General features: G+C 42.8%; 1 protein-coding gene across 1 annotated transcript; it reads right to left on the reverse strand.

The window, feature by feature from the left end:
• Positions 1–2122: 2122 nt before the first annotated feature.
• sema3d (sema domain, immunoglobulin domain (Ig), short basic domain, secreted, (semaphorin) 3D) lies at positions 2123–34851 on the reverse strand. Its single transcript, XM_073472006.1, has 18 exons — positions 34817–34851; positions 28219–28480; positions 23433–23593; positions 20682–20744; positions 20440–20559; positions 20235–20328; positions 19639–19767; positions 17337–17473; positions 14764–14878; positions 14475–14544; positions 14245–14389; positions 13479–13701; positions 13043–13131; positions 12763–12804; positions 11817–11974; positions 9178–9242; positions 8844–8983; positions 2123–3282 (listed from the first exon to the last, which is right to left on the reverse strand). Exons 2-18 carry the CDS (start codon positions 28424–28426, stop codon positions 2830–2832), a joined length of 2412 nt encoding a protein of 803 aa, XP_073328107.1. The 5' UTR covers positions 28427–28480; positions 34817–34851; the 3' UTR covers positions 2123–2829.
• Between the last annotated feature and the right edge of the window lie 37238 nt (positions 34852–72089).

A 72089-nucleotide genomic window follows, 5' to 3' on the forward strand; every position in this document is an offset into this window, starting at 1 on the left:
TATCCCAAATGTAATTAAAAACAGGATACACCTCAAACCAGATTACTAATGTGCATGTACACACAACCACAGGACACAAGAAACCACTTAAAATGGAGACATGCGGAAAAGGAGCATACTGTGTGCATGTGTCTTTATCCATGTGTGAATGTCCTGTAAGACCACTACAGGGGTCCCGGGCCGACTTGCATGCTCATTACACCAATCACATCAAATTAGGCACTTCCTTCCGTAAAATCTGGTTTCTTTCCCCGAAATCTGTTTCCTTGTTCGACCCCCCACTGCCTCTGTCTGCCCGTCTATCGCAGTAAGTCATCTTTACTCATTGGTTCGTCTCCAGCCAAATGTGAAGGTCAGGTTAACTCTGCGCACAGTCGTCTGTGGAGTAACTGCCTGACGCACAACTACGTCTACATTATGAAGAGCTCCTTAACATCTCACAAAGGATCTTTTATTTAGGAAAGGATGGTTACGTCAAATGTATGAGATTCCTGGAAAAGTAACCTACAGGAAGAATGATTTACTCTTGTAATATCACTTACTTGTACGCAGTCTGGTAAAACCTTTACATTGCTTCATTGTGCTGTTAACAGGGTGTAGCAATTGATGTTGATTGTCATATAGGCCTACATTTTGGAAGGAGGTTTTTGTTTAAAACACAGTAAAATACTGTAATTTCTTCTACAGTCAGTCACTCGTGACTTGCTGCCAGTTATTTCCTGTGAATTTCACGCTAGTTTTCTTACAGTATGGCATTATAGACCCTTGAAAGTTAGGGGCAGAAGGGGGAAATTATGTGCAAGACCTGAAAAATGAGTGGTTTAAGGCTGTTGTAAGCATTGGCGCTCTTTTGGCTGACTTCCTGTCTGTTTTGCAGTTAGCAATCCCCTCCCTCCTCTCTACGTCACCACATGAATGCAGAGCGGTGATCGCCGGACGTAGCGGCAAACAGGAGGATTCTGCTGTCTGGACTTCTTTATGGAGTTCTCTGTCCTGATTGGATAAAGTGGGCAGGGATACCAGAAAATGTATTTTCTCTTTTACTGCATGAGCAGGAGGAGGAGAGACGTGTTACTGACCAAACACTCTATAACAGTTGGAGCTATTTAACACTTATTTTACACAAACATCCAAGATGCTGCTTTTGATGATTCAAAAGTATTGTTTCAATAAAATGTATACCTTTGCCTCTGTTTATACTGTGGTCAAAATGTACAAAGGTGGGTTCAAGAATTAGTTTCATGGAGCACAACTCTTTTAAAGCCTGTTCTAGTCCATTTCTGGTGTCCCTTTTTGGGGAGATGTAGTTTGTTCTTTGCCACTGACTGATAAATAAACTATAGACGAGGAGGAAGTGCTTAAAATATTTATTGTCTTTGTTACAAGAAACATGAAGAAATCACTGTGGAGAAAAACAAAATGGGAGACCTGAATGCTTTTCATATGTACGCTCATACGTATGTATATTGAGGGCAAGTAAAGAAAAGCATGGAGGTGAAATGTTGTGTAACGAGGGAAGCCTGTAAATTAGAGCAAAGAATTAAAAGGCTAAATGTCTTTCAGTGTCTTTATATTTGTATGGGACACAGGTGTACCCAGTGATACCTGCAGTATTTCAGCAGCTTCCTCAGAATCTAATCTCAGAGGTCACCACTAAGACAGTTTGAACGCTCGACTCATATGACAGATTATGTGTTTCACAGGAAGATCCTTATCATGTTGTTTTGAGCATCACATCCATGCACCGTGTATGATGCGATTATGTAAGTCAAAAATCACTGTAGAGGTCAGACACACTGTGTCGTATCGTGACCCTGATGTTGATGTCGTCACAGCTTTATCAGTTTATCCTGAAGACGCTCTCTTTCTCTTTCACACACACATACACACACATACAAACACTGACACACAACAAGACACCAGCTGGTCCTGAATCATTCTGACATCTGCATACAGTGCACAGGGACTTGTGTTACTATATCAGGAGAGGCTCAGCCGAACAAAACCCTAACCCATTCTCAACCTGTCTGCTGTTTGCTCGAGAGTGCCTAGTACTGCACTTTTAAACAGGAGTAGATCCCTGCATATTGATATTATCTTTTCACAGAACGTAAGCAAGCCATTCAGAGAACAGAGGCTCCCAGACAAATTTATTTAAATAACTTTCCAAAACAGCAATAAGAAAAACATCTATCCAACCTACAGTACATATGTGTGAAACGTTTGTACAAAAATATGTCGTTTTGTCAACCCAAACATAACACATGATGATCGTTAGAGTTATACAGATCAGTAATAAGGTTAAATTGAGCATGCTGTGTCTCCTGTACATATTTACAGTCATTCAACATGAATGCATTGTCATCACCACGAGTAAAAAGTCTTTTTGTTTTGTCGCCGAAACTCACCGATTGACAAATGTGTTTCAATATTATGAAATGATAGCATCTGTTACCTGACGGTCTGTACTGTTTGTTAGGAAAGATCAGTCATGTTGCAATCCTTCATCTGGTCAGCTCATCAAGTCAACGGACGACTGTGGACAACTAACCATTTTTGAATCATGTCATCTGCAAATAGGACAGAATAATTTCTGTAGTTTCAAAGGCGTTTGAACAATTTTCTTTTTAAAATAAAATGCTCTTTCATACCGGATCAGTTACGTATTCACAACCCAAAAAATACTAAAACTGTTATTTTGAACCCCTGCACTGTATATTTAAATGTTAGTCTTTAAAGACTTATTAGCTCTGAGTTGATCTGTCATTGCAGCTTTGCAGTTCTGTGTCACATCTGCTTCATTATCCTGCTTCATGTTTACCACACCCCTCACTGCTTTACTGTCCTCAACACCCACCCCTGTTTATCTTCCTCCTTCTCTCTGTGGTGTCTCCTGTTCCTGCTCTTCTTCATTTCCTGGATATGTTTCCATTTGCCGGCTCCTAAGCCTCGTCCTCGCGCCCTCGACGGCCTCTTCTCCAGCCACAGAGAATCGCAGTACTCCTCCAGAGAGCTGAAGGGGGAGCTCATCACTCTCAGGTAGTCTTTGTAACGCTGGCGGGACTCGGCGGCGTGGCGTAGGTCCACCACGGGGTCTTCGCTGGGCTTAGGCTTCCCGTCCAGTTGTCCATGTGTAACAAGCTGAAGGGTGAGACGGAGGAGAGTGTGGGTGAAGTGCGTGCGCTCTTGAGCCACGCAGATGTACACGCCGGCATCGGAGCTGTGGAGGGAGCGGATCAGGAGACCTCGCTCTGTGTGGACGACGCGATCATCCAGTCGGACCTGGGAGACAGACAGAAACATGAGAGCTTCATCACAAAGGACAACAGCTGTCTTCACTTTTTTTTTTTTTACCAAGCAAAACAACATCTATCAGAATGACACCAGCTTGATACCTGCCAAGCTGTTTACACACATATTTTTTCACGCCTGATTTGTATCCAAGGTGCATTAAACATGGTAATGACCCCTGAAACAGGAAACATATTGAATTGGGTGTGGTGAGTGTAACCCACAGTGTTGTGGGGGCCCGAGGGTCATGATTTGGTGTGGAGAGATCTTTAGATGCGTGATGAGTGTCAGCAGTCAGCAAAGGCAAAAGAAGGGTTTCGGTGTGTGTGTGCTTGACGTTAAAGCGTGAGGGTAAGTATGTGCTAATGTTTGTGGTCCGCTCTTTCCACTTAGCATCCGCCATGATTCATCAGGTGGCACGGCTGCTGTCAGGTCCTAAAACAACACAGCTGTGTTCAGAGGACAGGGAAAGAGCATGTGCGTGTCTAAGTGTGTGTGTCCGTGCATGTGCGGATGCTTCAAAAGCGTACCTCCCACAGGCCTGTGGCGACCCCCCAGAGGTGCAACTGATAAGAAAGCTGGAGAAAGAGGCCAGGGGGTAAACTTCATGGACAAAACAAGTAATATTTTCCTCTGTGTGTGTGCGTGTGTGTGTGTGTAGCTTGCTTTTTCATATCCTTCTGCATATGAACCTGTCTGTGTGTGTGTGTGGTTTCCAGGTCTGACACTGATGATGTGTTGTCCAGCCAGAGGCAGACCCTCAGGCCTCAGAGGCTCGTTGTACCTTGACCCTCACCCACATTAAGCTTTCTAGCCTGTCTCCTACCACATACTTGTTTCCTGACACACCTGACTGACCTGACACACACGTGGGATATATATTTAAAACGCGAAATGTCAGGTATGCAAAGTCTCTGTGTAGACTTTAAAATCAGCCAATAAGTATTTATGTGTATATTTGTTTGCCTTTGTAGCTCTGCCATCCAAAAATCAAGGCATCTGTGACTAAATGCCAATGCCAGACATTCAAACTCACCCAGATGGTCTGTCTTTATTTGTGTACCTGTGTGTCTGTGTGTATCCGGGTATCACACAAAGCTTTTAAGCATATATAGTTGGAGTTCTGTGCTAGAAGGGACATTTGCATGCATATTTGTATGTGTTAACAAGAGTGCGTGCATGCTGAGCAAACCCAATGAAACGCAACTTTTAATAGTCAGATGAATCTCAAGTGTGAGTAAGTACTTTCAAAGTCTGACATATTAAGAGCTTCCCATGCTTACAGGAAATCTGTGCTTTGTTCTAATGAACACCGTGGATGAGGTTCAACTTCATCCATGCTTTTCTTGTTAGAAATTACCTAATGGGCCAGCATTCCAGGCCCCAGGTGGTGAACACACACACACACACACACACAGGCACTCGCACTTTCTCACATGCTGCGAGGACGACAGAGGAATCTCTTCCAGCTCACATCTTTAATAGCTGACCTTTACGAGCGTGTTAAGAGAAGAGGGAGTGTGTGTACGAGTGTAGGATGAGAATAAGTGTTGGCGCAGGCTGCAGGTGCTGTGAGCAGCTGGTCGAGGATGCCTTTATCAAAACCCATCAGGAGGCAGAGAGTGTGGAGAGAGACGCAGAAGGGAAGAGACTGTGGGAAATTGTGGAGACAACAGGAAAAGTATGAGGAAACAAAGTAGACAGAGGAGGAGGAGGAGGAGGGAGCGTGAAAGCAGGAATTAAGTGAGGAGAGATTAAGGTGGGACTGATGAGGGATGTTGAGGGACAGGAGAGGAAGAGGGATGACAGACAGGAGGAAACAGAGTGGGAAGAAAAGCACAGAGTGAGAGGTCGAAATGAGCCGGACACTAAAGACATCACCTGCTCCAGCACCACATGCACAGCTGTGAGAGCAGGTAGACCGCCCTGTCCTGCGAGAGAGAAACAATGCATCCATCTACCACACCCAGCTACAAGATGGAACACACTAAATTAACAGACATCTTGTCTATTATTGTCAGGTCACACAACTAAAATGCTCTTCTTTAGCGCCTGTCTCTTGAAGGCCCCCCTTTCTGTCACAGTCAGCCATGTTTCTGTGGTGGATTTGTGTTTTGCTTTCTGTGCTTGTTGTGCTTGCTGAGGTGCACTGAGAGGCTGGGCGGGGTTTCCCCTCACCGGAGCTGCTGACACACACACACACACACCTGCAGCAGATTGGCAATCAGCACCTGCTGAAAAGCCCTGGTCTTCATGCTACCTGCTGCCAGATGATTTCATCAGCACTATGTGGTACATGGCACCTGCTAGTGCAGATTGCTTGAAGAATTTACTCTTGTTGTCTTTTGCGCCTGACCCCAGCCCTCTACACCTCTGCAGCCAACAGCCTTGCCCTGAGCTCTCCTGAGCCACACACTTCAGGCTATCCACCAGCGCCACCATGAGCTACTTCTTCTCCTCCTCCTCCTCCTCTCTGACAGAGTCTCAATAAATTCCTTTCAACTCAACCCCCTGCCTTGTTGTCCGCTCCTGGGTCCAACTAAAAGCTATGCGTTGCAACACTTTCCTGAATAACCAGTCTGCTCTGATTGGTCAGCTCACACATGCCTGGTCTAATATGGGTGTGGTTTCAATACTCTAGCCAATGAAGTTCATGTTGTTTTTTGTACTTGACATAGCTGCCAGTAAAGGCAACATTAGCGTGGTAGTGGCAATGAAAAAGAGCAAACAATGACAGGTACTGAAAAGAACTAAAGCAACAGTGACAGTGAGGTCACGTCTCCACATAAAAATCAAATAGCATCAATTTAAAGATCTCCCACTGAGGCAGTCTGAAAAACACGCCATAACTAATCTCTCCCATCACCTGAAAAAGTACACGTTTCTCTGACCTCCAGCTTGGTGGGGTTCACTTGAACTCCCTTTTACTTTGTGTCGATTGTCAGCACAGCAGCATTCCTGGGGTTCGGCCAAGAAAGCAATTAATCATGTGCTTAATCATAAATATTAACACGTGGGAGAGAAGCAAACAGGACTGCAAAAGGCTATGCGCTTATTTTACAGCTAGACACGTGTCGCCTGTGAGCACAATGAAGAGAGGAAACTTCAGTATTAGACTCAACTCAATTTGAAAGCCATTTTAATTGAATTTAAATTATTAGCCCATTAGTAGACACAAGCTATCTTTCAACCATGTGTAATTACTTGAAAGTTCAACCATTTGTGCTGCGGTTTCCTTTCGTCTTGGGTAATTTATGTCTACAGACATTTAAAATGTTGACTGGCTGCCATGCCAAAGAGTAACATCCATTTATTTATGTAAAGGCTGTTGTACTATACAGCTGTGTTTGTCCATTTAAAATATTCATGTTTGTTTCCCCTAAAACATTGTTTGAATTATAATGAACCATCTGGTTTCTTTAGGTTTACATCTGGACTTTCTTCAAGCACTAAAGCTGCATTTTAAGGTTGTATATCAGGATACATATCACTATTAAAGACAGTGACACCCTCATAATATCCATCATATTCTGCTTTATTTGTTTAGCTTCTGTCTCTATCACATAACAATCCGGAGGGAGGAAGAACTCCTGCATTCACTCCTTCATCACTTTGTCTAGGGTACAATAGGTCACATATCATTGCATGCCTAGACACACAAACACAGAAAACACCCCATTGTGTTCATTACCCCAAAACACATGGCTGTCCCCAGGGAGTGCTCTGTTATGATTTCTGCTGTAGGGGGATCATAAAGAAACATGCGCACACACACACACACACAGGAAATCACAGGATTTTCTGCCACGCAGGCCTGTAAAGGACCACATGGGTCTTAAGTGACCTCTGCACCTGTCAGTGTGTTTACATTCACCCCTGAGAGAGGGGACAGGGGACCAGTCGTGGGAGTAAATAAGTGTAGTGGGAAGCGGGGAGGGAGAGGAGGATTGAGTGGGTTGAGTGGTGAGCGCGCCCACTCGCAGTGGGTGGAGGAAGGTTTGTATGTTTGGATAGGGGAGGGGGAGGACTCTGAGGTGCTGAGCAAGCAGGTCTCTGTCGTCTCGTTCAGGAGACGGGTGTCATCATCAATGAGTTTCTTTCACCGCCTCAAACGCAATCGCATTACCTTTCTGTCCCTGTACATCCTCCTCTGTCCACCATCCCGTCTCCTAGAATCTGGCTGTTAAAGTGATGTCTGTCCTACGCAATAGATCGTATTCACATATTCACAGGGCGGCCACTTTCCTCTGACAGGAGGATCATGCTCAGGGTGGGACGCTAAGATATCATACTACCGTGTCAGAGGTTGCAAGTCTTATAAATGTAGGGGATCTGAGTTGTGTTAATTTCACTGCTTCCTGCTTCCAGTAAAAACCTAGAGAGGCTTGAGGTCTTACTGAAGAAGTTCGAACCAATCAGAATCCTTTGAGGAACGACTGGCAGCTACGGCCTTTTACGGCCAGCGAGAGAAGCGACTGTTCGTTTGTTGCAATAGCACCAGTTACTTCAGAACAGAAGAATATAATTCACTGAAAGAAGAGCAGTTAATGACACTGAAGGCTTTTCTTGATGATAACGATGTATTGGCTCTTCTCCCAACTGACTTAGGCAAGAGTTTGATTTAGCAACTGGCTCCAATTGATGTCATTGTTTAAGTTGGCCCGTGATAGACTGTAATGGAGATAAGGTTTGTCCAATCACCAGCCAAGTATTTCGTGCCTGCCCTTTTTGAAACACTTTCAAAGAATGACTTCTCAGCTGGTTTCGTGGAATAAAACCATCTGGTGTGTCAAGTTGCCCAGAAAACAACTAGGAGAATATGTAGACTCCCTTGAATCTCCTTCAGTGGCCAACAAGCAAAAGCAGCTGGCTATTCGATGAGAAAATGCAAGAAAGAGGTTAAATGCAGGCTAAAAATGTTATTATGTGTTGTTTTCTTTTCCTCATATTTCATATGACATAACTCATGTCTCGTCCCCATCTCCTCAGGTGTGTCTGGTTTAGATCATTCAAGTCATACCTTCCTCAAAGACAGAGGAGCTGCAGACAGTGTCAGTAAGCCCTGGATAAATAACATCAAAAAATCACTTTATTCAAGGAACTACCTCGGACCCTGGGCCGCTCCTTTATTGCCTATAATTCCACAACAGATGTGACTTTTGGGTATTCCACTCTATCCTCCAGGCCCGCGCATTGTTTTTATTTTCACCAATAAAAGCAGGACCTGCAGCGGCGTGATTTGCAGCACCAACAGATGCTAATGGGTTCAAGGCTCATAAGTCAAAGCCGGTGACGGTTGAAGTGAAGGATGGTGCTTTTGGAATCTTTGAAGTACTTATGTAACAAATAAATGCTCTTTGGTTCGGTAACTTCCCTGCTTCGTGACCTGGCATGTAAGAAATGTGACCCCTCAGGTACAGTAAAGTCAAGAAAAGCAAAAACAAGGTCCACCTCGAAGAAGAAAGAGAAAGTAGAAATGGAAAGAGAGAGTGTGAGGTAATTTATGTTTGGGTGGTGTGTGTGTTTGTGTGTAGATGAGCGCACTCTCTGACCTCCTCCCTGCGTTCAGAACCAGCTCTCTGTATGTACCACCGGATCTGGGCCTGTTGAGATTTGGGGATACACTCGAGGAATGTGGAGTTGCTCTGCACCCCAAACAGGACCCTCTCCTCCACCCGTCCCCCGACAACACCTAAAGAAAACAAGACAGTCATTGATCCGCGAGTCTTTGCTCGGCTTCTTGCAGGTTTCCTCTGGTGGCTAGTTAAGTGATTTATTTATTTTTTCATTCACTGGATGTGTGTTTACAGCTTGCAAGTAAAAGAACAGACGGTTTTACGAGGACGGATACAGGCTCAACTTCTGAAGAGAACAAAGTCTACGTACTGTCTTCTGTGTCCCAGCACTGACTCGCAGGGTCTCCGTGCTTGATGTCCTGTCTTCTGGCTCGTCTGGAAAACAAACACACAGTTTATTAAGATTACAGGTCCTTGTAATGTGCTTTTTATAGGATTTTTTACAATCTTATTTTTTATTTACGTGCCAGACACAAATACTGAGTAGATAAAGTATAATACTGATAACAGTATGTGGAATGTAACTAATCACATGTGTTCAAGTACTTGACTTAAGTACAAATTCAAGGTAGTTGAGGATTTTTCCTTCAGTTTTTTCCATTTTATGCATCTTTCTACATCTACTCCACTATATTGTTCCAGATAGTCGGTTAGTTACTAGTTACTTTTCATCATTCATCAGACCCTCCCTGTCAAGTGAAAATAATCATCCTTCTTAGGATAAATGAAGTATTTGAATAAATCTTGGATCAGATGGACAACGCACTGGCACAAAGCTGAAAAAAAGAGTGATCTATTAGTTAATGAGTTAAAACCACCTCAACTTCAAAAATCTACAGCAATAAAATGCAACATACACACTACACTGACAGGGACTATTTTACTGCCCAACAACCACTTTAACTTCCTCCACCTCTGATCAATGGTAATCTGAATTTAGAGATATTGGGGGGTGGTGAGCAGAACATCGCTTCATTAATGTCATCAACTCTTATCTGGTTATTACTTAACAAATAGAAACAGCACAGTGCCAACCACTGTATTTTCTCAAATTTCAATTTCAAATCTGTTTTTGTGCCTTTTCAACCGAGCCTATGTATATCTTGAAAACAAAAAACACATTTTCAGATCAAATGAGTGGAGCAAAGAAGCTAATAAACCTCTCACACATCTCAAACTGGGGTATGTATGTCTGTATGCTCTGAATTTCATATTTGCATATATCGGAAAAACAGGAATGCTGTGACGAACATGTGAAGAAGATGCCTTACAATTCCTACTTGAAATGCGATTTAAGATGACCACTGATTACTGGTAACCCTCAATGTACGCAATGGCTACTAGAAATTGGCCTTACAATGTCTTGTTTCAAGATGCTGACTCTTTATATAATACCTGAAACAAGTGAAACTGTGGTGAAAGTAACCATGAAATTAACCCACCTCATTTGCAGCTTGATATTTGTTTTCCTACCTACATGTTTAAGTGGAAATGAAAAAAAAAACAAATAATCAAGTCTCTTTGGCCTCTAGCTGGGTGTTGCTCACTTGGGCTCCTTCAGTTTGTATTCATTTCACCTCCTCCGCCTCCTGTCAGTCCTGTGTGATGGGACATCTGTGGCCTACACTCACTGACACTGTGAAGATCGGCTTTCAAAGAGCCCGTGAGACCAAAAGCAGGGCCTTCACTATTCCACAAACCATAACAGCATCCCCGCTGGCCAATAATCTGACAGTGTGACCTCTAACTGTAGGGTATAGATTCTGTAGAGCCTGATTCGTGCAAAGCAAGGGCGCAAAAATGAAACAACGCAGACACACAAACGGCGTGCACAAACACCTGGAGGGCTCCACTCTAGAGGTGTGGAATGACAGTCGCATTAATCAGCTGAGGAACCACATCTCTAATCAATGCCTCAAATGGACTAATACCCTCTGGCATGGAGAAATGATGAAGAGGTGAAGAGAAACCAAAAGAGAGAAAACATATTTAGCAAGAACAATGAACTCTGCCTGACTGTCCAAGAATAAAGAAGCAGCCCTGGGAAAACACACACTCATACACACACACACATACCATTGAGAAGTAGGGCAACAAAGGGTCAAAGCAGTTTCAAGTAGTTTCCTTTTTTTGGATCACACATATTTGTAAGTTTATTACTGTTAATGTACTCTGCCACAATATTTCAAAAATCTACCAAGACGGTCCATGTATAAATATAATTAATTTGCAGTTGTTCAAGTGGTATAATGAAAAATGCCAGTTTAGGGGTTATTTCCTTATTCGATTGTTCTACTTGTGGTAATACAGCTGTATTTTATGTGAGCTTGTTCTTCAATGGCTAATGTTGTCCAAATGTGATTAATGCTTTGCTTTTGTCATTGTCATTGACGTACAATGCAAGAGTGTCAACTTGTCCCATAATCCGAATTGTACAGAGAAAACTGAACATGCGGCGGCTCAGTAGCTCAGATGGTAGAGCAGGCATCCCATGTACAGAGGCTGCGTCCTCGCTGCAGCGGCCCAGGTCTCAAGCCCGACCTGTGGCCCTTTGCTGCTTGTCATCCCCCTCTCTCTCATCCTGTTTCCTGTCACCTCTCAATAAAGCCACGAAAAGGCCAAAAAAATACATTTCAAAAAGAACATTGAACATGCAAGGTCGAGAGCCGGAAACAGAGGCAGCTCGTCTTCAAAGTAAAAGTTCTGCTTTCAATTTTAATTGAAATTGAATTTTCAATTTTCTTTTTATATCTTACAGTGTTTCTGCCAATTAAAAGTAGTGATACTGTATATTGGGTTATATGAAGCAGTCTACAATTAAATAACCCTGCAGATTAGATGGACATGGTGCATTACTTTAAATATGAATGTGTGCCTCTGGTTCTGCTTTGGGTAACGCTACATAATGAATTCAACTCGGCAAAGTGAGTTTTCAATACTCCGGCGTACCTCTTGGATGCAGGGATGTATCGTGCACACGTGTGTCCGTCCCAGGCGCAGTAGGGGTCCCGTGCCAGGCAGCATTCAGCGCAGGCGTGACCGTACAGGTGACATCTGCTGAGTGAAACCTGGGCGAGCCCTTCACTTGAACCCACGTAGAGCTGTTGCTATAGTGAACACACACACACCAAACTCTTTAGGGACATGCAGATCAATTTCATGTTCAAGTTCACTATCCATACAGGAAATTCATTTGGTTGGAGGTGCATAACATATACGCAGAGAGAAAGAGCAGCAAACGAAGAAGTCCATGAAACTGCTCATTGTGCGGCTTGTTCAAAAAGAAAATTTAGAATTTTGTTGTGCATTTATTTATTTATTTATTAATTTATTTTTTTCCTTAGACACATACTCTTCACCCAATAAACTTTTCTTAGGGTTGAAACTGTGATTTAAGCTCAGAATAACTGATTTAAAGTATCAAAACCTTAAGCAGACATCTGAAACAAACCACAAACATTTAAGGATTTGTCAGCGTGAGGAATTTTTACAAATGTGACTCAACGGATCTGCTCTGACTCGTCTGAAGTCAAAGAGATTCCTACACAGAACTTCAAAAACAGAAAACACCAGTGAGCATGCACATACAGACACACACACACACACACACAGGTCAAACACTGCTGGAGATTAATGGAAGCTGTGATTGGGGTTGAAGTGTCTACTGACACCCCTGACCCTAAGATAATGAGGCAGCAGGGCGAGAGAGAGCTATGAGGAAACAAGGGAGAGAGATGAAAACTGAATACATGAATGAATTGGGGATAAAAAACAGTATGTCTTGTGCCACACCGGGCATTATGCACACAAATGAATGTACGTGGAATGAATGAAGGCAGAGACAAGAGAGGAGAGGGGGAGTGTGGGATTAAAATGGATGAGAATGAGGCCGAACCTGTTTTGAAGACATCTCCATACTGAGGATACGAGTGGGAGCCTGCAAAAAAAAAGTCAAACAAACTAACTTGAACAGCTTTAACACCTCGGTGAACACACATTATCGGAGCAGTGTTGGATTAAAAACAACAAATGCTGATTAATAACCACAATACGTTTGAGTAACAGAGGCTATGATGAATATTTCACGCTGGGAGAAGAGTCACAGCGCATGAAAGTGTGTGTGCTTGTGTTGTGGATGTGTGGATTTGTTCGTGTAGCTGTGTTGAGCACAAAACCTGAAAAACTTGAAGCTCCTCGAGCACCACTTCCTCCGTCGACCAATTCTCTTGAGTGATGCTCACCACCTTCAGAACCGAGCCGGCGTCTACGACAGACAGGCGGGAGGGAGGAGGGTTGATTGCAAAAAACATACCGCATGTATTTTTCATTCAGAAGTGAATAATGTAAACCAGCCAGGTATGAGTACAGTAGTATTTTCATATCTAATACAAATGAGAGGATGAGACACAAACTTCTCTAACAAAATTTCAACACTGGACCAAGAATGTCTGTTCAAGCAGGATATGGGATTCAAGTGCAACTTTACTTTCATTAATTTTTTTAACACCATAACAGCATCAGGCTGCGAACAACTCATAGTGATCTACTGCCATCTGCTGGTCAAAGATGGAATTTTCAACAGGCAACTGGGAAGAGAGGTGTGCATCTCACCTGTTCCCAGGAACATGACCTCATATTGCCCATCCTCTGCCAGAACTCTGTCCACCACAATCTGAGTCAGGGTGTAGTCCACCCGGACACGTGTGAACACGGGTCGGCCGGTCAGAGGGTACACGGAGCGGAACATCAGAGGGTGGAATCGAATGAAACTGACCACCTCGTCCGGGAAGTCTTTGGTGGTCTTGATCCTCGCGTCATACGTCTTGCTGGGACACTAAAGGACAGAATAAAAAAATGTTGATCTGGTGCAGAAGTTGACCACTGGTCTCTGTCAAACAATTTGCTGGTGCATGTCTCCCTCTGGTGGTCAAATAAAGAACATCATGAGGCAAAGCACATCTGGAACATTTGTGTCACCCCTGTTCCCCCTTTCTGTGTAGACTATGGCTCAAACACAGTGCTCACTCAGCTGTACACCTGAAGCGCACACACTAAAGTCTCCATGCATCCCTTTCTCTCCCTTGATTATGTTTTTCTAAACAAACTGAAACAAGAATCTGATTAGCATGTCGAGTGACCTCATCAAAGCCGAGGCTGTGTCATACATTATGAGGTTGCAGATGTGAGCATTACCCTACAGCATCTTGAACGTTTCACCCTCGAATCCACCGAGGCGTACTCTTTTAAATTAGGCAATGTTTATTATTTTGTAATTAGCAAGAAAGCTGTGGATTTTATTTATCTAATCCGTGAGAAGAAAATCATCTTTAGCTCAGAGCTGTCGGTTTGTCTCCATGTCTGTCGGTGGGGAACGCACCGTTCCGGGTCGGGGATACGGTATCCTTCCCTCGTATTCTACCCAGCGGTGGTCGGGCCCCTCCTTGTGGGCGTAGGGTCCATTAAAGGCTGCCCTTATGTCCGCCATGCTGTACACACACACTGCAGAGCCACGGAAAATGGAGCTGAGAGGGAACAAGAGACCAGATTAAGAGAAAAGTGGAGAACACAGGTGGTGTTTATGATGATGGTGATGAATACTGAACTTACCTGGAGGTGGTGAAGACTGCATACACTATAGGGTTTTTGTCATCTCTGGTAGGAAGCAGAAAGATGTCCTCTATAAGAGAAAGGACAGGAAACATAAAGGTTATTTATTTTTATTCCCTTCTTCTTCATCTTATTTATGAAGCAGCAGCTACACAATAATATTGGCTGCTGCTGCTGCCATTGCCGGTGCAACTGCAAACTCAATCCCGTTCTAAAGTGCACTCTGAAGGTACTTTCCGTATGATTTACTGGCCTACATATTCACTTTTTTGTTCTCACAGTCACTTACGGAGCTCGTCAAAGTGTGTGTCCACTCCGTCCGGTCCGGGGATGGAACACACAAGTCTGGCTTTGAGGAAGGTGGTCCATTTGTTGGTCAGACTCCTCAGCCCACCCACATCATTCTGAAACACAAGCACATGCAAGGTAAGAAAACCACAGTCGGCGTAACGCAGCTGTCCAACAAGGCCAAAAGACGACCACAAATTAAAAATACACACGCTTTGTACTTAACCACAATCCAACCGTAATCTATCTCATGGTCTTAGACACAGAGACAGCACAGAGAATCGCAGTCTGAGTCAGATTTCCTGCTCTAATCAGGAAAATAAACAGGTGAACCTCGTGCCTCGAGGATGGATCTGCTTATTTAACCAGCACAAAGGAGACCTTCTTGTTAGTATAATGAGCATCGGGTGTAAGTGAAAAGGGAGAGGGAGGAGACAGAGAGGCAGAAGAGGGAAAACATGAACGGAGAAGAGAAACAAGTGGAAGTGCAGGATGTGGGAAGAGAGCACTGAAATCAAGCGAGGCTGCTGATTGTCAATGCAGGTTTTTATCTTAGCACATGAATCGCTGTTTTAAGTAGGAAACCTTTGATTGTGCTATGTGAAGAGCGTTCAAGTACACCTCTTTGTAATGCATAGAAAACTTAAGAGAACCTCCCATTAAAGCTGGCCTAAGTGGTACAGAGAAGACCGTTATGGGTCAACTCACACAAAAACACACTTGTGTTTAAGAGACGGCAAAAAAAAAAAATGTAAGCACTTAATGACAATGTTTCACAATGGTGATAATCTTCAAAGAGGATTGAAGTGAAGTGCCCTCTTTCCTTTTTACATGCAGGGAAAAAACACACAGATAATGAAAGACCAAGATACAAACACAGAGAGAGAGAAAGAGAGAGAGAGATAGCTGAAAGAGGAAGAAAAGTAGAGGGCTGTAATCCGGAGGCATCTCCCTCCAGTCTGTCTTACAGCTTACTCCCAAGTCATAAATACGCTGAAAGCTTTTCTCTAAGAATGTAGCAACAGACCTGCGAATGCTAGCATACTGATGTGACGGCTAGTCCCATTTGGAATGACTAATGGCGCGCTGTATGGCACACAAAAGGTCCTCAATCACGAATCTATCCTGATCCTGTCCTCAGTCAGCTGTGCAGCGCCGTCCGGGCTTACAGTTGTTTTGACATGCTGTCAAATAGAACTTAATGGGCACTGAAACACAATATGCTCCTCAAATGTCTTAGCATCTAACATCCGAACCGTCCACTACACAGTTTTGTGTAGAGTACACTCCCTCAGTAAATTACATCCCCCTGAATATCCTCTATGCAAGATTGTGCCGTACCATTTTTCTGCACTGCTTTTGCGCAATCAGCTTCCTCTGTAGCAGACACAAATCAATGGACACCCTGCCTGATGATGTGTGGAGCTGCAGCTCTATCAGCACTTTAAAAAGTCTCTTAAAAGATGCTCAGCTCCACGATCACTGACTCTGACATTCTATCTTAAGGACTTCATGACTTGCCTTTATTTGACAAGAAGACATTTGTGATGTGCATATATGTAGTTCTGTCTTTTCACTCTGTACTTTTTCTTTGCTCTGACCTGCCAAAGGACTATAGATGCTGGTATGGTGCATCAAATGGTGACATTTATGTTTGAGCTTTACATTGTCCCTTTTAAAGTTAAGTAAATTAAAAAAAATGTAAAAAGTTTGAGGACAATGCACTCTGCATGCAAATCCTGGTCTCCCAAGACCTTTCTAGGAAGTTTTGAACCAGTCCAACCACCTCCTGACTTGGATTTAACTCGCCCTTTACACTACTGCACTGGAGGGACGCTTCAAGAAGTGACGCGAGAGGTGTACCTACAGCGTCAAACTTATAAACACACTGACCAGGCTGCCAAATTTGACACACTGTCGGTGAGAACAGGCTGCTAGTGGAGGCTCAATGTCCTCACTGTAAGTTGCATTGGATAAAGGCATCTGCCAAATGTATTAGTACCACACGTGCAATGTCTCTGAGATTTGAATAGCACTGCTACAAAACATCCATCCTTTATCACTTTTTTAAAAGCGACAAAGAGATGCTGCAAAGATCTTTCAACTACATCGACCTTTGTGACGATGTAGGCAGCAGCACTATGAATGCCCTGTCAGCAGAACACAAAGGGGCTCCAACCATGATTTACTGGCCCTGACAGACTCTTTCAGATGACTACAAAAGAAGAATGTATCAGGAAGGCCTCCTCCTGGGGGACATAAAACACCTCTGTAGTGGCCGACACAAAGATCTTTATCCGATCACATCATTGTAGGAGCTATGGCTCCCACACACTGTACTCCAACTGTCTTTCTCTATAGTCCCGCTAGATTGCACAAACTTTATCTTAATCTTCCATTGAAGCACCATTTCTTTTATTACCAAACAATGCTCTATGTCGTGTATAATATCCTAGCCAGGGTTTGCTCTCTTCTATCCCCCTCTTTCTGTCCTCCCTGTCCACCCGTCTATATCCTCCCTCCATGCGTCGGTATACCTCCCACTTTCCACACCTCTCATGTGTAATATCTCACCTTGCACACACGAGCCACCCGGGACACGATGCTCTTGTCGTTGCCTTCCCATGACACCTCCCGGAAGAAAAAGTATATCTTGTCATCATCTGGGTTGTAGGTGTCTGCGATGGGATGCGCAGATATAAACCTGGCCTCTGAAGACACAAAGAGGAAGAGAGAAAGAGCGAGGAGGGTGTTAAAATAAGTCCGGTAATGGCTTTGCCATGCGCTGCAGCCTTGCGGTGGCATTAACACTACACTTAGCACACTTTTATTTACAGTCTTGCTATGTATCTCTACAGAACGGTCTGATTTACTACCATAACTATTTACTAAGCTGAAGCCGAGGCTGCACATACATCTTCAGGGTGCCATACAGTTGGATTAATGGATGATACAGTGATTGCAAGGATATTTAGGTTAGTTTAAAAGCAGTTCTGTTTACTTTGCGATGATTTCCAGCCTGTCTAGCAGCATCTGTTAGGCAGCAGCGTGGCACAGAGAACACCCAGGCTCAAATATCTAGTCTAGTCATGTTTGAAACAGTATACAGATCCTTTAATTAAAAGTAGTAATACTACAATATAGGTATTTAATTACAAGAAAGAAAATCCTGCATTTAAAGCTGGATTAATTCCTGGCACGCTGAACAAGCTGTAAACACAACATTGACATAGTTTTAAAGTTGTTAGCAAACAGTTTCCCATCAGGCAGACACAGAGCAGCATAGAGTTTGAGTTGTTTTTCTGTACACACAATGAATAGAAGACCGATATTCATTCTTCTTTTTGCTCGATTTTGGTCTCCACAGACAACAAGCCAAGAATCTGGCTTTGTAGCTGCAGCATTTTCCATTACGCTCAACAGCTAGTTGCTTACTTTGTCTGTCTGCCGTTTGGTACTTGACAGTTAGCATACAGTGGGTTTATAAGAGAGAACTACTGCCTGCTGCAGCTTGAAATGAGGTTGGTTAAAGTTGTTCAGAGTGAAAAGACAGTTAAGTGACTCTAGGACCAAAACAAGGAGCTGAAAGAGGCTAAAACACTCTCTAGAGCCGAGGGGAAAAGCAGAGTTGGATGATAATTCTCTTTGAGTGGCAGGTTTCACAATATTTGCCTCATATACTTTATGTAGAATTATATATATATATATTTATATTAGTGATGCTAACTGGAAGCTGAAAACACAACAGAGCCATCAGGAGGCGCAATGAGCAGTGCAGGCTCAGGCGTGTGTGAGCTGACCAATCAGAACAGTCTTGGTATTTGGGAGGCGGGCCTTAAAGAGACAGGCCAAAACAAACAGGCAGAGGGATAATACAGTGCTGCTGTGCTGCTGTGTAAGAAAACTTAAAGCATCTACACTTATTCTAGTGGTAACCCAAAATAAAATTGTGAATCTGAAAATGAGCATATGTCTCCTTTAAATGAATTAAGACACCAGAAGAAGAATGGAATGTAATGTTAAATAAGGAAAGCAGAAACTATATGCAGGAAATAGTGGGGGGACTATCAACAGCATGTTGCCATCAGTGTCCTGATTCAGAGGGGAACTAGTCCAAAAGCTTAAGTGTTGCAGTGACATTACATCAACATTAGCTCAACCCCGAGAAGCCGAGCCAACCACCAGAGGGTGATTCCCCGACTGGAACAGCTTAATGTACGACCGCTAACACGCTCGACAGAAGGTCGTTGTTAGTCCTGCGGCACTGGAAAGATGTTCCACAGGCTCACAGGAACAGAAACAGAAACACTGCAGGAGATGATGTGCTCTTTCTCCCCGCCTGCCCTGCGCCAACACATGCTGTATACACACACTGAGAGAGAGGGACAGGGAGAGACGTAATTACTCCAAACATCTCTGACTGTGCGGTTGTGAAATGTGGAGACCATGTGTAAGGATTTAGACGCCTGTGACAACTGTTGATACACGACAACCCATCAGTGGCTGTAAAACACTGGAGCCTGGAGATGTACACAGAGAGAGAAGACTCCCTCCCCAGTGATGGCTATGCATGCTTGTGTGTGTGTGTGTGTGTGTTAGTGTGGCTATGTGGTTGTGTGACTAAGACTGTGAACTTTGTGGCACACTGTAAATTCCCCTGTAGGTGTGGTCCCTTCTCAGCTATGGCATTCATATAAAAGTTCCAGCTAAATGAATAAGTGGGCTGTTTCCTCTGCATCGGAATGCCAATAACCATCCTGAGGGCACAGAGAGGCTCTTTGTGTCACGAGAGAGGCTGGAAGTTTGCAGAGAGAGCAATAACAAGTTTTGAGTGCACTCGACATGTCAATGTGGATACGCGCAAGCATGTGCGTACCGTTGATCCAGTAGTCTTCGGAGATGTCCGTGCGTATGTAGTGCTGGTCAGGTGGGGGGCCGAGGGAGCGTGTGAATGTTGTGTCTTTGCCCAGGAAGTCTGAAGATGTGCCTGCATACAGGTACTGATCTGGACCAGGTATAGAGACAGACATACATTTTTGTACATGAAAAGTCAAATAATGTCTACAATCATATACAATCCTATAAAAACATCACAAAACATATCATTTAGCTTTTTACAATTTCGTTGGCTTCCCTTAGTGAGCCCATTTACAAACCGGCACAGACTGAGAAACATTTCAAGAAACAGACATGTGAAAGAGAGATAAGGCTCAGAAACACTTGTTGTTTACAGTCCTCTGCCAAGTGACTTTATCGCTGCCTGAGAAATGTGTCTGCTTGCCTCTTTGTTGACCAAATCATTTGCAGAAAAAGTGCTGAGATGCAGATACTCCACCAATACAAATTCACTCAAACAACTAATGGAGAATTTGTTTGTGGGTAAATGGTGCTGAGCAGTAATAAAATTCCGAAGCACAAGAGAGATAAGGCGGGTAGAGGACCGCCAGAGTACTGAGTGGTGGCTCATCTTACCTGTGAGGACGGAGGTAAATGGCTGCAAGGGGTCAAAAGGACATTTCAATCTGCCAGACTCCACTGTAGTAGACAGCAGTTGGAACACACCATCCTGAGAGACGAACAGGACGATTATATTACTCTTTCAAAAAATGTAAATCCAACTCCTGAACTCATGCCAAAATGATTCCTGCTGGAATTCACTCACTCAAATCTACTTTACCTCTCTGTGGCCGGTTAGTTCAATGAAAGCGCAGTTAGGGTGGAAGGCTCCCGTCCCGCAGGCGTAGACGTGTGTTCGATTGTAGTTGTGGAGGACCCTGACAAAGTTAGCACACTCCAACTAGGACAAGCCGGGACAGAAAAAGAGCAAGGATGAACTAATATTGAATGGGCATATGGTACATTACAACACACAATGTTTTGTAAATTTGACAAGAAGTGACTTTCTTTAGATGCACTTACATTTGCATTTTTGCCTGCCAGTTTGCACATCTCGACTCGGTCCCGGGGAGCGGGCCAGTAAATCTAATGACAGATAAACAGAAGGAGAAATATTGTACATCTTGTAATGTGTTTTACTTCAGATCCAAAACAGTGTTCATACAGCTATTTTATGCTACTATAATTCAAGTTTTGAGCTTTATCTTCAAAAAACTTCTCCACTGTCACTTACACTTTCATTAAATGTTTAAAGTGTTTGCCAGACTGTTGGATTGCAGTCGTAGCTGTTGAATCAATAAAATAACAATATGATGTGTTTAAGCCTCAAGAGGTTCAGAATGCAGCAGCCAGACTTCTCACAATATCCGAAAGACGAGAGCATAATACTCCTGTTTTAGCATCTCTACACTGGCTACTTGCGCATTTTAGAGTGGAATATAAAATTTTATGGATCACTTTAAAGGGTACCACCGACTAAGCTCCTGATCCCCTAGCCCTGATAGCAGCCTAAGTGCAGCATGAGATCCCCCAGAAGGTCTTTTTAGTGGCTCTTTAGGCCATCAGTGCCCTCAACTCTGGAGCAAACTGTCAGAGAAGTTCAGGCCGGCCAGTTCTTTAATGTATCAAAGCCATTTTGAAGGCACATTATATTGCTTTTACCGTAATTATTCTAAATTTGTGTCCTCCAGAACAGTTGACTTTATCCAGTCCTTTGTTCATTGGAAAGTGCTATCTAAATTAAATTACTGGTGTTCTTATGAATCGCTGTTCAAGTGTTTTGATTTTTTTTTTCATATATGTCTTGCTCCATATCTCACCTATACGCCAGTATCAGGGCAAACAGTGGGGAAAAAGCTGTTCTGTAGGTATTTTCAATGGTACTTTGAAACTTCCTGGAAAATCATTAAAAAATGTTAATGGCCTATATACATTTTTCATCCAATAAATGCTTTCTTTATTTTATGACGTTGCCATGGGTGTATAAAAAGAGGAACACCACCAGAGGGATACGTTGCTCAGGACAGAACCTCACAGACTACTGTACAAAAGCATCCTTCATTTATAAAAACAAAAACTACAAAAACTCACCTTTATAACTTTATTCAGTGATTGACTGTCAAGTTTTAAGGAGAAAAAAGTTTTTGCAGTTTCTCGGTGACAGTTACCGGTAGCTTTGTTGCTAAAGTAAGCGCTAACTGCTGCTAAATGTAACGTTTGCTGCCATTAGCTGGATCGCCTGTGGGGCGGGGCGTGACCTACATTCCTATTCGCTGCTGCTTATTTTTACAGGAAACTCGTAACTATGCAGAAGCAAATAACGCTCCATCAGCCGCTTCGTGGGAACTTTAATGATCACTGGCTAACTTTTTTGCTCCTCGCCTCTCTTTGCGTCATTTTTAAAACCTGATCTGAGTTTTACAATAATTAACACCTTCGGGTGCTGGTACAAGAGAGCAATGTGTGTATAGCATCCTGTGTCCTTTCAGTGTACCCCAGCATGTTCACACATGTGTTATAACAGGCTTATGTGCTTAGCGTGTTACCTCCCCTAAATCCTACCAAGGAGAGCTATCGCCGCACTTATTCATGGGTCGACAGAGCCTCAGTGCGCGTGTAAACACATCGGCACAAATATTAGAACATCTCATGATTCTGAATCATTGCATGCCGCCGAGGAGTTCATACAGAAAACCAGTGCTACAACGTGATCTGTTAACTGAGCAGTCTGCGGCCTGTATAAGGGATTAAACTGGTTTTGAGACGCTGAATATGAAATGAGTGGCCTAGTTTTACAGCATATAGAGATCATAAATGCGGTGGTAAAATGTTCACTGCGTAGAAGTTATCTCCTGAAAATCAAGGTTGAAACAACTGGAATGTCTGCAGCCTGAGGCTCCCTTTCCAGGTATGCCTCTTCGTTAACTGATAAAGACTGAGTTTGCGTCTTTCGACCTCATTTGCTGTTGACGGCTGGTCCCAACAGGCAGGGAGAATTTGACTTTTGATGCATATCACCCCGGCATCAGTATCAATGACCGGAGAGGCAACAGAAAGGCACCACTTTGAGAGCAAGACTAAGAATTAAAACAACCAGATACAAATCAAATAAACACACCGTCGTCCCACCAGCATATCAGCCTCAGCTGCATAAACACACACTCACGTCTACAAACTTTAACATGTGGCATTCGTCCAAATGCATCCCCGTGTTTGTGTATAAGCGTGAGCTCCGTACATGTGTATATACTCGTGTGTGTGCCCTCCACCGTGATGTCCCTGACCTCACCAGACAGACAGTTTCAGACTGCTGTTGACTGAAAGGTGAGCTCTTCTCTAAAACAATACACGGCTGAGTGCATTTTCAGCTTAGCTACACAGTAATGGAAAAATAATACCTTACATCACCCCACTTAATGGCAAGACAGGTATAAGTGTCATGAGCTGAAGCTAAATGACTTTCTATAGTAATGAGCTGTTCGCAGCAAATAACAGAGGTGATTAGGTTGTCTCGAGTGACTCCAAGCATGAGTTTGCATGTCTGGGGATTGGGAGACACCATCTCCTGTTCGAACTTGAATTTCTTCCAGCACTATCCTTCTGTCAGAGGGTGTGGAGACTCTTAACACTGCCGTAAACACTTCAAAGTCTCCCTAAACAAGCTCTCAAGTATAGTAAATGGCCTGAAAAGCTACAAAAGTAAAAGCGGCTGTTTATCTATTGCACTAACTCATTCTTGATCTGTGAATCATTGCTATAAACAACATACTGTACCTTTCTGGGGTCCCTGGCCAGATTGTCAGGATCAAGCAGGTAGATGTGATCCCTGGCTCCCAAGAGAAGACGACCTCTCTCCTCGTCCAACAGCAGCGAGTGGGAGTGGAGGCCATCGGAGGGGCCCAGGAACAGAGATACACTGCCGGCTTGCAGCAGCTCTGGCCCACAGAGAGAGTGACAGACAGATAAGGAGACAAACAAAGAGATTAATGAATCCTAGCATACATTTCGTAATGCATTAGATTACAGTGCGTTGGGAAAAAAATATATCTCAGCCGGATTAAGATGTCAAGATTAATTTATTCTCTTCAGCTCACTCATACTGAAATCCCCAAAACAAGCACTGGGTTTCCTCTCCAAGAGAAAAAGCGTGTCTTGGCTTGACTTGAAACTGCCTAATCCTCTGTGGTTCAACACCTTAGCCACACATGCTGATAGAGAAGAGATACAGTAGCACAGAGGTCGACAGCACACCGCTTTGGAGGATGTGTTGTCGGATGTCTTAATCATGGTGTTTTCATATCATTTATCTCTCACTTTAAAACCGTCTGTTTAAAAGGAGCATTTGAAAAGTACTCCCCTGACTGGACCTCACTATGCTGATGCCTGAACATCTCCAGAAACATGAGCTGTGGCTGTAGCACATGTCTGTCATGAGCAATCTGAGATTAGATCATAAGAGCAGTTGGATGACTTGTTGCTCACCCATTAGATGATGGTGTAGTTTGCTGTTGACTGACATACAACCCAAATTACAAAAAAGGTGGGGCGCTGTGTAAAACGTTAGCTGAATGGAATGATGAGCAAATCTATTCCATAAATCAGCTGAATACATCACAAAGACAAGTTATTTAGTGTTTAAACTGTTTTTTACCTATTATGAATTTGACTTTTTTGGGAATCGGGGTATGGTTTACAAAACTTTGAACTATATATAAATGTCATAGTTTTGGATTTTGGTTAGTTGTGTCCTCTTTTATTTTGTAGATCATAAACTTGAGTGCCATGTTTTACTTTCCACTTCCTGTCTTTGTCTGTGTTCCCGCCCCAGTTTTCTGTGTACACCTGTGTTTCATTTGTTCATTAGCCCTTGTGTATTTAAGTCTGTGTGTGATCCCGCTCCTCATGTGTCCTCTGTGTCCCCGCTTTGTTCTTTGTGGCTTCTGGTTTGTCTTCAGTTTTGTATTTCTTACTTACTTTTTAGATTTTTCCTTGGACTTTCCTTTGCCTGCCATTTGTTTCTTCTTTGGATTTTGGACTCTCGATTTTGGATTTTGAACTTTGAACAACTCGCTTTTTGTTGCTCAACCTGCCTGTCTCATCGTCTGCGTTTGCATCATTTTTTGATGAACTGTGACAATAAAGAGTTAAAATATACTGTACACACACTATTTGCATTAATATTGGTTGGTCTTTGGATTTCCGAGGCACATGTGTGTCTGGGAGCTGAATACTGACTCCATTCTCAGCTCAGAACTGTGTCCTTGATCTCTTTGATTTGAGGAAATCTCTTCTATCACCAGGGTCTTTTCAGTGCGCCAGTATAGCAACATGCCCTGAATAAACACTGGCTCAATGCGGGGGAGTCCTGTGGGAGTCACTCTGAAAGGATTGACATTGTGATTACCCTCTTGGTGTGAAGGATTGGAGAGGTCACCAACCTTCAATATTTGAACTTCTGAGACCCCTCCACACCACGCAATCCTGCTTAATACCTCCTCCTATACACAAGCTCACACACACAGCATCCCCACATGTTCATATCTCTCACCCCTACACACACATCGTGGCCCAGGCGGACTAAACCCTACAGAGAGATTAGGCCCGCTAGCCCTTGGCTAACGCTAATCTGTTTGGTAAACACAAAGTACTATGAGCCCATTGAAACAGCCTGCTTAGCTGTTGCCGCATGGCATAGTGCTGCACACCTTTCCCAAAAGAAGAGTGCTCTTAAACCCCTAAACAACTCCTGATTAGCTCCTCTGCTGGAGCTCTGGGGCACTCTCCTCCACACATTTATTTGAGTAAGGCATCACCCTGCTGGCTCGCTGCCATCAGGTTCAGGCTCTGCTGATAGACTAGATTTAAGTTCAATAAAACTATAATGTCCGTCATTGTAAAAGTGCAGCAGATCGCCTAACACAGGGTGAGAAAAGTAATGCTTAGATTCCTCAAAAGAGATTGATTGCTGTAAGGGTTGGGTAGGTTCCTGGTTTTGCCGGTACGGTACAAGAGCTTCAAGCGGTTTGATTTTGTGCCAACCGACTGAATCTACATTTGTCAGAGATAACATTAAGTGGAGAGAACTAGCAGCATGTGGCTCACCACTTCCTGTATCCGTTTCAAAGTAAAAGCCCTGTAGCGTTTCAGTGGACAGAAACCCTTCATTTCTAAACTTTATCAGGAACATGTTGTGGGAGACTCATTGAAGTCTTATTTTATTTATCATTTTGATGTTAAACTTTAAGAGAAGCCAAGTTAAGCTGAATTGTTGCTGTTGTGAGAAATGAAAACACGATGGGTTGCAGTTGCCCTGATGGACTGTAGCGCTACAGTCTCAGTAATCGGCTCTCATTATGTTCCTCTTGGGAGCAGCTGAGTCTTGTGCAACATCGAGTGATGAAATTCAGTGTTCCCGGTCCAACCTTATATCAAACCAGTTTGAAAATGTTTAAATCGGCCCAACCCTAGTAATGGTGCTGTATATGAATCTGCATTATGGGGACACTGGGACAAGTGTCAAGTATCATTTAAGCATGAATTAGAGTGATATTTATTAGAGGTAACCTGCTGATCATTGAACTCTGCATTTAAACTAGCGATGCTTCATGCTGGATGATCACAGCCTCTTTCTGCCATTAATATGCAGTGTAGGATGTTCTGTTCAATGTTTCAGATTACAGAGAGTAACGTCACAGCCTCTATCAAATGTTTAGTCACAAAAGGCAAAAGAGCTCAAGAACAGCCTGATTTAATTTACTGAAATTATATTAGGCAAGTTTGTTCACTTAAGGGAGGTACAGTACAGAGCCTTTCTACAAGTGGAAGGAAAATGTCCTATAAATTGTCTTGACTTAATAAGCTGTGGTTTATGAGTAATAAAGGCAACAAGACGTGGACAGAATGCATGTGGTGTAACTTAATCATTTTGGTTACACATTAGGAACAAAGGCGTAACGACGATCTGAATATGTGACAAATCTAGAAAAATAAATAAATCATGACCAGATGATTCGAGTCATTTGGCAGAAAGCCACACCATCTATGTTTTGACTTTGGGTGAAACTTGAACTTGTGCCTGAAGTTTCAGAGGAAAGTCCGTACGTTTGGAGCAGAGGGGGCGTTGTTTTGGAGGTGTTCGGTCAATCAGGGATGATTTCACTTTGATCACTTCACCCTTCACTCCCTGGAGCCGGGCTTTCACAGGAGGGGTGATGCGATGTGATGTTTGAAGAGTGATCAGTGCTGGTTGGTGTTGCTTTTGAAGAGCGTGCACTGATGACATGGTGACAAGTTGTGTGCATGATGTGTGCACTGGGTTGGAGGTGATTTTGCTTTTGATGGATTCTTCTTTGCTTCATTCATTTGGACTGAGAGAGCCAAACATGGGCATGGTTCTGCTGTTGTTAACCTGAGGTCCAAAGTAAGATGACCGTTCTCTTGAATGAACAGTAAAGTTTAGTCGGCCGTGCTCCAAGAGACACACCCCGATGAAGTATGAAAAAAGTCGTCTCAGATATATGGCCCCATTAAAAAGCAATCATCCACGGACTGATGAACTGCTTTATTTTATCAACCAGTTGGTTTGGAACAAACATAAAATAAGACAAACTGTAGAACTAAATACTAGCCTAACTGCTGAGTAAACACTGTCCCTTGCAATCATTATTCCTTCAGCTACTTACATATATTTATGTTGGACACTCAGGACATGCATGTGTATCTATTTCCAGCCATACTGGCTTTTGGAAAGCCTTTCACCAGTAGAGAGCTTTTTGGAGGTTGAAGTCAGAGCGAGTTTACTTTTAGGTCACAGCGGGGATTCAATTTTATGGAGCAAGACTGAAGTTCATTTGTGTGGTTTCTTGCAGCTGATACATTGCATGAGGGATGGAGACTTTGAAGTAAAGTTTGAGCTGGAGTTTAGAATGGGTTTTAGAGGGAGCAATAATTTAGCTTTCCCCCCGGTGGCACAAAGCAAACAGACTCAGTTGACGCTAAACTAAACACATGGACAGACTGCATACTGCCGGGATCGGCTAATATACACACAAGAGATTGAGCGACAGTCTCCTATGGACCAAGAGCATCAACGTGACATGTAGTGTATGTTCTGAATGTGAACTAGACATATAGGACCGGACTGCATCGACACAGTATTTTATTAAAGCTGACTGCAGGTTTATGTAATAAGGACTCATGACGAATTATGAAGTGGACTCATGGATCAGTCAGTGAGATTTAAATCTCTCACTAAACTTTATAGTGATGTTTCTAAGGCCATTTACTTTAACGGGGCTACCAATCTCTCTTTTGACTTTTTCTCTTGGCTGTGTGCTCAAAATCACAAGAGAAATAAGGACAAAGGAATGGCTAAGTGCTACCAGACAAAAATGGGTGGAAAAATAGATGGTGGAGGCTGTTGGCATGAGATAAAATATCCAAAATAACTCAAAAATTACACAAACTTAATTTTGCCCTGGACACATACTGTAAAAATACATAATTATCAAAGTTAATGTAAATATCAAACCAATCAAATCAACAATATTTCAGTTCTTACCTCTGTGGCTGAGTTGGACCCTGGGGACACTCTGTTTGATGCTCGCTCCAAAAGGGAGGGTGGCCAACAACATCAATCCCACTAATGGGACCCCGGGATGGGCTCGTACCTTAATCCTCTTCCCTGTGCTGCCATAATTACTGCCAGGCATGCAGCGCAGAGCCCCGACTTCATTCACACTCTGATTTACAGAGCCCTCTGTCTTCATGGCGTGTGGATGAGAGGTCTCGCTCCGTTTTTCACTCTGTCCTTTTCTGCAACCCTGGAGGGAGACCGGAGAGAAGAGTCAAGCTAGGGAGGAGCAATCATAAGTGTGTGTGGGTGTGCATGAGTGTGTATGTGCAGTCTCATCTAACTGCATGCAGGATATGTACACAGGTTTCTGTTGGGGCTATTCAGCTGTTTCACCATGGAACCCTGCAGGCATGTCCACTTCTCTTTACCCGTCCTACATCAGCTGTTGCCTGTCTCTGGCTTTCCTTTTGTGTTGCCTTTAAATCTGTTTGCCCACAACAAAGGTCAGGCTAACAAAACAGTCGCATTCTACTTTCTTTCACTCCGCCATGCCTCTTTCAGTTTCTCACTCTCCTCATTCTTCTTTTGACTTTGATAACTTGTTTAATTCTTTAGCTTAAATGATACTCGCCAATAGTTTTAGCATTGGCTGATGACCCTGTCAGCTCCTCCTTTATGGCCTGTAAAAAAAATGGGCCGTGTCCTGTCTGGGACTTCACAGTGCATTAAAGAGAGCTGCAGCGCGGACACTGGTTCACACTCAGCGCAAAGTGAGACGTATGAGCGAACAGTCATGGGAACAGTCTGTTACTAACAAGCGAGGAGAGCTTGAGCGATGTGCGCTTATTGAACACGGGACAAAGTAAAGTGGCAGAAACTTGACATATGTTGGTTATTTATAGTAGGGAACTTAAACACTTACACGTTGGAAAAATGTGACGACGTTTCCAATTGTGGTTATTCTAAGATGACGAACGTCCAACTGGGACTGAAAAGTTTTCATTACTCCTAGTTTCCAGTAGCACCTATGTGATGTGCATGTACCTACACTGCTTCAAATATGAAACTGTGATCATCAAAGGGCTTGCTACTGAAAGCATGAGCCTGCACAGAGATTTTCTTTCCTTCTCTTTACATTAAAAGTCCAGTGTGTGAGATTTAGGGATGTTTAGGGGCTTAAATGGGAGCAGGCCTTTTACCTTTTTTGCTGAGGGGTGTTCAGTTGGTTGCAATCTATAACCTCACCGCTAGATGGATCCTACACACTGGACCTTTAAATGTGCAGTATTTATTTTCTGCCACTAGGGGTCTCTCAATCAAAACAAGACAAAAGACATTCGTAGTGGGGGATCATGGGAGATGCTGTCTTCAGTGTCAAACAACCAATGAAAAACAGGTTATGTGACTCAAGACAGAAATGTCCATGGATGAGGTAATGCTTTTTTTTATTCACATTAGATTAGTCACATTTGCCGAATTCCTCCCTCACTCTCTGACACATCATCTTCCTGTTTCCCTGGAAGGTGTGGCAGCAGGCGAGCAAATGAAACGCACCATTAACTTGAGTAAGGTCATGTATTTCTCTGGGTTTATCCATTGTTGGAAACATTTGGGATACACAACACAACAAAGTCAATTTCAGACACTTTACTGCAGAAATGTTACTTATTATATCTTCCATCCACAAATATGAGAAGCATAGTTTCCAAGAAATTGGAAACTAAGCCTTAATGAACAAATAATTTAAAAGCTTTTCTTAAAAAAGGATTATTTGGCATTTCAAATCCACAAAAGCTAGATACTAATCCAAGAAACTAATACCCAGTGATTTATGGGAAATGAATCCTCATTCTTTTTAATCAATTGCTCCTGATTTAGTCTGAATCAGGTGCTAATCAGCACAATTACATGCCTTTAAGCAGTATGTTTGTGCCACCTCAAGAAAAGTGGTGCATCCTGCCAAGTTGTTACTTGGAAAGCATCTTTACCTCATGATAACCTTATTATAGCATCACCCTAAGCACGTACCCACTGAGTGTTAACAGTGTTTTCAAACCTGCATTCCTGCACATTCCACCGCCATCTAGCGAATAATTAACCAGGCAATCGATGAAGAAATTAATGAATGCATCAAAAGAATGCTCCCCCCGCCTTATTGCTACCTCTCCCTCATTACTTTCCTTCCACCCCCATGTCAGATAACACATATCAACCTGTCTTGTGACAACATAAACAGTGTCAACCTAGATTAATAGATCCACTGTGCCACACACACACTCGCATATCTCACATGCTGGAACTAAGCGTGTTGCGGAGAAGACACAATCACTGTTTGGGACGAATGCTGCCTCTGCAGCGCCTGGGAAATAATATAAGGCGACATTTTGAGCACATGCATTCATTATTGCGTTGATTAAATGCAAAAAAAACGCCGTGCTGGCAGGCAGGTACAAGCTGTAAAATCACAACTCATTTCACTTCATTTATTATTCCCTGTCCGGTTTTGTCATGTGGTGTTTGAAACTTGAGTTCATTACTGAGAATCAGGGCAGAGTGGCACCCATCCAAGCGCCCTGTAGCTTTAAACTGGCGAGGATTAGGCCCCGATAAACAGGCTGCTGTTTAAATAAGATGACAAATTGAGGCACCTTCACACCTTCGGGGTTAGAAATACAGATATAGAGCTGTGTGTGATGGATGGGCAATCAGAGACGGGAGCGAGAAAGCGAGCGGGTTTAAATCCGTGCAGTCTTTGCACTCCTTCTGAGCGACAGCGATAGTGCTGGTGGTGGGGCTCATCCTCCCCGCGGTATCTGCAGGGGCACAGTGACATGATTTCACCCATGTGAGTCGCGTTCGGGTAATGTATCTCTCTGCGCCGCTCGAGTGCCCACATCTGTCAGCGGCGCAGGCCTGTGAAGCACTCCTCGAGAAGAATACAGCACAAACAAAGCAGTAAGCTCAAGTGTGACAAGGGGGGCATTAAGAACCCCCCATCTGTTAAGAAGGATGACAACAGGAGATTGAAAGACGAAATATGCTTCGCCACTCAGTCAATAATTCGGAAAGAGTGAACAAGAGAGATAGAGGAAAAGAGAGGGAGAGGTGAGAAAGAGAAGAAACAGACAGCTTGTGCCATGTGGGTTAAGCTAACACCCCTGTTTCCTGGCCGCCAGAGTCCCTGTTGTCTTTGGCAGCATGGCCGGCACACGTAGCAGGGGGTGATGGGAAACAATCCTGATGGCGATGGTGACAGATTTAAAGCCAGCCGCCAACATGGTGCTGCTGGCTTCTGATCTCAGCCCAACATATAGCATGTTAAAGATGTCACCTCCTCAAAATATACTGGCTTTGGGCTCAACATCAAACAAATGCGGCGTGCCGTAAAATAACCGTTCACGAGCAGCTAGTAATTAACAACGGTACAAAATTGATAAAAAATAAAGTTGCCATAAGAAATCAAAAGCAGCTGGACTTTTAAAAGACGTCGCTTTTCATGTAGAAGTCGTCAGCAGACATGAGGAAGGAGCAGATGGTGAAGAAGTGCTCTTGCCACGGGCATTCTCACACAGAGACCACCCCTAATGAGGCATTTAGCAACACCCAGGTGCCCTGTAGAGTCCACTATTATCAAAGCCCTCCATCTCCACAGGACAGAGTGCATTAGCACGGCTATTTGTCTTTATTCCCCGACCACAGGCACTGACCTGGCAGAACAACATAGGTAATTGTTTCTAGCTCTCAAGACATTAGATGTTTTTCTTGGCAACAGTCAATCATCTTTTTTTTTTTTTTTTCGCATTTAAGCAAGCATGCAACTCCCCAGTGAGTCTGTGTGAGTTCACGTCTCGTATAGGGAAAATACAGGACAGCCACCGCGGGTCACACACCGTTTGTGTTTTCACTACACGCAAACTATGAAGCATACACAAGGAGCATTACATTGTAAAGTTGTTCTGAAAGCTATAACTCCAGTTAAAGATGGCTGTAAAGAGGAAACACAACACTTTTCAAACACAGACAAGCACCACTCTTTTTCCTTATGTCCTGGCACTGTGATGTGGTGTATATTTTAGAGACAGGATCATATATTTTACTTTGCATAACAAGCTTAAAGACTTCTTGAAACAAAGCAAAACAGCACTGTCAGTCCAAAGTCCACTAATAAATACTAGTAATATTGATCTGACGGGTCCAAGATCTATATGTTCTGACTTCTGTCTAAACTGTTTTGCCTTGACAGCATTAACACTACACATACTTACTCCAGATCTCACCGTGTTTAACTGTACGCTGAGAATTAACTGTTGCCATAACAAGTAAATATGAAACATGTGATCCTCGCGGCAATGCGAGATTATTCTGGACTGAGATCACAAACCTCAACCTACACACTATTATACGAAAAGCCTTTTTGGCAGCTTTTAAAGCATCACTTATAGCTGACTTTTTTTTTCAGTAATTTGTTTACCCAGGTCATAAAGTAAACACCAAGGCAGCAAGCTGTGATTCATTTTAGATTTTAAACACCAACATTACTCCACCTTATCTGAGTGAAACACTATCAGCTCAGCATGTGTGTATCTCCTGGGAAATTACGTATCACTCCAAAAAACCAAAGAAAAATAAATTGCCAAAATATCCCCTTACGCACAGAATTTAATCATGCAAACGTGGTGATAAAGACAGATACGGGGCTTTGAAGTTGAAAACACTGCAGTTACTAACCCCGAAATAATGAATAAATGCATAGTACACAGCATGCCAGGTAAGGATATCTGATACCTCTCTGAGGACCAGGGGCAAGGATCATTTGATCCCTTGCCATTAGGAAAGTCTGTATTTCCTGCAGCCCTCTACCTTCTAATAAATCCAATAAATCAGAACTCCACAGGCTGCCTGATTACAGAAAGCCCCTCTCACACAACTGAACAACAGTGGAGTCCTTACAGTTAACTCCACGGCCCTGTTACGAGCGTTTATGTGAGGATTTCTCTCTGTTTTGCATCGCATAAACACATTCACAACACCACATTAAAAATGACAGACGTCTCATGACAACCACGCTTTGCATGAAATCAGTGAATGGCGGTGCCCAGACGAGAGGACATTCCTGTGGAATTCCTTCCGTTTTCGTCTGCGGGGATAAACCGAGGGAGATGGATAAAATTCCTACCCTGAGGTCCTGTCTGTCCACGTTTCGTCCCTCCCCAAGCTGTTATCTGAAAACACCAGTAAGGGAATACTCTGTGCAACTGCTGGTGCGGTAACCAAATACACCGAAGACAGATAGAAGCGCTGGTGCTGCCTTTGTTGGAGACTCGCTTTATGTTAAATTTTGCCGTTTAATCCTCCAATTTCTGGGAGACGTAGCCCACAGCTTCACTACTCAACCATATACAACTGTGACAGTGCCAGCTCAGGCCTGTTGTCACACTGAGGGTCAATGGAAAAGGTGGGAAAGTGGGCGTGAGAAGCGATATTGGATCTGCGGTTTAACTCTTTTCAATAGAGAAGATGGAAAAACAACAAGTGGAAACAAAGTCGAGTGGCTATTCAAAACAGAGAAGCAGCTATGTAACTGAGACAACGGCATATGGATAAACATGCCGATAGGTTCGTTGATAAGGGACAACAAAACAAGTAACTCTACACATGCTGACCAGGGCATGACTCGGGTGCGCAGCTCTGAATGTGTATGAGAGTCTGCATGTATGAGCATATGTGCCTGTAAGCTAATACCATCCTGAGGTAGGCAGATGGGAGCAATGGGGCATGAAAGCTGACAGTTGTAAGTGCTCTCACTTGTCTTTGGATGGCCCGAGGATACAGGGGTACACCCGTGTGTGCTATGCAACAACTCTTCTCAAGAGCATTTTAAGTCTTCTACAAATGTGGGCTGCAACTCTATTGTTCCTTCTCTGGCCCAGGAAGGCTTTTGTAATGTGGTAACACTCATACCAGCTCCAGTACAGTTAAGCACAGACAGAGGAAACACTGAGCCGCAGGGCAGGCTATCCCAGCCGGGCCGTCTGTCTGCAAGTCATTGGCACCTAGCCGTTGTAGACTCTCTAAACACACTAAGTTCTGTAAAGGTGCCCTGGCTGTTTTGTCCGTCTGCACTAAAGGATTCCAGAAACATCACCATATAAGGTTAAGCTAGCATGCAGCATGGCTACAAGTATGTTTTAATAACACTTTGCACCCCGAAACCTGTTGAGTTTTGAGAAAGAACTCTTTCAGTGTTCAGTTTTCATCACCGTCCAGGAAAAAGCCTCGGCACATGAACTGCGTGTTGTTGTCACGGAGCGCAGGAATGGTGCTGTAGGCCATTCAAAACACAGCTGAACATCGATGCTGTGATTTTTAGAGTAATGTCGGATCAGTCCAGGCACGCCAAACAGAACCTGAGTGAGTCAGAGCAGCTATGGGGCTCAAGGCTAGCACAGCATGGAGTTTGAATTAATCGATACAGTGAACAAAGGAGCCCTCATAGCCCTTTGAAAAGCCCTTCAACCAGTCTCACATTATAACATATTATCAAATCCACTTTCCTAATCACCACCTCCACCACAGCACTCACAGAAATGAGTAAGGATACAGTTTTATCTGCAAAGCTTCAGAAGTCCACGCAGAGTGTATACATCTCCAGGCTGTGATTTCAGCAGCAGTGCTCAGTCGGCCCCATCTCCAACTCGACTGAACCTGTTTCTGCCTGTACATATAGCAGTCTGCATTAGGTATGTCTGGCACAAACCTCCGCAGCGACGTAATAACCGGACAATGTTTTAAGGAGGACTAAATATGTTTGTTAAGAACCATTTTTCCATGACAAAGAAGAGATGAAGACATCTTTAAACTGTGCCTGTATCAATATGAAATTTTTTTAGACTTAATGTAGATTCAAAAAAGAAAACTTCATTTTCCTTGACAAAAAAGAGGAGACAAAATATTGGAAACTTGTTTTTTGTTGTTTTTTTTTCAATGCTGCAGTTGTGTTTCCTGCACGGCACGGCACGATCTGATATTGTCATGTTGTTGTTGTTCCTCAAACATCTTTAATTCTGCTCCAGACCAGGACCGTCAATGAAACTGACCATTTAAGTCTTTGTAATGTCATAGCTAAGTCACTCTGGGGAAAAAAGACAGGAAAAATCTGCACAAAAGAGAAGCTATCGTTTCATACTCCTGTTACACGTTGTGAAAGGGTCTATATTAACCCAAATCAAGTTTTCCTAAACGTAACTTTGTTGCCTAAACCAAACTAAACTACACCAGAAATCTGAAAAGAAACAGAAAATAATAAGTTAACATTAAAATATGTTCCAAACAGGAAACAAACCCTGGCCTCCAGAGTTGAAGACTTTTATACGTAACCCACTTAGCCACGACGGCCCGCTTCAGGTGGAGTTTTTCTACGCTGTTTTGTAAATTAAAATGATCGACTATGACACTGCAAAGCTATGACATCGCAACAGCATCATTAGTGATGGTCCTGGAACGACATTAATTGCGATGTTCATGCTGCACATGCCTCATCAGGACTACATCAGCAGTGGGGCACAGTCAGGACTCAGAGTGTTATTTGTGTTGTTCAAAAGTTTGTCATGTACTTTGGGCAACCAAAAATTCTGTTTTCATCAGATAATGATGAGATAAAAAGTGATGTGAAACAAGACTGGGTTGACGAAAAAAGTTCTGTATAATCTGATGACTTAAAACGACTCACCTGACTAAAGACAAGAGGACATAAAATATTTTTTATCGACTATGCAGACTTTCAGTCAACTTCACCTTGACTGAAAAACAGGATGAGGTTGGTTGAATATGATCCAAACTAACAAGGATATTTGACACACAAAGGCTTAATAAAATACAACAGCTGTAAAATTAATACTAAGCTGGAGCGGCTGTTATTTATTCACCTCTAGTCAAACTGATCAAAAGCCTTGAAACACAGCCAGAGAAATCAATATCCACACAACTCCCATCTCTCTGCCTCCCCTCGACAGTCCCTTTAGCCTCTCTCTCTCCCTCACAACACCCCCTCAACCCAAAGCTCCTTGTAAGGAGTTAGATAAACCTTTAGAAGCGCAGTAAGTGGAGAGCGGGTCCTTGAGACTGTTAGACTGCAGGCAGGGGAATGAAGAATAAATAACTACACTATTAAACCCACCGCAGGACTGTTTCTGCACAGTAAAGCGACAAAGAGTAAAAACAAGGAGGTTCACCATCAACATGTTTAATGTGCTGTGGATCTGCAGTGTGGATCAGCTGGATGAGGGCTTGGCTGATTAAGCACACCTAGTCACATTCAATTTGAGAGAATCTGGACCCCCTTCCTCCCCCTATATAAACTACTATATACATCTGCAACTCTATTAGTCTCCCAGTGGTGTAAAAATAAAACAATCATGCACCATGATGCAGTGATTTGGGGTTTCAGCTGCATGAATTTGCAATTAAAGTGATTGTATCCATTCAAACAGCATCACTATCATCCAATTACTGTTTGCACGGAGACTGCTAATGTTTACAGTTCCAGTGATTCAAAAGGATTACACCCTTCTTATGGGTTTGATCAAATTCTTCATATGATCATAAAATCGTTTCGCAATCCATTGTGTTGCGTGAAAGCTTGAACAAAGCTGTTTATATTGTTTTGGGAGAAACGTGCAATTAGAGTTCTGTTTTGTTTTAAAAAAACTTTTCCAAGCTGCGAGAAGTTGAAACATCAAAACACCACAGATAGACGCATCAACAGCAGAGGAAGATGCGTAAATCTGCAACAAACCGTCTCCAAAGGCTGTGCACTGTCTTCATAATTAAGCCTGGACATGTTTGACAGGCAGTGGGTGAAGACATAACACTTTATTTGGCATCATCTTCAGTTTAACTTCTCATGCGTCTCAGCCTGTCCTCTGAACTTCTTCGGTTACACTTTACAATTAATATTCTGCAGTACAGTATGTGTGGAAAACGTTATAAGAGAAAAAACAAACAAACTGCTGCTAACATCAAGTAATGTCGGTTCCTGAATGCAACAGATCGCAACTGGAATAATGTGGCTCTTACCTGCGCAGCCTCCTCTCGTGCTGTGGACAGCAGCGCCTCTCTCCTCTAATCGCCGGACGCGCAGAGAAAAGTGAGCGGGAGTAGTGTGACACTTGCGCAACCGCGTCCCGACCAAAATCTACAGTGGATGGATAAACTGAATACTTCCCCCCCAAATATTTCCACTCCCCTTAATTGTAGTTAAACACACACTGGCGCTCTTGAACTCTTGGTGCACCCTCTGTGTGTGTGTGTGTGTGAGTGTGTGTGTGTTGGATGGCTGGTTAACTGAGTGGCAGCTCGCCGGTGGCAAACTCCCAGTTGAACACTGCCGCTGCTGCTGCTGGAGGGGAGGGGCCCCCAGCATCTGCACCAGCCAGGTCACTACACATCCTCAAACTTCATCCAACCCCCCTTGTGTTTTTGTAACAGTGTGTTGTTTTATTAGACAGTGCACAGGTCCACAGCAAAAACAACAAACATTAATTAGAAATAAATGTATGTTCTATGAGATAAGCATATAGGGGATTACAGTAAAATGGGGTAGAAAGGCATTAATAAGGCGTGCTTAGAATAATCAGTCGAGTCTGCAGTTGTTAATGTTGTTTAGAAGTTGATAATAAATGGATTCTGGTCCAGATGTTCTGCAGCCCTCTTCCAGGAGGTTGATGAAAGATGAAGAAAAAAAAGAAAGTGTAATGCTGGAGGAGGTTTTGGAAGCTTGTTCAAACCTTAATAAAGCTATTAATTACAGTTTATAACCCTTTATTAAGGAGGTCTTATTGGAAAGTGGTATGGAAGTATGACAAGAATGTTATAGATAACACAAGATACAGTGCGCTGGTTGATTTGAGCACCACGGGCATATAATGATAGAAGAAGATCTTTATTTTTATCACATTTATGGACTTCCAGACTGGTTTTCTGCATTTAGCACATCCCGGAGGAGCAGTGGTCAGCCAACGACATCGCCAGGGGACCAACTCCAGATGTGAGCCGGTGCCTTTGGTCGAGGCCACTGACCGGAGAAGTTACCTAATGTACAATGTTTTAATGGAAAACTTCTTAGGTTTTTAACGAGGGTCATTTTAATGTGGTAATTATACTTTTTTGTGGAAAAACCTTATCAGACAAATACTGCTGTTCCAAGCAGAGTATTTTATTTAAATTTATTTAAATAGACTGGTGTGGTGCACCAGTAGGGTGCTTTGGCACATCCATCTGACAAATGACTTTCACATACTGAAAATGTAAAAGACAAATTTCACCAGCAGCCACTGGATATAAATCTAAGGATATTACAATATTATAGGGTGGAGAGATTAAGAGCCTTGCATGACTTCTTTTCCAATAAATGGGAGTGACTCAGATGGAATTTATCACTGAGGCGCGTGTCCTGGCACAGAGAAAATCTTATAATTGTTATTTGGATCTGTGCGTGTGGAGAAGGCCGAAGCTGATCATCTTTTTGAACCTGGTGTTTTCTCCTTTGAGACTCCCCCACATGCACCGCCGGTGAGAGGAAAGAACAGCTGTATTTGGGTTCAGCCTGCAGATCCTGCTGGGTGGGATGCCTTGGCCGTGTGTCCTCTAACCAGGAGCGTGCGGTCCCAGTGATTCTGGAGTAAACATGGATTTCTTTGGCATTGTCCTTCATGTACACACAGACAGGAGTCCGTCCAAGTGCGCACAGATTTTTGTTTCCTTAAGCAGAAGTTGTGGAAAGGTCAGAGCCAAGTACTCACAGAGGTCGCATTCAGTTGAGATGAGAGCTGAGATGTTGGACCCAGAAGAGAGATCTGCAGCCCGTCCCTCTCCTAAATAGAAATGGGATATGCGTGCTGTTGTGCTTTGGTGGTGGTTAACCCAACCTGCTGCTCCTGCTCTGGGTGTGTGTCTTCAGCAGATGTGACCAGTTCCAAGTTACTAAGAGGATTAGGTTATAGGGTTAACAGGTTAAAACGGCGTCCTCCCTGCCCGATGGGAGATTTGGTGTCAGGGTGTGCACTTCCTCAGGACAACTCCCAAATCCTCACTCTCTCACACACACACTGTAAAACCATTAGTGATGAGCAGCACCGATGACATAAATTGTGTGTCCAGTATCCTCCCCATCCCTGCCCATTCTCCTGAGAGCTGTGCTAACCACTGTGTGTGTGCAGCGTTGCAAAAACCACCCAATAGTCATACTTGACTAAAAGGTATCGTTATTACTTTAGTAAAAGTGAAAGTCACCTATATGACTGGTACTTGAGTAAAAGTCTTAAAGTATCTGATATTAAATGTACTCAGGTATCAAAAGTACAAAAAAGTAAATTATATATTTATATTTACATGTATGTATTAACCAATATGAAGCATTTTTTTGATGATCAAATACATATACAGTTTTAGCCTGACAAACCGGCATACATTTCAAAAACTCAGTATGTTTATTATTTTTGTCTTAATTAGAGAGACAGGAAATAAGGGAGAGAAACAGGCACAAAGGTGGATTCAAACTGGAGATGTTACAGTTTATGTCTGGTATCTTAACCCCTTTTAACATGTTGGTTAGTTAAACGTATGTAATTTCCATCGTTTGCGGCTCTCTATCAAAATAAGTGTGCTGTCGGGAGAAGCCGCCGTTCAGCTGCTCAGAGACGGCTAAAGTGTCGGAGGGCTGAGGCAGACCTGAGGAATAACGTTTATATTGGATTCTGCTCTAATCTGGAGAAATTTACTGATGGGAGGAAAGTTAGAAATTGCTTTTTACCTTTGAAAATTTTGATTTATTTTCACTCCTGTTAATCTGCCTGACTGAAGCAGTGATCAGTGGAGGAAAAGATATTGTAAACATGAAGTAAACATTTTGATACAGAATTCCTACTTATTGTATCATTAAGCAACTGTTTGTAGCCTTTTTGTACAATCTAAAACTTGTCCAAAAAATCCTAGCCTCAAGAAAGAGAGTGACTGCCAGAATATTGTCTACTTTTTGTTGAAGGTTAATTGAGAAACAGTTTTTGGCAAATAGTTTAAGAAGATTTTGGCAATGTTCCCAGCACAGCTGCCAAGTTATTTAAAAATCAGGAGCAAAGACCGCGAAAGCCCAGCGAGCGGTCCGTTCTTCCAATTAGAGGCAGGAGCAAAAATACATTTTAAATTTGTCTCTCATCTGTTGTTGAGCCAAGTTCAACCTTGACGAGACATTTGTCCAAAGCTTAAAATGTCTGTTGAGCCTCAAAATACAAAAGAGTCGTACAGCAAAATGAAAATTGTGGTTAAACTACAGCTGTGATTATAGTTTGGTTTCATTTTAGTGTTTGGTGGTACAAAACTAGGGTTTCATTTTAAAGTGATTTTTCTGGCTTCAAGGTTGTATACACAGATAGACAGCATGTGAATGTGTATACAGTGTTGTGCACAAGGCACATGCGAAAACATGCTCATGCTTATTATCTTTCTCCCCATGTGAACTCCTGACAAAATGCTAGCTTGTTTTGTGTTTTGCCTATCCGTATCCCTTGATATATGAAGTGTGAGTGAATGGAAAGGATTTGGCAATGCAAGACATGATAAAGCAAACCAAAGAATAGCCCCTTAATCCTCAGTCATTTCTACAATGTTGTTATCCAGTTGATCCTCCATTAAGGAGGATCAACCGCTCAGTCTGGATGAGGTGGGAAGCTGCAGAAATGTGAGATCAGCAGCTAGTGGCTTTCAGAAGAATATACCATCTTGGATAGTGCTGATTATTCCCTTTATGAATTGTGACAGTGTTGCGAAAATGTAAACAGTGGAAGATGGTGGACGCTGGAGGAGGGAGAATATCTTATCTGAAGTCAAAGAGGAGCAAGGATGCAAAACCTTCTCTCATTCAAAGGGATTAACTCTTAACAAATTGGGCACACTTTCACTGGTACATGATGTGTTTGGGATACGTAAGTGGGCAATACATCACTTCACAGTGTTTGGTCCGTATTCCCTGTCCCATCTTCTTTAGGTTTGTCAGTTGGTAAAACACTGAAGGTTAAGTTATGGCCTCCAGTAGGCTGAAACGCTCTGCGAAATGAGGTGAGAGAGCAGAAATTTTTATAAACTCGGGCATTAATGTTCCATTAGTAGATTCGCAGTCTTCAGTTGTTTACAGAAAGAAGACTCTTTTTTTTTTAACATGCTTGTGGTATTCATGTGGGAGAGGGCCTTGTGCACAATAACACAAAGGGCACAGAATGCAGTGCAATCTGTGAGTAATTTCTAACAGTAATCGTGAAGATCTCCAGCGAGAAGGCAGTCAGCCAGGCCTGGTCACCCAGGGAGCTCCTACTCTGCTTGGGACACACACACACACACACACATGTAGGCCTCTGAGCTTTAGTGCCAATAGACTTGAACTGATTAACTAATCTCGATTACATGAGCTGCCACCAGGCTCGTAGTGCTCTAAAACAACTGGAGCAGAGCCTAATTATCAATGGTTGTTACTTATTGATGATTAGGGATAAGGGATCATTAATTAGATCTCAACTAGACATGTCAACAAGCATGGAGGGACTGTGAGTATCCCCAGAAAATTTGAACATACAGAACTGCAGCTGAGATCAAATAAACACAAATTTTAAAAAAAATAGGTGGATAAAGATGTGACGTTGTGGTGCCTCTTATTTACTGGGTTGTGTATCTTTTCCTGCGTAGTGGCTTATGAATGGTTTAGAGGACACCTTCACACACAGGCTCATCTTAAGCCTCTCCTGCTGTGATTCCCACACAGGTGACCATAAAGCTCTTTAATGTGCCCCGAAAATGATGAATGACAGCAAACACAATAAAACTATATGGCCCACATTCAAACAGCTGTCACCATACTTCAAAATGATGGCTGAGTTTGGACATCTTTAGTACAGTGCACTATATCACAGCACCGCTGGCTATTTTTCACACTGCGGGTGTCACTGTGCAAAAATATAGATCCAACTGTAACTGCCTCTCTGCGGTGTGTGGCTGCTAAGATGGAGAGTGTTCACTGTACAACATGGATTTAGAGGTGCTCCGCTGTGAACCGCTCATGTTCTCTGCTTGTTATGATGAATGCTCGCCATAACGTAAAAGTGTAGCATCAGAAGTTTAAAAAAAAAAAGGCAGAGTACATTAAATGAAGTAATGTCTTTAACAGTTTCAAGAAGCTTGTTCTTTTTGGGGTATTTACACTTTATGAGAGCATTTAGTTTCGAATTTAAAACTTTTATCTGAGAGTTCATTTCATGAGCCAGATGCATAGGAGACGAACAAGTAGACCAAAAGTTGCAAAAATATATTAATTTGCAACATTTCAGTACTTGACCTTCATCAGGCAAAAAAAGAAAAGAAATGCCTGATGAAGGTCTAGTACCCAAGCATCATGGATAAAGGTATTTTTGCAAGTTAGACAGTGTGTGGGAGTTTGCTTGCAAGTTGTATTCACTTGCCAGATTAAACTTCTTAAATAGTTTAATCAATTTTGGAAACATATTTAAATAAATCAGACAGATATGTTTTCTCAAGGTCAAAATTCAAGGGTCTAGAGAGTACATATAATATTCTTAATCATGTTTTGTGTAAAATCACCTGAAAATAAGAATTGTTGCATTTTTCGTAACCTTAGAATGAGCCTTTAATATCTACAGAGTGAGTGGGTCCTGGTCCACATAGCCCACCATGTGTCTACAGTAGCCCAGAATGGACAAACCAAACACTGGCTCTGGAGATCAAGCTGCAACCACACTGCTAGTTGCCACTAAATCCTACACACTAGACCTTTAAACAGGTGCACTCTGCCATCTGCCAGCTCTGTCAACTTCCTACCCACTTTGTATCACTACAATGTTAGTGGTATATTCGAGTGAATGGAGCAAAACGCGTCATCTGGTGGAGTTTAGAGCTGCAGTATCAACTTGCACTTCAGTATTTTTGTGTGCACGCATTTTGGTTTTTGTAGGTTTTGTGCTAGCGCTGTTGCCCCACAGCAAGAAGGACCTGGGTTCGAGACCAGGCACGTGTGTGGCGTTTTGCATGTTCTCCCCATGCTTGCGTGGGTTTTCTCCGGGTACTCTGGCTTTCTCCCACAATCTAAAGACATTCAAATGTTAGGTTAATCAGATACTCTAAATTGTCCGTAGGTGTGATTGCGAGGGTGAATGGTTGTTTGTCCCTATATGTCTGCCCTGTGATGAACTGGCGCCTTATCCAGGATGTACCCCGCCATCGCCCAATGTCAGCTGGGATTGGCTCCAGCTCCCCCATGACCCTGAAAAGGATAAGTGGTTTCAGATAATGGATGGATGGATGGATGGTTGTGTGCCTTTTAAGAAAAAGATAATAATACAGCCTTTTTTAAATAAGGGCCATCTTTCCAGCGGTGAAATACTTCTCAAGTACGTTCTCAATCACTGCTACGGCAAATGTGCTGTAATGACTTTCCCCTATCACCTCATCTTTATTTACTTTTGCCCTGTAACTTCCCACAAAACCTTTTCAAAAGTTATGTAACTTTTAAACAAACACTGGCTTATCTCAGGCATAAAAATTCATTTTGTGTGTTGCCTTCATCTAGTGTTCTCTCTTCCTCTAATACTCACACTGTGACCCAAACAAAACACCACCAACTGTGTTTCCCCGACTAAATGGGAGGCAAACAGTCACAGCTTCAAACATCGCGCACACACAGTCTAAACAGTAAACCCACAGCCCAATTAACTGCATTTTCCCAAATAAACACACACACACTCGAACACATACATTTCAAAATTCACCAAGCCATACTGCCAAAGGTAAACACTAAACATGTAGGCCCATTAGGCTGAGACTGTAGCGAAGCGAGTGAGCACCCGCTGAGAAAGTGTCTCCATTTTGTTTATTTATGTTCTGAGATTGTTGGTGATTTTCAAGTGTCTGAGCGTGGGATTATTTATTTATTTCCATCAGGAGCACGCAGTTTTGCGGCTTTACAGAGCAACGAGCTCTACAGTAGGAGTGAAGTGACCTGAAAGTGGGAACAGGTGGGATGTACGGCAGCTGGGAGAGGAGAAGGACGGAGATAGTGTGGCACATCAAGAGGGTGTGTTATTGTGTGAAATGTAAAAGTCTGCTTCGTGAGAAAAAGGAGAGAAAGTAAAACATTCAAATCAAACACTTAGGCTCAAAATTGCAGGAAATCTATCCTTGTTACCCACACAAGAAGAATAAAATGAAAAGCATTGTAAGAAAATAACTTCCTGTTCAGTGCAGTTATTTTAAAGGTGATGTTGTTGGAAAACGCACTAAGAAAGAAAAACACATGTGACTTTAACGGTGTTTTCTTTATTTCTCCTGTTGCGTCTCTTATTCCCAATCATTAGCAATCTCGGGTCTGTGCTGGTGAACGAGCTATTCCACTGTGGACAGTTAAAGATGTTGAAATTGTTCTCTATCTGCAAATTATTCTGCGCAGGAAACCACAAATGTCTCACTCAGGTAGTTTACAAGTGAGGAGCTGCCAACATCAGCATCACTTTATCTTCTCTGTGCAGGAGAGAGGAGGAAAGTACCGATCATGACGGAGGGAGTGTCTGTCCTAGGAAATGGACTGCTGTTATCTTGCCATGACTTGTAGAAATGAAAGTTATTCAAAGGAAAAGTCATGAGCAGATATGGGGTGTAGCAGAAATCCAAACTCACAGATCACAGGTGTTGACTCGAGCTTTTTCAATTCCACAGAATTGACAGTATCTCGTCTATTGTGGAACTGGCTGTTGATGGTGTCTTTTAACCTGAACAATGCCTCTCAACATGTCCAAAAAAACAGGTACTTCCCTTCCAGTCAAATCCAGACAAAGCCTTTAAAACTGTCCATTTCTTTTGGCATGGTATCCAGACTAAATAGCTGAGCTGACGTCCGTCTGAGATCTTGATGGGCCTTCGCATTCCTCCGTGGTGAAATAAACATCTGTGGATCTCATCGGATAAGCCGGTAGTACTTCTTAAGAAGAGAAGGAGAGACTGATAGAAGTGTAAATTAGACCTTCAGGGGAGGAGGCTGACATGCGGCCTCAGATGGTCTGTGAGTCTTTGAACAAAACACATTTAACAACATCCCCCCCATGTGTAGTTTGTGAGCGTATGTGTGTGTCTGCGTGATGATGCACAGCTGTGTTGTGTGTCATTTTATCAGGGAGACCTCTCCTCCCTCGATCAGCTGTTCTCACTGTGTAAAATAAATCCAGAAATCTACAGGAATGGTTTAAACATGTGCTCATCCTATTATCTTTGGCTGAAGATGACAGCCAAAACGTTTAAACTGTATTCACGTCTCACGACTTTGGAATCTTTTCACCTCCACAACGTGGCATAAATCAGATATACAGAGCCCCACACAGAGCTCTCAGACAATATGCTTGACGCAGTGATGTTATTCACTGGTCATGTCGGGGTTGTCGGTATCAGTGAGGGTCAAATGTTGGCAGCAGAGAAAGGAAGCGGAGACAGGAGGCATGTGCACTCCACTTCCTGTCAGAGGGCCTAATTGTTGTGTGCCAGTGGGGACTGTCGGCTCATTCTCTCCCTTCGCTTTGGCTTCACTCTCTCTCCATCTCCACAGGCTTTTTTTTTGTTGTTTTTATTACTGCTACATTGTTGACATGTGATTCATATCTGAACTTTCAGGCCATCAAATGGTGGGGGTAGGATAGATAGGGAAGACCCAAGGGGAGAGAGAGAGAGAGGACTGCAGATAGAAAGACAGCAATGCCTGTGGCCCAACTAGGCCGAATTTACTGCAGAGTTCTCACAGCTTATCAAACATCACAGTTCACTCAGTCGGGGGTGGTAAGAGATGGCGGGGGTTCGTCCCCAGGGGTGGTCCCACATTCACAAACATTGAGACAGGTCGCCTTTAAAGATGGAGTCGGCATTTGACATGCCAGAGTAAACAGTGTGAGGTTGTACATGGGAAGCCTTGAGTTTCACATTTCATTGTTAATCAGAACTAAAGGGGCAGCAATTTTAATGTTCTTTGGGAAGAACTTGTGCACAATCAATCAATACCTGTGGATATTTACAGTTTTTTTGTGCAGCTCTACGTTTAGCCTTTTTTAGTGCATGTGGGTGGGATGCGGGGCTGCGGTGGGAGTATGTGTTTCGGCGTGTCGGCTCTCTGCATTCCCTAAATGAATCATTTTAAATCACTGCCGCATCCTGTGCTGGCTTCAGCTTGTAATTGTGGTCACTCAAGCATAAAAAGCGAGAGAGTCGGGGCAGACGGAGAGGGGGGAAAAAGAGCACGAAATAGAAAAGGGAGATGGATTCTATGATAACCTCGCTGCTCTTGCCAAAGTGCTTTAAACCTTCCAGCTCGGAGGCCATCAGAATAAGCTTTCTCTGTCTTGTGAAAAATGTGTTGTTGAATCCTGTCAATATAGACCAGAAACTACGTGAGTTATTTAACATAATCATGAGCTCAAGTACCTCTGCCGCAGTCTGCCATCCCCTCACTGGAAGTTAGAAGAGACATGCCAACATACTGCAGCCAAAGTTAGACTATATGATCAAATTACTGATACACCATCAGCTCTGCTGTTATTTCTAATCTTCTTTACCGCACCACTGACTCCCCCATTCAGCCAGTTATGATTAGGCTTGCATTTCTGCACCTATTCATTATAACAATGGAATGCATTTACACGACTTTCATTAGGTCTCAGAGGAACGTATTGACGATAATGTGCGTGCCAGTGGAGCGTGACTTCCATATCCCAAAAGTCTACCTCAAGTGTGTTTTTAATCTACGGCTTCACTTTGGGGAACACTCAGCGTCGATGTCTGGTGCTGGCTGGCCCTGTTGGAAGTTATAAATCACTCTGTTACAGTATTTCGAACAATTGAGAACAATTAAGAGCAGTTAAGCACCCAATTACCAACACATTGTGCTCATTGAGGAGCCTCAGCATCATTATAGAGAAGTTCAATGCTAATATGGTCACAATCCACGCTGAGGTGATTCAGCGAGTCACTTACTTTCACTATAAACCTACGATTTAACTGACCAATTTAGACTAATTGGAAACAATTCGCAGCAGTTAGGAGTTTCAATAAAAGTAAGGCCACATACAGAGTGGTTTGGTAGGGGCCCCTGGTGGAGGCACATAACAAAGTGCAGGGTTGAAGGGTCTAAGGGTCTTGGCAAGATTGAGTAATTACAGGTGTGTGTGTGTGTGTGTCTGTCTCTGTGTATGTGTGTGTGTATCTGTAAGTAGTCGTGGTAGGACGTTTGTAATAAGGCCCTCTGAGAGAGTCTTGTGTGGCAGCTGACTGGCTGAGCAGGCCAGACTGAGCCATAAAAACACCTTCACCTCCATTAGGCCATAATGAGAGCTGTGTCATGCTGCTGGATACTGCACTCCGGCTGCTGCCACACAGCAAAAGCCTTCACTGGAAAGGAAATGAGGAGTGATTGGTACAATGACTCACTGTTAAGTAGAAGTGGCACTGGGACAAGCCAGGGATATATGCTAGAAGTAGTGGCAGGGGTTTCCATCCACCGTGGTGCTTATTAACCTGCAGGGTGTTGGTGCTGAAACAGGAAGCAACTTGTAGCCTTCGAGTCTCTCTGTGTGTGGCGGCGTATGGGAGCGATAAAAGCAGCAGCCCAGTGTTTTAAATATGGAATTTCACTGTCTGGCACCATTCTCCCCGTTGCTCTATGTTAATGCAACACTGTCACAGGCTGGTAACACCTAATTGTGTCATGCAACAATAATCTCTAATGGCTGATTACATGAATGGAGTACTGTGTGGAAAACCAATTGAAAATATGTGGTGTGAAAACACCTGAACAGCTAAAGCTTCAGCGCTGCCAACAGGCATTATGGAGTCAAACTGAATGTGACCCACTTTAATCCAGTGTTTATTTACTTGGCATTGTAAATCTTTAAAAGTTGCTTGTTTTGTAATCACATTATCGTAATCCCAATGTATGATTAACTTTCTTTGCTGCAAGTGAAGACTGGTTGTGTGTTGGTATAGCACTTGGGAGTCCGGGTGCACTAGGCTGCCCGACTTTGACACCCATAACAGGAGGAATGGACAATAAATAGAGAGGAGAGAAAGAGGAGGAGAGGATAAAAGGGGTAAAACAGTGATAAAGTCTGCAAAATGAAACCCTTTATCTGCTTTTCATTTGCAGTAATGGCCATTAGCTGAGTTTGTGCTAGCTTGGAGTACATTTTTAACCTTTCAAATCGCCGGGTCAGTCCTTAGAATCACTGGAAGGAGTCGGTTATAAATCTAAAGGGTTTCATTTTTTTCCACATGGGATAGCTCATTAGATCGGAGTAGTGCAACTGAAACCAATACCATATGGTAGTTAACGGAAGAGACTCAATTAGCAGGCTAACAGGGTCATATGAGGGCACTGGTGTTCAAGAGAGTGATGGACAGACAGAAAAGAGGCAAATATACTCTGTGTGTTTATTTGTAAGACGGAAGCTAATTCTGAGGATATACAGAAATGAGCTACAGCCAGGAGATGGTTGGCTTACCTTCCTTCCTACTCGCTAGCTTAGCATAAAGACCAGAAACTTGGTAAAACAGCTAGCCTACAGTACCAGCATCTCTTGCTCCCTTATTAGCATGTAGGCCTATAACTGCAAGTTGTATACACCAGCATTTTTTTAATGGATTAAACAAAAGGCAAAACAAAAAGCGAGCTTTCGAGCGGCTGATAGGTGGATTTTTTTTCTATGTTTGGACACAGCCAGGAGAGCTTTATCACACCTGGTAACCCACACTAACCAGATCCTGGCTGAAGCTTCATATTTAGTAAACAGATTTGAGTGGTATTGAGTTTTCTCTTAATCTCAGCCAGAAACGAAAAGCCTAAAGACCTAAAGTCATCCCCAGCATGCCTTGGGCCTAGCTGGGGATGACTTTAAGTCTTTCACAGCCCAAGGACAGAAACTGCTCTGTAGTCTGGTGGAAGGCTAGCTTAAGATCATTACGACAAGCGGTGATGGTGCTCATACCGTTTTTTGTCCTCAGAGGCCGCCATAATTAACCAAAAATGAAAGTTCCTTGGAGCTGCTCTAAAAACATGAAATGCACTTTAAAGCCCAACCTTCCATTTCTCCGGCCCTAAACCAGACCTTAACCTTAAACCACGACATAAAACCCTACGGCTTTCCCCTTTTAGCCCCACCTTTCAGCCCCCTCACCCCCTAAGCCAGACCACCTGGGAAACTGTCTCTTGTCTCTGGTCTAACCTCGACCTGTTTGAAGACCCCAGCATGAATCATGACCTCATTCTGCTGAGTTAATCACATCACAAAAAGCAGTGATCCTCGCAGGAAACAAGATTTAAAAACCAGGAAGTTCAGACAGAGGGATAGCCCGAGGCTGGTAATCAATCATGAGGTGTCTGGCATGAGGTCGCCTGCATGTGTATGTATGTGTGTGTGTTTAAAGCATTAACGGTTTCCAACATATCATATCAAGGTCTCGCATAATCTCTGACATTGGGAATTGCTAGTACATAAGATTTGACCTTTTCCAACTTTTGTAAAAGAGCAAGGGCAATGAGATAAGACATTTATGTTGCCATGGTAACCACCGGCTCAGTTTTTAGCTTCATTAAAAATCTGGGCCCATCCGGACAGGAAACCTCATCATGACTGACATGCAGTAACAGGGAAAACCTATTATGAGAAGCATGTTTTGAGTGGCCCTTCCTGATGATCTTGTGATTGTGAGATGACCTTCATTGCTGTGTTTTGTGAATTTAGTCTGACCCCTTGTTTGCAAGGTTACAATATGGCACCGTCCAATTAGAGACAGTGTTCTGATTGACAGGTAAACACAGTAAGGGCTTGATTCCAGCGGGCACAGCTGCTGCCTGGGCTGATTGTGTCCACTATCGGCAATGCCGGAATAGAAGTTGCTCTCTTCTCTGCTCTGCTAAGTTTGATGGGAGCCACGTCAAGCTGCACAGAGCAGATTGAGCCGTGCACGAAGTTCGACACAGGATAGAGCATCCGGTAAGTTTTTAAAATCAAACAACTTGTATGAATGTATAAAACAATAAACACACAGACAAAAAAATAATAATTTGGGTACTGTACGTAGCCTTCTTACCCATGGCAGATGCACACAAATTTAGGAAAAATGACCGACAAACAAAATCTTAGCAAGACTACAAAATCAGGCAGGAAAAATGCTCCAATTCTGAAACGCTCCTGGTGTGATATGATATGAAGCCACAGGGAGGAACCGTGCCACCAGCCAGAACTTGCCACAACCATGTGCAGTAGAATCAAACTCTAAGAGCGCTGATATTCCTTCAGCTTCCCAATCTTTTATCTGTCTGACAGAGGAACACAGGAAACCAAGATAAAATATTCAAGTTTCAAACAAGATTTTTTGCTTCCTATTTAAATTTCAATGGTGAATTTTCATTTTTTATTTTCAAAACGCGTCATACAATGCGGCCACTTGATTCACGTCTGAATGAGGCTGAAATTGTCGGGACTCGCTTTGTATTTTTGAATCCTAAATAAACGTGAACACATTTTGTTCAATGTGTTCGTGTTTATCATTCGGAGTAAAACTAGAGCAGACTTCTTCAATCCCACAATCCCTTGGGGGAGAACACAAGAACACAGGCTGTCAGCGAAGAGGAAAACAACACATCCTGGGGCCTGTGGCATGTGTCGTTAGTTAGAATTGAAATAGATTCATTCCCTCTGCTGACGGTCGGCAATATCAGGTTTTTGGCTACACAGCAGTAATAAATCACATTAATATGGAATGTATTTCATTTGATTAGCTTCCTGCCTTCATGAACACACACACACACATGCTCTCATGCATGCACACGTATACATGCAGGGTAAGATGCTTGCATTTTTCAGGTCTGGATATTATTACACTGTAGTGGTCATGTGAAGTCATACAGCTTGATACAGCACACCTGTTCCACTGACGCATCGGCCGAATGAAAGAACAGGGCAGGTCTGTAAATGCACACTCTCCTGCTGTTTATAACTTTACTCTCAAGTACCCTAACCTCTCCGTCTGCTTTTCTCTCCCTCTCTTTAAGCTGTTTCTGTCAGGCCCTTCCTAGAGGATATAGCTGGTAGCTGTGGTTAATGTACCGTATCATCATATGTGACACATACTCCTTTCATCATACCTCTTCACCGTGTACGTTCATGTGTTTTAGTGTGATAGAATCCAAGTCGTGGAGCAGATTGTTTTCATAGCGTCTCCATTAACGTCAGCTCTTGTACAGGTCTGAGGAAGTGTGGGACATGCTGTCAAAATACTGTGCATGTATAAAATGTTAGTCACTTACCCTTTCCATGCACTGATGGGTTGAATGCCCCAAAAGTCATCTTGTCTAAACTTCTCTAATCCTAAATTGCTCTTGAATTTCTTCAAGCAGGCCCCGATGTCAGAAAAACATTGTTTTCCATGCTGTGAAACAATGTCACATGTACTGCAAACATATTATTTGTGCTGTATGAGCTTGTTAAAGCATATGAGCAGCACCTTAGGCTTAAAGCAATAGGTCAAGAATTTGGGAAATACATGTTTTCACCTTTTTGGCAAGAATTAGATAAGAAAATTGTTACCACTCACAAATAAGTACAGTACTCATGAAACCAGGGAAGGGTTAACTTAGCGTATATGTTTATACATACAAATATTTACGTACTTACTATATATACTGTGGCATTTACAAGAGTAGAGATGTAGATAAAGAAAAGCAGAATTAAAAAATAATATTTAAGATTGAGCAAAACAAGCTGCGACTCCCTCTTAATTCCTCGACTTGGTTTATTTTGCACTCTTCTATTTGTCAAAGCTTAAAGGTAATCAAAAGCAGCTGTTTGCTCTTTGCCCCTGGCTACAGTATAAACCCTGAGCCACCTGGCTATCCATATGGCCTGTGTCTGCACATCACATCTGTTCTGATTTCTTACAATTGAGCCATAAAAGTTAAATATTGCTTATGATAACTATTATCAAGACTGTGGCTTGTAACATCATTTCCTCGTTTAAGGCTGAAACAGCCATCAGGTAAAGTTTTATATGAGCCATCACTTACATTGTACAGTACAAAGGGAAATGCAGTGATGGCTGATTACGAGAAAGAGCGCTCGAATGATTCGGAGGCCCCGAGCTGGAAATGTCGAGGATTATAGATCTCTATTGTGTTCTGTCTTTGGATTGTTGACAAAATCTCTAAGCTGCACCCCTGCTGACTTTAACTGCAGCCATTTTGTAGACTCTGTCAATGAATGTCACTGTTGTAAACCTCTTTTTCATGGACTCACTGTCCTCCTTAGACCAGTGAATTTTATTATTACCTTTAAAAGGAAATGGTCTGTTGACTGCCCGTCCCAAAGAGCTGACACAGTCCCTCTGGGCCTGGGGAGTGACTGGAAGGAATGAAAGGACAGATGGAGCCAGAAAGAACTGAGACCTTTGATGTGTGGTTAGTGATAGAGCTTCAGGTTGATGTGTTTGATGTCTTTGAGCTGGGCTGAGCCTGGCGGGTCAAACAGTCAAACTCAGAGCGCACACCTGCAACACTGCAAAATACATGTTTTATCAAAGCAAAACCGCACACAATAAAACGCACATATTTTAGTCAAAAGTTTGTCTCCATACATAATTAAGTCCGCTGATGGACTCAAGCTGTCGGAGGGGAAAGGGGCGTAAAAAAAAAAGGTCAGCATTTGTGGTTCAAAACCCTGGTTAAATCTGAAACTGTTTTACCATATGACAGATTTAACTTTAAAGATTTAAAGCTCCAGTGTGTATGATTTAGTGGCATCTCGCGATGAGGTTGCAGATTACAACCAACTGAACACCCCTCACCCTGAAATTGAAAGGATCTCTCTAGAGTCGGTGTTTGTTTTGTCTGTTCTGGGCTACTGTAGAAACATGACGGTGCACATGGCAGCCCTTTGGAAGAGGACCTGCTCTCTCCGTAGATATAAAGGGCTCATTATCAGGTATCAGGGGATTATACGCTAATGAAAACATAATTATGAACATTATATTCCATCTCTGTGCCTAAAACCCCCTAAATCCTACACACCGCACTTTTAAAAGTATAACTAAAAGGACACCTATTATGCTTTTTCTTGTTTTTTTATTTCCTTCATTTTTTATATAGATTCTTGTGCATGTAAAAGACCTTAAAGAGACAGGAGTTAAAACAAAGCGTGTCAGACAGAGGGGGAATACAGTGCTGCACTGGACAAAATGAGAAAAATGATGTGTTTTTTGAGCACTAAAGCATGTCAACCTATTCTAGTAGCAGCCCAAAATAAAATTATGAACCTCAAAGTGAGCATAATATGTCTTCTTTATTCTCCTAATTCCCTTTCATCCAGAGCAGCCATCAGTGCACTGCGTCACATTGTCTCCACTGACAGAGCACACTCCACGGCACACATTTCCTTGCACTCTGAGCCACCGACAGCAGAAATCGACCTTTTGTAACATTCTTTATTGATACCCTCTCTCATCCTGTGCTGAAAGCAAAGCTGAAGACACCTAACTCTTTATAAACAGCTACAAAAGAGTAAAGGAAAACAGAATCAGCAGCAGTTAAGTCAACTATCTCCCCCGTTCTTTTGCTTTCTCTCCCTGCGGAAATCTAGAAGAGGGTTCACTTCTCTTGCACAATATTTTTGCTGCAGAATTATCTGCAGTAGCGTCTTATGAACAATATATCTATCACACAAACAGATTATAAAGTGTTTTTTATCGCATTTTATGAAGTTATATGAATTTATGCATTGTTCTTGATAACCAGGGACTCAAAATCACAGCTGAAGTCGTGCTGATTTAGTTGTTTTACCTCCAGATGTTTATTTCATTAAAGAGGTTTTCTGTTTTTGATCCACAGACTCATTGATGTTGGGTTTTTCGTGTGCTCACAAAGGGAAACGCTCTTTAAAAGACCTGCTTTTGTGGTTGTTATTAAAGTCTCTTAGCAAAGCTTCTTTGACAGTAAAACAGTGGGACTCTGTACACACACACACGCACACACACATATCTATATATGCACACACACAGACATACAATTTCAAAGACTCCCCTGATGATGCCCCAATTAAGCTCTACCACATGGAAACCATTGAGTGTGAAATTGAAAACAGGGACAGGAGCACCATTATAATGTCAGTGCTCTAACTTTATAATGGCAGTTAGGCATAAGATCAGATAGTCCTCGTGCAGGCAACCAGTCCCGGATCAAGATCTGTGACACATGTGGAGAGATGAATCAGGTGAGAGTCGATGCTGACAGATGTGACATAAAGAATTCAGCATCTGGAATAAGATATATATGGTAGACATTTGCATGTTTTAGGAGAGTTTGTTATGTGGTTCATTTTTGGCAATACAATATGTGATACTTGAATGAAGAGGCAATTACCCATAAAATGCTCCAAACAGCGCGGCTTAAGTTCAAGTGGTTGGTATAAATAAGCAAAAAGAGCGGTTGCTGATCCACAGTTGCAGTGGTAATTAACCAAATCACAGTTTTTACTAAAAAAGGGAGCCTGAAATTAATTAGACAAATAATTAAGGTTTAAAAAAAAGACTGAAGAGGTTTTTCTAATGAGCTCTTTGACGAAATCAGAGGAGGATTACAGGCCCGGGCACAGAGGGCAGAGAGATACAGAAACAAGGGAGTGTGTCTGGTGGATTTCAATAGACCCCGAGGCTGGGATCTCATGTCATAATGTTGCAGAGGTTCGGCACCCTGTGGACAACACACACACAAATAAAATATTCCACTTCTTCCCCAGTTTAATGTAATGTAGAAACTAAGCCCAGGCATACAAGCGTATTGTCTGTGATCAAATAATAGTACTGTACTAATAATATTGTGCTGTGCTAAATCTGCATAATAACCATATACACTAGAGTGGTTAATACATAATGGATGAATGAACTCTTTCTTCCTTTATATTTCCTTTTCTTACTGTTGGGTAGTTAATCTAAGGCTCTTGGCTTTGGAGATGTTATTCCTCACCGCAGCCTCAAGGCTCCGAAAACAAAGCAGCGACCGCTTCCCATCCTCTCTCTTGCATGTGCCCAGGTTACAAGCTCGGGTCGGAGGGGTGGTCGCAGCTCCAGGGGTCAGGATATCTCCTGGGCTGTGGTCTTCAAAGAATACCCAGGGGAGCCACAACTTTTTTGCCTCTTTTAACCCTCCTTCCCCTCGTTTGTCACTGGGTCGCTCTGCTGACAGCTGACCCGCTGCTCTGCTGTCAGCCGTTTGTTCCTCTACGCACGAGGTGCTGTGTGTTCACATCTCCGCGCCTCGGACACACCGCTTCCCAAGTTCTATCTTTTTTATTCACACTGTCATCACAAAGTCACATAGGCGCCAGAACTGTTACCTCTCCTGCATCCCGACTTTTTAGGATTAAACCAAAGGGAGGGAGTGTTGTCTGCTGGGATTCATAAGACCTCTGAGGCTGAGGCACTGATATACCTATCTGTCATCTCTTTCTGTCTTCTTCCATTCCATCTGTCTGTCTGTTCCCTGTAGGGGTTGTGACGCGCCTCCTAATGTGTATTTAACGTCTCGTCCGCCCTGTCACCACATAGTTAGGATGATGTCTGCCCTGCCGTTCTGCCGGTTTTGATGACAGTGGAAGCAGTGCTGTACGCTCCACCAGGGCCTAAAGGCTCTGTGTCTGTCTGCCTTTTTATCCCTCCATCCATCCTGTCCCTCCATCCCACCATCCCTCCTCTCCTGGGGTTTATGTCCCCCCTACCCCTTTTGTCACAGCTTGTCCTGTCATTACTTACACTGGCTATCCGATGACAGGAGAGTACAGAAGACAGAAAAAAAAAAGTTATATGTGTGTTTGTGTGTGTGTGTGTGTACACTCAGCATCTTATTACATCGTAATCAGTAGTGTCGCAGCCAACAGCAGGGAGCAAATCACATTAAGATAATTGGGAAACACTTCATGTTGGACAGCTGGGGTTGTGCTGGATTGATTAAATAAATTTGATGTCACAGAGGAAAGCCAGCATTCCCAGAGCTAGAGACCCTCAGTGTGTGTGTGTGTGTGTACATGCAGTGATAAAGATGTAGAGAAACAAGACAAAGGTTCACTTGCCTGCCAGTTAAACACAAAATCAAAGTAGGATCAAAGCGGAGACGCTGCGGAGAAAGTCTTGCACGCCCTTTGGGAGCAAATTTGTTAAACTGAGATATAAGCAGTGCTATTGTTCGTCATCAGCTCAACTTGACACACGAGGCTCATGATTCTCCTGACTGACCACCAGATGTCACTATTATCTGTGTGTTAAATCTCACTTTGACTGCTTCTGCTGACATGTTTGGCTCGCGCTGATAACAGTTGTCAAATTTGCCACACAGCATCGTCTTGTTGTTGTTTTTCCGACGCACACACCTCCTCCTCAGGTAAACTTTTTGAGAAATGATAAGTGATTTCAATGATTAAAAGGCAGCTGATGATCTCGGCAAGCTGCTAACACTCCTCATTAAGACAAAATGGGATTTCTTAATAAAAGTGCAGTATGTGCCTGTCTTGTTCACATTTTCTTCTTAAGGTCACCTCAGCTCCACACCGGCGTAAGGACACGTTGGCTTGAACTAAGAGTATGCAAATGAGCGGCAAGTAATCAAAGTTCAAGCTGAATTGTTTAAGAGTTCATTGAACTGGAATAAAAAGATGTGCAGGAAATTACTTCAGTTTGTCATCGCTGTGGCAAATTAGGCGAGGTCTGAATAAATGGATTAGCAAAAATGTGTGTGCTGGGTGGGTGTGTGTCGGAGGGATAATGAGTGCATGTGCGTGTGGTTTCCGTATGTGCACTTGCGTGTGCACGCTTTTTTTTCCTCTTTTATCCATACACACAAATGTATGTTTTTGTGCGGGGATGAGATAACAGGATACACAACATTGCTTCCATCTTTTTAATGGCGTTCGTCCTACTCCTCCCTGTGTTGTCATGGTGATGTGTCCCTTCCCAACCTTTTTTTAGATAGGTATGCAGGGTTTGTTCCTCCTTTGCAATATGACACACATACAGCAGAGCTACCACGAACATACACAGTGTTAGAGACTCATTGAAAAAGTAGAGAGCTTGCAGTGTTGCAAGACCAGAAAATCCTAAACGCACTTATTCTGGATTCACGGGGACGGGCTAAACTTATACCCAGGCTTATGATAGACCTAATGTTAAACCTAAACAAATCTTGAAGGGATTTGAATTTTCAAAATAACATTTCCCTTTGAGTTATTTTCAGTATAGGATTCCCTCACTCAAATTTTCGTTTCATCTGAACGGTCCTCTTTAATAAATCCCAACCTTTCTCCACCCCCCGAGGTGCGACTTCACAGCAAGGAGCTCTTATTGCCAGGCATTAGTAATCGATTAAGAGGCGAAATGAGGACATGGCCGCTGCCAAAACTTTAAACACTCGACTGATGTTATTTAGATTTTAGTCAAGGAGAGGAGAGGGGATAAAAACGAGGTGTGGATAGACAGACTTGACTGTCATAATCTGCAGCCTGCGGTCACATCCGCTTTTTCACACCTTCTGTTCTATCTGCTGCCCACACAAACACCTAAAGACGCACACACAGGTACATGAGCACACACACACGCACTTGAAGACGTGTTGGGTAATAGAAACGTCGCCGGATGATTAATTATCACATGTACTGAGGATGATTTGGCCAAGTTAATACATTTACCCGAGCGATGGGTTGTCATCCAGATCCTCCTGCATTACTCGCATGATTGTGACACTGATTCGTTCATTACTGGTGCACACAAAAGCAAAAATAATTATCCCAATGTCTGCATGTGCAAAATTTAACACACCTGTAGCCACACTTTTATCCCCATCTGTAGCCCTGCTTCCTATTTTCCAATTTCCCATTGTCTGCACCTCGACAAAGCCTTTGTTCCACACAAACACACACAGCCACATTCAGCAAAACCCCGTAACACATTATTATCAAGGCAGACAAAACAAACCATTTTCCTGTATGAGTGGTTTCCTATTACATTTGAACAGGAAGCAAATTAGGGTGAGGAGACTGTTGCTGATGAGAAGTGTGTGTCTGGATGCCAGGTGCAGTGGAGAGCTCGTTTTGCATATCAGAGAAGTGCTATTATGAGTGGAGCCATGCATACTCTGCATTAGTGGATGTAATGACCGAATGAGGGGCGACTAAATGAGGGGTTATTGTTCACACACAAACATGCGCACACACACACACTCGTACGCGGTGGGACTCATTCAGATAGACCCTGGCATATACACACAGAGCCGACAACAAAACTCAAACGCGCTCTTTTCGTCGACTGTATGTGCCGAACGCAGGGTCATCAGTAATGGAGCAGACTATGGGAGCGAGAGCGACAGTGATGGAACCGCATCTCCATAAAACCTGTTCTCTCCTCACAGCCTCCATACATATTCAGACGGGCCGACTGAAGCCGTGCCACGTCGTTAGCAAATGAAAAGTAGTTTAGCATGAGAATGAGCCCAGGGGTCAGAGGAAGAGAGATGCACAGAGATAGAACAAAATTCCACTCGGCCCGTAATTGGCCCAAGAGGAGAAAGGAGGCAAGGGACGACGAGGAAAAGAAGATTTTATATTATTTATTTTATAAGCGTTACATTTACAGTGCCGCTTGTATCTGGATCCACTTCTGTAAGGAACATCTGTTTGCATAATAGAGGTATTGTTATCAGGCCGAGCCATCTGATATTGAAATCACACTGGCGTCGGTTGTGGGGGTTTCATATTCAGGTAGGGCGAGGCATTTGCATCCGAGTGAGTTATGAGCTCTCATTTGACACAATGCCACACGACGGCGGCACCCCACGACTCAGAAAATCAGATATTTTCAGTGAAGATTGCTGTACTTTGCAAACTTTAGTGAAAAGATTCTGACAACGGGAACTTTGAGAGCAGCTGGCATCCTGTTGTTGGGAGAGATTCATTAAGGCTGGTCTGACATCTTCGGCTTTGCCTTCAGTCCTCCTCATCCGTCCGTCAGTGCAGCGCATCCACAGCATCTACACATTACAATGAGACCCTTGTTGACTGTGACCTGCTTCCTGTCAACAGATATTATGTGTAATCTTGCCACATCTTTCTGCAGCTTACACACTGGATGGATCACACAGGCTGAAGGAAGAGATTCTTAAAGTTTGGTGAAGGTTGGGCAACTAGAGAACTTTTCAGATTCCTCCCTCCGAGCGTTTCCCTGTGGTAAGAATCACATACAACGTAAGAATCCCAATTTGACGTAAAAAATTATGATCTTTGTGCTCTGACAAGGCAGAGTTAAAACCTGGTTGTATTAATAATGCAGGTTTTGTTACTTACTGATCTAGTAGAAAGAATGTCGGGTAGGAACCATCTTGAGTCCGGGTGGTAAAAGGAAACATGTAAGTGAGGGAACAGACTTTGACACACACAATCAAGCGGATGCCCATCTGTTCACTCATGTTTTACCTCAGTTTCTATCACTCCCCCTCTTTGCCTTCCATAGCTCCTCCATCTTGGCGTTCTTTTTCATTTGCAGCGTAGAGTTTCCACAGTTATTTCGGTTGTCCCACTGTTACCTGAGGATAGTGACCAGGAAAAACAATGCCTTCCTGTCTTGGTCGGAAACAGCAGACGTGCTTCCTTTGTGCCAGAATTCGTCGATGGTGTCATTATCTTTTTACAGCCATTACACCGTGCAATCGGTAGTTAGCAAATGATTGCATTCTATTTTCATTTACATTTCACACGTCCCAAATGTTTTGGAAATCAGGGTTGTAAAAACTTGAACGCTAACGACACTCATAGCAGCTGAAGGAAATACCAACATCCTGACCTCTACAACACTCTTAATAGTTGCTTTTGTTAAAGACGTCACATGCTGCTCCACTTGTTTTCCATATTAAAGCGACATTATGTAGAAATTTAGTTGTAGCCTCGTTCAAGACAACATTGTGCATCGTACGCTTATTCACTTTCTCGAGAGCTAAGCGCTACATGAGAAGATCATACAACTCTCATGTGTGTCCATTAAATATGAATCTATAGCCAAGGGACGGTTAGCTTAGGTTAGCATAAAAACTGGAAACGGGTCAACGAAAAATCTGCCTTCCAGCAACCTCTAAATCTCGCTAATTAACACTTTATATCTTGATTGTTGAGTCCATACAAAAGTCGCCCTAAAGTCACGCCCCTTGATTCCACAACTCTCAGCTGTTCGGGCTGATGTGTGCATAATAAAGGCACAGTAGAAGCACTGATGCCTTATCTTTTCTAACATAAATGAATAGATGATGATGTATACAAGCCGTGCTCCCTGGGACGGCTCTGGGAGATTCTTGGCAAACTGACATTTATGAGCCGCTGCCAGCGGAGGCTCAGCCCTCCTGCCTGTCTTGCTTTCTGAAAACTCTCAGGTGCAAAATATCGATTTGCGGGCGAGATGAAGTTTAGCCCATGTGTTCAGTTTACTGTTGGCTGGACAGTGCAGGGCAGAACAGAACCGATCAGTAATCAAGATCAACATGCAGTCTGAACCAATTTATACCACCTAGAGAACCTGGCATGCTTCACTGCTCACCCCCCAACCTCTCTCTCTCTCGCTCTCTCTCTCTCACACACACACACACTCGCTCTCTTTGTCTTTCCCTGTCCTCCCCTCTCCCTCAGTCTTTTTTATATGTAATCTCTCTGGCCCAAGTTGTCCACGGAGCAGAAAGTCATTAAGTGTTGGAGAGGCGACAGTGCAGTGATGGTTCAGCCTGAGAGAACACAGTCTCCCTGAGCAGGTCTGACCATGGCTGCACACGGATTAGCTCATTACAGGTCGTGCACTTACTCTCTCTGTGCAAAAGGTGGGGAGGGAGTCCAAAGGGCAGCCAGGTGATGTTCTCAATGGGACCTTTTTATTTGCAAATCAAGTTTGATTCGCTTCTTTTCTCTTCTTGTCGTTTCTTTTCTTTGTGGCTTGTACTTCTTTGTCGAGGCATGAATGGAGTGATTAATTGTGTTACAGAGAAGTCAGCCTCGACGTGCTGCGTTATGTCCCCGTCACTTGCACCTAATGTACCTACACAAACACACGATTTTTAATATCTCTCACAATTCCAGATTCAATACCCTCAAACTCCTCCCTGTCAAGGTTTATTGATTATACATGAAAGCATTTTTGCATACTTAAGGGCAAACAGCCATCGCAGTTGATATCTGAAATTTCAAGTGATGTGTGTGTGTGTGTGTGTGTGTGTGTGTGTGTGTGTGTGTGTGTGTGTGTGTGTATGTGTATGTGTATGTGTGTGTACCTCATTAGGCCCACAGCGGAGGAAAGGAGCCTGGCCAATTACACCGAATACTCCTTTTCTTCCCGTCTCTCTCTCTCTCTCTCTCTCCCTCTCTCTCTCTCTCTCTCTCTCTCCCTCTCCCTCTCTGCCTCCATCCTTCCCCAACCTCCCCAAACAAACACAGCCATTTGCATATTGCTTAATGGATTGCGAATCATCCGACCCCCCAAAATGAGCTTAATTGAGGTAATGCATCATATTGTCGGCTGATTTAAGAAGGATAATCATTTTTGATGTCATTCTTAAACATTTTGCCTTCCCCTTTTCCCGTTTGTTTACACTGAGCAAAGGCTCTTTGAGGGAGAGCGGAGTGCCCAGTTCTCAGTGAAATGTTACAATGCAGTTTTCAATTATGAAAATACAAAACCACTGAAAGGTCCCACATTACGCTCATTTTCAGGTTCATACTTCTATTTCAGCTGTCTACTAAAAAATGTTCACATGTTTTAACGTTCGATAAGCCCATTATTTTTCTCATAAAGTGCATTGCTGCTTCGCCTTTTATTCAACCCGCAGTCTAAAGGCTCCATTTCAGTGCCTGTCTCTTTAAGGCTACCCCAGTCTGCTCTGGTTGGTCAGCTCTCACAGGCCTGAGCAGGCACAGTCCACCTTGTTTCGTGTCAGTCCCACGAATGTTTATGCAACCACAGATGTGCTGGGGGCGTGGCTTAAGGCGATGACTGTATCTTCGTGACATCACAATGTAACAGAAGTGCTGTCAGCTCGTTTAAAGCCATAGTTTCTGAATATAGGCTGTGTGCTTTTCTCCATGGATTGAGTGTTTTGATACTTTCGCCGTATTCATATAGGACCTTGACCAGCTTTATAATCAAAAGACATAGAAATCTTCCTGTCTTTAACGTAAAAATACTCTAATAAAAAAGGGACCAAAGACTAAAATGTGGATTGAGGTTTTTTTGTACACTTGAACAATGTCACAGGAGTGAATGGGCATCATTTTTATGAGTTTGTGTGTTTCCAGTTTGTGCGGCACGAGTGTTTTGATATATGGCAGCATTACTCTGCCACCTGTGGACACAGATATGGAAAGACGTGTGATATGGACGCCTGTGTAGCGCAGTGTGGGACCAGTGGCCCTCAGAGTCTCCACTACAGGTTACGGCACGTACAGCTGTAATCTAGTTGGCAAAAACAAGTGGTGTTAATCTGCTCTAGAGGGAAGTGTTGATACAGGAAGGCAAAGCAACAGGGAGAAGCACTATGTCACACTACAACCTCTGATGTTTGTGTGTGTGTGTGTGTGTAGTGGGGGTGTGTGTAGAGATGGCCAATGGAGACCCTGAGAGAGCAGGTTCCCATGACCCGTATAGTCCAATAGGAGGTCTCTTCAACTTGTAAAGACACAACTCTGCCAGTGAGCGCACACACATCATCACACACTCATTCACACACACACACACACACACACACAATGTGACCACACACAGACCAGTTTCAGTCAATCCAATCTGATCTCAGGCTAATTTGGCAAACACCATCCTCTCTATCTCTGCTCCCTTTTCATGCTGCTCCTGAAGATTTCATCTGTTCCCAAGAGAATTCCCAGGCCTACTCATCTGCACTGCTCAAAATTTAACCACACACACACAAACAGGGGGAAAAAAACAACACACACAGCCATTTTAACAAGTAACTCACAACAAAAGGCAGGATTGTGGTTTTGACTCAAATGCAAACAAGTGTCTGCCATAATCATCGACAGAAATCTCCAACACTCAATGAAACAAAGTTCAAAGAAACTTTTTCGGATACGTTACACGTCTGGACAGCCGGATCTTTGACAGAGAAGCTCTGTCTAGTCTGAAATCTTCTGAGGTTATCATCTGAAATGATGTGAATATTTATGAGCCGAGAGGAATGAGACACAGTCATATCTAAAATATGAATTTCCTAATCAGGGCTAATAAATATTTGACTTGTGGAGTCTATCGTGCAGATTAATAGATATTCAGGGCTAAATTGTTAATGTGAAGCAGGCCATACAGTATGGTTCCCCATTAGGACCCAAGTCATCTTTGTCACTTACTGATGACATCTTTGCCTGACCTCCTCATTTCAGTCTTTTCCCATTTCTGTCGAAAAAGAAAATCCTGGACAGCTCCAGCATTACACTCATATTAAAATCAAGGTAATGATAAATTATTGAATGAGGTTTTTGACATATTAAATTTGCTTTTACTGGGGCAGATTATTTATCTGTATTCTACCCCACTGTTGTCTCAGCAGGGACATGCATGCAGGGACAGCTCCTTGACTTCTGACCACAGCATCCTTCCCTCTTCTCTTTCTGTAGTTTTCTGTGACGAATGATGTGACAGCTCCTTACCTTCACCTGATCAGTCACCTTGTTACTTCACCATGGTCAGAATGTTAACAGTCTGCTGAACGTCCGCTGGTCAGCAGAGGAATGGAGAAGAGAGATAACAGAAAGCATGAGATAATCATGATTTTATCCCTTTCTCATTTTAAAGATTATATAAACACTTTTTATATAACTGAAAGATCAAATGAGTAATATTCACATTAACAAAATGTATGTGTACAAAGAATTATCACCTGACTCTGCAGCTTCAGTCCAGTTCAAAGAGCTTTTTAGTGCCTTTTAGTACATTGTTTTGGTTTTAAGACCAGTTTCAGGGGCAAAAAACTAGCTTTGAACGACATTTTCTCAAGACCAATTACTATTGGGGTCACGAAAAGCGGTGCTGTTCCTCTGCTGCAGAACACTCAGCTAACGAAAACTTCATTGCTTTTCCACTTCTTTCACTGACTCAAATTCAAACAGCTGTAAACACCGGTTGTTACTGTGGCTCACTAACCGCTGGCTTACGTAAGAGTAGGGATGTCAGCTGTAACTGTTAATTGGTTACAGATTGCGTCCGGCGTGCTCCTTCCTCCAGCGCTGCCACAGTGACAAAACAAAGTGTGGAAATAAGTCCAGTGCTCCTCGATCAGAGCCTCGGTTAGTCACCGATTAATTGGTGTCGGCTTATGAAACACTGACATCCCTAATAAAGAGTGACGTGTATTTCAGTGCGGAGAAAATTAAGAGTGGTGGCAATTATAAATGTGTTCAGTGAGAGAAAAAGTCTTTTGTTTGAACTACTTACTGGAGATCAGCCATCAACAATCAACTCAGATTCCCACACATGCACCTGCATCATGTGCCACTGCTGAGGGCTTAGAGGGAATAAGGGCTTTTATTCTTTTATTGTGTGTTATTAATATTATTTATATTACATAGCTGTGTTGACAGGGATTTATTGGGGAGGGGACAAATCATATTTTTCCCAGGATGGGGGAGGGATTCACTGATTCACTCTCTGACATGGAGGAGCATTAACAGTTTCAGATGTTTCCCTCAGAAGTTGGTGCAGACCAAAACTGAGCTATAATGAGCGTGAATGCTCATGGGGCTCTGCGTCTGCTGAATGTGTAAACAATCAAGACTCATTTTACAAGGTCATAATTTGTTGATGTTGTGTACAGCATGTTTCTGCTGCCCCCAAGTGGCAAAACAATCAGTTAATGCCACCAAATGGCCAGAACGTTGACAATTTCTTTTCTATTCTATCTGACACTACTACAACTATGTGATTACGGTCTGGTTGGGTTTTAGGCACAAAGACCACACAGTTGGAAGGAGGAAAAGATCATGTTTTGTCTTAAAATACCTGTTTTTGTTGCCACAAACACGACTGGAGATGTCTGGAGTCAGACATCAATGTACTGAATAGCAAGTGAAAAACCAAAACTGTAGCCTGCACAAAGAGAAAGGCCATTTGGGACTGCCAACACACAAAAGAAAAGTAAACAGAAGACAGGCCGCCTGTACTGTTTGTTTCTTGAATTTTCTTATCTCTCTAATACTATATTTTTAACAGGAACACATCTGAGGCTGCTCTCCGGCCAAAACAAAGCACTCCAGCTTCTCCATATTTCTAAGCCATATATTTTAACAGCCTTTCATGAGCAAAGAAGAAGAAAGAATCGGAGAGGAGAAACTAGGAATATGAAGAGAATGAAGAAGGGAAAGGAAAGGTACCCAATCTCCTCGGGTCTAACAATAGAAATCCGGAGAGAGCCAGAACGGAGTCGATTTGAATTCCCTCACAGTCTGCCTATAAACAGGACCGCATGCTGGGAGCGATAAACCAGTGGATTTATTCATCCACCTCATCCTCACCGCTGTAGCTGTCCACATGTTAGCATCCACCCGAGTGAAGGAAACTACAAAAACCAGAGGAGAGAGAGGCTGAAGTAACTCCATTACTTTCTATAAACATGTTTCTTTTAGAGTGTGTGTGTCTGTATGTCTGTCAATCTGTGTGTGTGTGTGTGTGCATGTCTGTGTGCGTGTGTGTTTGTATGTGTGTGTCTCACACCAGCAACACCAATCAGAGTTACAAACTCAAAAATAGTGCATGCTTATGTACATGGTCACAACAGGGGACTACACCTCACGGCAGTCATTTCAAAGTGTGTATGAGTGTGTGTGTAAACCAGGATACTGTAAATAACACAGCAACACTGGACAAGGACAAGACAAGGCATGCTGGGAAATATATCTTTACTGTGATATGGTAAGTGTCGTCTTTCTGTGGTTGGCTGCATTACTGTAAAGAGATGTAATTATCTGAACTTACCAGACTGTTCTAATACTTGCCTTTAACCACTTAGTCATTACTTTATCAAAATGTCATTGTGTCAATGTTTTGTGAACATACTAATAGTCATCCCTACAATATCTTCGCAACATCCATATAGAGGTATTTGGTCAAAAATGTTGTGATATTGAATCTTGTTGCCCTGTCCCAGCATTTAGGAAGCATTCTGTTCTGTTTAATTCTGTATGCAATTATTCTATCTTTTGACCATTTGACAATGAACTCCTCCCTGGATTTAAAGGTGCAATATGTAAGAATTACTACTATGTATATGATTAGCCTAGCTTAGCACAAAGGCTGAAAACAGGGGGAAAACAGCTAGCCTGTGCCAGTCTGAAGACAACTATACTATATCAACCCAAGTATAAACTAACTTGGGTTGAAACTTTAACCTGATGAATTAATTGATAAATTCAAATGGAAATAACGTCTCTACATATGTAACAAATTAAATGACCTATGTGTTAAAATGGCTTTCAACTTCAAAAACAGTTACAAACACAAGGGAAGGAAGCTTTTGTGGTAAAATAAGATAAAGAAAGTGCTTGTGCAACACCTTCAGTGGAGTGAAGTCAGCCCTCAGTCATGGATCAAGGTTAGGCTAAAAGAGTCCCACTGTGCGTAAAAGTGCACGATGCCGTGGGGAAAGTAAATCAGTTGAATCCAAGAGCATCTCCCCCTCACCCGCACCTTTTTCACAAACTAAAAAAAAGTGCATGACTCATGTTTCAGAAACCAAAGCAGAAAATGCTGTTTACAAAACAGGGCTCTGTGTTTCTTCCTGTATCTGTACATATTTTGACGTGTCGTGAAAGACGAGGATTCTGAGACATTTACTGTAAAATGTTTATGGTAATATGCTGATGAAACACTGAGTTTTGTTTTACATCCTCAGCTGTCTAGGTTCGTGGAGACGGTGACCTTTTTGCTTTGAAAAGAGCAAGTAGTCGTGTTTGAGGCTTCATGTGGACAAAAAGAAACCTTGCATTTATGCATTTGCGCAAACTCATACACACTGACAAGGAGAGCAGCCTCCGGGAAATTAAGTTTATACAATGTTCTTATTATTCAAACGCCATACTGTACTGTACATGTGTATTTCTCTGCGGACATAATACTTTAGCCTGGCTACTGACAGTGGTGCAGAAACTGTAGAGTTTAACGCGCCCAGAAAGTTGCTGTTGCTTTTTACCTTGACACAGCTCGAGTGTTTGGCAGAGGCTCAGGCAGTGACAATCAGGAAAGTTAAACTCTTCAGTTAAAATTCTTGCTAAAATTCAAAGCGAGAGACAGTGCGGGAGGGTTACTTAAGTTCAGCTCCGTCTCTCAGCTCTCTCTTTCTCTCTCTGTTTCGCTCGCTCTCTCTCTCTGTTTCATCTGGCAACAAAGCCATCCAACAGTATGCAACACTTGGTCGGTGCTTCTGCACTTCAAACACACATCACCTATTCCCTGAACATGTGCACAGGCACAAACGCACAACTGCAAAAAAAAAAAATGCATACAGATGTGCGGGAGACACACACTCACACACAAGCTGCCAAAAATACACTGACTCCTGTCTGAAAGCTACACCTGTTTGGAAGTATGCAGGAGACACATATGGCTTCATTAAGTAAACCCAAAGCGTGTGGGTGGGAAGGCTTTAAGGAACACGTTGTCATGTGTTTGACAGGATGAAATGGAAAGTGGCGGTCAAACGCTCGGGTCATGTTCTCCTGAAAAGATTTTTTTCGCAGCAGATCTTAAGATAGAAAGAGACGCTTGCACAGATACAAGAAATACACAAATGGATTAGCACACAACCACACACATTTTCAGTGAAGCCCTGACATTCCTGCACTATATCCACAGCGAGGAGGGGAACGAGCGCTCTCTGTATTATGGACAGCAAAAGAAATGATTTTCAAAAGACAAAATCAAGGCCAAACACTGGCTTTGATTCATCGTGTTATCCACAGAATGAAGAAGCGCCGAGATGTTCGTACGGCGCTTGTATCGTTTGGTTTATTTAACACAAAGGAGTCGCAAAAAATCTGTTTGCTGGCACTTTCTAATGGGGTTCAAGTGAAAATGGGAACAAATTTGGTTCTTTGTTGATAAAGTTGCACATTCATTTTGCGAGTTTGCAGTTAGATATTCTGTTGTTTGTCATTTGTGGGACAAAACTCTTCACTGAGTTTTACTTTGATTCAGACGGGCCTTTTGTTGACAGCTTTTATCCCACAAAACAAAACAAATGTGAACAAAAGACATTTGTTTTTTAGAACTACTAAACAACCATCTATCTATCTGTGCTGTACCTATCTATGGATCTATGCCTGCCAGCTGAATAAGGTCAATGTACAAGTCTAAAAATAACAGTATAAGACAGAAAGGGCAGGTAGATGTCCGTGTGTGTGTGTGTGTGTGTGTGTGTGTGTGTGTGTGTGTGTGTGTGTGTGTGTGTGTGTGTGTGTGTTGAGGTGATGGCATTCTATAGTATGACTCATGACTGCATTTTGTGTGAATTTTGAAGGCGATGCAGAGGTTCTGCTGCTCAAATTGCGACCTATTCCTGTTGCTTTACTTAGCAGAACCGAGCAATGTCGGGGGTTAAGGCTTTTATCTTCCTCTGGATACGTAACGTAGACACACATGTGGGTGCACATTCTCTCTCGCATGCGCACACGCGCACACATACAGATCCCCGAAGCACAGCGAGACATGCTATCTAGATTCCACTTTCTGAAGATCAAACTCCTCACGTCTCAAAGACGAGACAGTTCTGCTACCCTGCCCTGTACCCAGCGAGGAGGAGGAGGAAGGAGGTGGGAGTGAAGAATGAGCTGGGGCTGAGGCAGGAAGAGGTGAAGGAGAGGTGGGGAAGAGAGGGAGGGAAAGACAAGGTGGTGCTTTTCTGTGAGAGCACAAAATTTATAAATATATTGGAATTTCAAGAAAGATTCAAGTCAGCCTAAAAATTCAGCCCGAAAGCAGAGTTAGAGTCACAGATAGTGCACTTATCTATGTGTTTAATACAATTAAAACGCCGTCAGACAAAGAGAAGGACAGAAGGAGCTTTATGTATTGATACACGTAGTTTTTCTGATTCCTGATATTTTAAGATTTATCGGTGCTTCACAGCCTGCAAGCTACATCTTTGCCTCTGCACACAAATATTGATGCTTCATGTGTATTCTATCCAGCCTGCACTTGAACGTGAGTTTGCCTCTTTTCCCTCGAGCTATAAAGAAACACGTGCGCGCTCACACACACACGCTCACATGAAGGGTGGCCTGACAGCACAATGAGAAACTCGGTGTGTAATACCATGATAGTGAACATTCTCCTGAGGGATTTACTACTGACTGTTACAAAAACAGATAACAGATAACAGCCTCTTGCGACCTATCGATTAGCAATACATGCTCAGATACACGCAGATGCACACGCATGCACACACTCACAAACAGACATTTGTAATGTAGCAAAAATACTTCACCTTCTCCCACCTGCATTGGTTTAACAACACTAAGAAAATAGCAGCTCTGTGAGGGTGCACAGTGGTGCTCTGAGCTATAAATGCTAAGACGATCACAAAGACAATGCTAACAGGCTAATGTATTGCAGCTATAATATTTACCAGGTTCACCATCTTAGCTTAGCATGAGTCATTTCAGTAAGATGTCAACCTGCTGGTGGCGATACAGGAAATATCAGGGGATCGCTAGTAGAGATGGACTGATTATCAGCTCGGCTCATTATTGGGGCTGATAATCAGCATTTTTCTGATTATTGGTATCATTGTTTTTTCTGTCCCGTTGCCAATAAGATAAATTAATCAAAAAATGCAAAACTTTGGCTCAGATGCAGCACTCTTTCCTCATTCACCACTCTGTGGTCTTACTTAATGTCCCGCCCACAACACGACAGGTATCTGATTGGTTACATCATAAGAAATAGCCTATTAACACTGAGTAATCTCAATCTTTAAAGTAACTAGGAAGTAAAGTTATCAAATAAATGTAGTGGAGTGGAAAAATAAAGTAGCAGAAAATGGAAATTCTAAAGTACCTCAAAATTGTACTTAAAGCTGGTAAGATCGTAATATTGGGGATGAGACTCAAAAATCAACTATGTTACCAACAGGAGCTGTACTATACTTGAGTACACTGCGGTTAGTTACGTTCCATCTCTGGATAATCTAAATTTTGACACTAAGATTTTTATTTTTCCTGCAAATCTATAGAATGGGTTCCACATACAGGGCAATGGTCTCCTTTATTACTAATGATCTGATGGTATCTGTGTCTGTGTTACTATCCTTACCATGCAACAAGTGTGATTGAAAAGCAACATAAAAGTCTGAGAGAGACTAACAAGAGGCAGAGATGGGCAGTACTTTAATTGAATGTAAAATAAAATACACATTTAAGAGTGTTTTGTTATTTGTATTTTTGCCTGGGAGGAAAAACAATATTTATAGATTTATAGTATTTATAGAAGTTTAAACTGCAGACTCTTTTTTCTCTTTTTCATTGGTTGCTTGTACAGTTGGAGATCTTAATACACTGCACTTTTTGATAGAGGCGTCTGCTAAATGCTCGGTCTTATTGTCTTCTGAAAAAAGTAGTGCATCACCGTGGCTTAACTGTTCAGTTTGCTGTCTATGGTCACTTTGACTTTTGACAGAGCCTACCCGGCATGCACCACTGAATTTGCAGCCTCACACCATCAAAATATCCTGATTGGTTGCTTCAAATCAATGACATAATAAATTAGCAGGGCTCATCTTTACAGTGTAGGGGGTTAAGGTCAGGCCCATATTAAGGCTACTAACGTTTGTATAGGATTCATTTTTTGTATTTTTATTGACAAATGACTTGTATTTTTGATTAATCATACTTTCTCAAACCATATTTGATGAGCAAGTGTTTGTAATTCGTATTTTTGCTGAAGTATGTGTGCCCATCTCTGATCGGAGAGTACGTGTGTGTGCTAGGCAAGGACGGATCAACAGTGAAAGAGAAAAACCAGACAAAGACAGACAGGCAAACTCACAGAGTTAGATTCCTTTATGTATTTGTTCCCTCTTTGCTCTTTGCTAGCTAAGCAGCGTCCTTGTCGCTTGCTTTTTTTTCTCATAAGAAGATTAGCTGTAAGAGGTGACGCAACACCCCCAGATTACAGTGCATATAGTTGTTGTGATGCTCTATTCATCGTATCCTTAGCAGCCTTATTAGATTGGCACTCATCCCTCGAATATTTTACTCTTTTCATAGATCAGCTCCTGCCCTTTGAATACAGACATGCTAAATCCACAGCCTGGAGAAGCCCTCTCTTTTTTACCCTCACAAGGCACACAAAAAAACATCAGAAGACGAGCATCCTCAGACACAAGCAATTAGAGTTGTCAGATTGACCCGCAGAAGACAAGGTGACTGCTGTGTTCTGTTATCAGGCTTATGCTGGGTTACAATCCCTGCTCCTTGGATTGCCTGTCACCTACAACCTCATGCTCCTCAGCGTTTGTGGTACAATTCTTGTCTGACATCATCCATACTTTATGGTACATCATTTGGATTCATACGCCGCTCCACTTGTTTATGTAAATGCTGATATGAGTATCTGTCACTCCACTCAATATCGCTATGATTAATGTATGCTGCCCCACATACTCAGCTAACAGATCTCTAAGTCTTCGTGGCAGATGCTGCCAGCGGTGTGAT

Source organism: Pagrus major, chromosome 8 (genome assembly GCF_040436345.1).
Source record: "Pagrus major chromosome 8, Pma_NU_1.0".
In the NCBI taxonomy this organism is placed as follows: Eukaryota; Metazoa; Chordata; class Actinopteri; order Spariformes; family Sparidae; genus Pagrus; species Pagrus major.

Excerpts from the sequence above, each read along its gene's own strand:
- sema3d (XM_073472006.1), bottom strand. The coding sequence starts at position 28,426 with ATGAAGACAGAGGGCTCTGTAAATCAGAGTGTGAATGAAGTCGGGGCT. Across the intron at positions 8,984-9,177 it reads GTGCTGGGACACAGAAGACA|GTGTTGTCGGGGGACGGGTG; the intron begins GTACGTAGACTT and ends TGTTTTCTTTAG. Across the intron at positions 3,283-8,843 it reads GTTCTGAACGCAGGGAGGAG|GTCCGACTGGATGATCGCGT; the intron begins GTCAGAGAGTGC and ends TCTGTCTCCCAG.